This window comes from Olea europaea, unplaced genomic scaffold (genome assembly GCF_002742605.1).
Source record: "Olea europaea var. sylvestris unplaced genomic scaffold, O_europaea_v1 scaffold273, whole genome shotgun sequence".
NCBI classification, from domain to species: Eukaryota; Viridiplantae; Streptophyta; class Magnoliopsida; order Lamiales; family Oleaceae; genus Olea; species Olea europaea.
In genome coordinates, this window is record NW_019245723.1 from 294291 (window position 1) to 366379 (window position 72089).

Consider the following 72089-nt stretch of genomic DNA (forward strand, 5'->3'; position numbering starts at 1 on the left):
AGCCACTTTTCATTGGCTAGATTCCAAATGAATTAGATTTACAAGTCGTCGAAAATGAACAAACCCGAAGTTATCATGAAATCAATAACCACTTTTCATTGGGTAGATTCCAATCAAATTAGACTAGCAATTCATAAAATAGAACAAACCCGAAGTTGTCATGAAATCAAACCCCACTTTTCATCGACTCGATTTAAATCGAATTAGACTTGCAATTCGAAAAAAAGAATAGACCCAAAGTTATCATTAAATGAAAAACCACTTTTCAATGGCTCGATTAAAATCGAATTAGACTCGTAATTCGCCAAAAATGAACAAACCCGAAGTTATCATGAAATCATAAACCACTTTTCATTGGCTAGATTCGAAACAAATTAGATTTGCAAGTCGCCGAAAATGAACAAACCCGAAGTTATCATGAAATCAAAAATCACTTTTCATTAGCTCGATTCCAATCAATTAGACTTGCAATTCGCAAAAAATGAACAAGCCCAAAGTTATCATGGATCAAAAACCACTTTTCAATGATTCGATTAAAATCGAATTAGACTAGCAATTCGCCAAAAACGAACAAACCCGAAGTTATCATGAAATCATAAGCTACTTTTCATTGGCTAGATTCCAAATGACTTAGACAAGCAAGTCGCTGAAAACGAACCAACCCGAAGTTATCATGAAATCGAAAGCCACTTTTCACTTGCTCGATTCCAATCGAATTAGATTAGCAATTCGCCAAAAAGGAACAAACCCAAAGTTATCGTGAAATCAAAAACAACTTTTCATTGGCTTGATTCCAATCAAATTAGACTAGCAATTCGCCAAAAGCAAACAAACCCGAAGTGTTGGGAATCAAAAGCCGCTTTTCATTAGCTCGATTCCAGTCGAATTAGACTAGCGATTCGCAAAAATGAACAAACCCGACATTTCCATGAAATCAAAGTCCACTTTTCATGGACTCGATTCAAATCGAATTAGACTTGCTATTCGCAGAAAACTAACAAACCCGAAGTTTTCAGTAAATCAAAAACCACTTTTCATTGGCTCGATCAAAATTGAATTAGACTGGCAATTTGTCAAAAAGGAACAAACCCGAAGTTATCATGAAATCATAAGCCACTTTTCATTGGCTAGATTCCAAACGAATTAGATTTGCAAGTCGTCGAAAATGAACAAACACGAAGTTATCATGAAATCAAAAACCAATTTTCACCGGCTCGATTCCAATCGAATTGGACCAGCAATTCGCAAAAAAGAACAAACCCGAAGTTGTCATGAAATCAAACCCCACTTTTCATCGACTCGATTTAAATCGAATTAGACTTTTAATTCGAAAAAAAGGAACAAACCCAAAGTTATAATTAAATCAAAAACCACTTTTCATCGGCTCGATTAAAATCGAATTAAACTGGTAATTCGCCAAAAATGAACAAGCCCGAAGTATTATGAAATTAACAGCCACTTTTCATTGGCTCCATTCATATCGAATTAGACTAGTAATTCGCAAAAAAGAACACACCCGAAGTTGTCATGAAATCAAAGCCCACTCGTCATTGGCTCGATTCAAATCGAATTAGACTTGCAATTCGAAGAAAATGAACAAACCCGAAGTTATCATTAAATCAAAAACCACTTTTCATTGGCTCGATTAAAATTGAATTAGACTGGTAATTTGCCAAAAATGAACAAATCTGAAGTTATCATGAAATCATAAGCCACTTTTCATTGGCTAGATTCCAAACGACTTAGACTAGCAAGTCGCTGAAAACGAACAAACCCGAAGTTATCATGAAATCAAAAACCACTTTTCACTGGCTCGATTCCAGTCGAATTAGACTAGCAATTCGCCCAAAAGGAACAAACCCGAAGTTATCGTGAAATAAAAATCAACTTTTCATTGGCTCGATTCCAATCGAATTATACTAGCAATTCGCCAAAAACAAACAAACCCGAAGTTATCAAGTAATCAAAATCCACTTTTCATTTCCTCGATTCCAATCGAATTATATTAACTATTAACCAAAAATGAACAAACCCAAAGTTATCATGAAATCAAAAACCACTTTTCATTAGCTCGATTCCAATCGAATTAGACTAGCAATTCGGCAAAAACGAACAAACTCGAAGTTATCAAGTAATCAAAACACACTTTTCATTGGCTCGATTCCAATTGTATTAGACTAGCAATTCGCCAAAAGCGAACAAACCCAAAGTTAACATGTAATCAAAAGCCTCTTTTCATTGGCTCGATTCCAATCGAATTAGACTCGCAATTCGCCAAGAACGAACAAATTCGAAGTCATCACGAAATCAAAACCACTTGTCATGGGCACGATTCCAATCGAATTAGATTAGCAATTTGCCAAAAATGAAAAATCAAAGTTATCATGAAATCAAAAACCACTTTTTATTTGCTCGATTCCAATCGAATTAGACTAGCTATTCGCCAAAAATGAACAAATTCGGAGTTATCATGAAATTAAAACCCAGTTTTCATTGGCTCGATTCCAATTGAATTAGACTAACAATTTGCCAAAAATGAGCAAACTCGGAGTTATCATGAAATCAAAACCCAGTTTTCATTGGCTCGATTCCAATTGAATTAGACTAGCAATACGCCAAAAAAGAACAAACCCAAAGCTGCGACGAAATCAAAAGACATTTTCCATTCCCTCGATTCCATTTGAATTAGACTAGAAATTAGCCAAAAATGAACAAATTCGAAGTTATCATGAAATCAAAAACCACTTTTCACTAGCTCGATTCCAATCGAATTAGACTAGCAATTCGCTGAAAATGAACAACCCCAAAGTTATCATGAAATCAAAACCCACTTTTCGTTGGTTCGATTCCAATCGAATTAGACTAGCAATTCACCAAAAACTAACAAACCTGAAGTATCATGAAATCAAAAGCCACTTTTCATTGGCTCGATTTCAATCGAATTAGACAAGCAATTTCCAAAGAACGAACAAATCCGAAGTTATCATGAAATCAAAGCCCACTTTTCATCGACTCGATTCCATTCGAATTAGACTAGCAATTTGCCAAAAATGAACAAATCCGAAGTTATCATGAAATCAAAACCCACTTTTCATTGGCTCAATTCCAATCGAATTAGACTAGCAATACGCTAAAATCGAACAAACCCGAAGTATCATAAAATAAAAAGCCACCTTTCATTGGCTCGATTCCAATCGAATTAGACTAGCAATTCACAAAAAATGAACAAACCCGATGTTACCATGAAATCAAAGCCCACTTTTCATCGACTCGATTCAAATCAAATTAGACTTGCAATTCGTAAAATACGAACAAACCCGAAGTTATCATTAAATCAAAAACCACTTTTCATTGGCTCGATTAAAATCGAATTAGACTTGCAATTCTCCAAAAATGAACAAACCCGAAGTTATCATGAAATCATAAGCCACTTTTCATTGGCTAGATTCCAAACGAATTAGACTAGCAAGTCGCTGAAAACAAACAAACCCGAAGCTATCATGAAATCAAAAACCACTTTTCACTGGCTCGATTCCAATCAAATTAGACTTGCAATTCGTAAAATACGAACAAACCCGAAGTTATCATTAAATCAAAAACCACTTTTCATTGGCTCGATTAAAATCGAATTAGACTTGCAATTCTCCAAAAATGAACAAACCCGAAGTTATCATGAAATCATAAGCCACTTTTCATTGGCTAGATTCCAAACGAATTAGACTAGCAAGTCGCTGAAAACAAACAAACCCGAAGCTATCATGAAATCAAAAACCACTTTTCACTGGCTCGATTCCAATCAAATTAGACTAGCAATTCGCTGAAAATGAACAACCCTAAAGTTATCATGAAATCGAAACCCACCTTTCGTTGGCTCGATTCCAATCGAATTAGACTAATGATTTGCCAAAAACTAACAAACCTGAAGTATCATGAAATCAAAAGCCACTTTTCACTGGCTCGATTCCAATCGAATTAGACAAGCAATTCGTAAAGAACGAACAAACCCGAAGTTATCATGAAATCAAAGCCAAGTTTTCATCGACTCGATTCCATTCGAATTATACTAGCAATTCGCCAAAAATGAACAAATTCGAAGTTATCATGAAATCAAAACCCACTTCTCATTGGCTCGATTCCAATCGAATTAGACTAGCAAACGCTAAAAATGAACAAACTCGAAGTATCATGAAATCAAAAGCCACCTTTCATTGCTCGATTCCAATCGAATTAGACTATCAATTCACAAAAAATGAACAAACCCGACGTTACCATGAAATCAAAGCCCACTTTTCATTGACTCGATTCAAATCGAATTAGACTTGCAATTTGCAAAAATCAAACAAACCCGAAGTTATCATTAAATCAAAAACCACTTTTCGTCGGCTCGATTAAAATCGAATTAGACTGGCAATTCTCCAAAAATGAACAAACCCAAAGTTATCATGAAATCATAAGCCACTTTTCATTGGCTAGATTCCAAACGAATTAGACTAGCAAGTCACTGAAAACGAACAAACCCAAAATTATCATGAAATCAAAAACCACTTTTCACTGGCTCGATTCCAATCGAATTAGACTAGCAATTCGCCAAAAACGAATAAACCCAGAGTTATCATGAAATAAAAACCCAGTTTTCATTTGCTCGACTCCAATTGAATTGGACTAACAATTCGCCAAAAATGAACAAACCCCGGAGTTATCATGAAATCAAAACCCAGTTTTCATTGGCTGGATTCGAATTGAATTAGACTAGCAATTCGCCAAAATAGAACAAACCCAAAGCTGCGATGAAATCAAAAGCCATTTTCCATTCCCTCGATTCCATTTGAATTAGACTAGAATTTAGCCAAAAATGAATAAATTCGAAGTTATCATGAAATCAAAAATCACTTTTCACTGGCTCGATTCCAATCGAATTAGACTAGGAATTCGTTGAAAATGAACAACCCCGAAGTTATCATGAAATCAAAACCCACTTTTCGTTGGCTCAATTCCAATCGAACTAGACTAGCTATTCGCCAAAAACTAACAAACCTGAAGTATCATGAAATCAAAAGCCACTTTTCATTGGCTTAATTCCAATCGAATTAGATAAGCAATTCGCAAAGAAGGAACAATCCCGAAGTTATCATGAAATCAAAGCCCACTTTTCATCGACTCGATTCCATTCGAATTAGACTAGCAATTTGCCAAAAACGAACAAATCCGAAGTTATCATGAAATCAAAACCCACTTTTCATTGGCTCGATTCCAATCGAATTAAACTAGCAATACGCTAAAAATGAACAAACCCGAAGTATCATGAAATCAAAAGCCACCTTTCATTGGCTTGATTCCAATCGAGGATTAGCAATTCGCAAAAAAGGAACAAACCCGATGTTACCATGAAATCAAAGCCCACTTTTCATAGACTCGATTCAAATCAAATTAGACTTGCAATTTGTAAAAAATGAACAAACCCGAAATTATCATTAAATCAAAAACCACTTTTCATTGGCTCATTTAAAATCAAATTAGACTGGCAATTCTCCAAAAATGATCAAACCCGAAGTTATCATGAAATCATAAGCCACTTTTCATTGGCTAGATTCCAAACGAATTAGACTAGCAAGTCGCTGAAAACGAACAAACTCGAAGTTATCATGAAATCAAAAACCACTTTTCATTGGCTCGATTCCAATCGAATTAGACTAGCAATTCGCCAAAAATGAACAAACCCTGAGTTATCATGAAATCAAAACACAATTTTCATTGGCTCGATTCCAATTAAATTAGACTAATGATTCGCCAAAAATGAACAAACTCGGAGTTATCATGAAATCAAAACCCAGTTTTCATTGGCTTGATTCCAATTGAATTAGACTAGCAATTCGCCAAAAAAGAACAAACCCAAAGCTGCGATGAAATCAAAAGCCAATTTCCATTCCCTCGATTCCATTTCAATTAGACTAGAAATTAGCCAAAACGAACAAATTCGAAGCTATCATGAAATCAAAAACACTTTTCATTGGCTCGATTCCAATCGAATTAGATTAGGAATTCGTTGAAAATGAACAACCCCGAAGTTATCATGAAATCAAAACCCACTTTTCGTTGGTTCGATTCCAATCGAATTAGACTAGCAATTCGCCAAAAACTAACAAACCTGAAGTATCATGAAATCAAAAGCCAATTTTCATTGGCTTGATTCCAATCGAATTAGACAAGCAATTCGCAAAGAACGAGCAAACTCGAAGTTATCACGAAATCAAAGCCCACTTTTCATCGACTCGATTCCATTCGAATTAGACTAGTAATTCGCCAAAAATGAACAAATCCGAAGTTATCGTGAAATCAAAACCCACTTTTCATTGGCTCGATTCCAATCGAATTAGGCTGGCAATATGCTAAAAATGAGCAAACCTAAAGTATCAAGAAATCAAAAGCCACCTTTCATTAGCTTGATTTCAATCGAATTAGACTAGCAATTCATAAAAAATGAACAAACCCAATGTTACCATGAAATCAAAGCCCACTTTTCTTAGACTCGCTTCAAATCGAATTAGACATGCAATTTGCAAAAAATGAACAAGCCTGAAGTTATCATTAAATCAAAAATCACTTTTCATTGGCTCGATTAAAATCGAATTAGACTGGTAATTCTCCAAAAATGAACAAAGCCAAAGTTATCATGAAATCATAAGCCACTTTTGATTGGCTAGATTCCAAACGAATTAGACTAGCAAGTCGCTGAAAACGAACAAACCTGAAGTTATCATGAAATCAAAAACCACTTTTCACCAGCTTGATTCCAATCGAATTAGACTAGCAATTTGCCAAAAATGAACAATCCCTGAGTTATCGTGAAATCAAAACCCAGTTTTCATTGGCTCGATTCCAATTGAATTAGACTAACAATCCGCCAAAAATGAACAAACCTGGAGTTATCATGAAATCAAAATTCAGTTTTCATTGGCTTGATTCCAATTGAATTAGACTAGAAATTCACCAAAAAAGAACAAACCCAAAGCTGCGATGAAATCAAAAGCCATTTTCCATTCCCTCGATTCCATTTCAATTAGACAAGAAATTTGCCAAAAATGAACAAATTCGAAGTTATCATGAAATCAAAAACCACTTTTGATTTGAGGCACTGTTCATCTTGAAATATTGTTCACAAAAAACAAATTTATATATATATATATATATATATATATATATAAATAACATATTCGTGTCAAAACATTCATCTATTCCACTTGTTCAAGTCCTTTGAGTCTCGTGGTCTTTGATTAATATTCGATTTATTTGAATTGCTGGTAAAACAATTGATTTAGTTCACTTGGTTCGTTGAAGTACTTGGAGGGAGACTTTGAGTGGTAAAAGGCCGAGTTGTGAGTTTAATAGAGGGAAAAGCTATAGTGAGTGTTTTTCGAGTGAAATCTTTGTGAGGCATAAAAAAATTGTGTGATATGATGTCGAAAAGAGAAGGTTCTAATTCAAGCCGAAATGGTAATGACAACAATGCATCGGAGGACATGATAAGGAGGTTTGAAAGGGTACTTGGTGATGTTAGGGAGAAGATGGATAGGCAAGGGGAATGGATGGCACAAATGGGTACTAAAATTGCCAATCTTAGCCGGGGACAAGTGGAGATATCTAATGCTAGAGGGCCGAGTAGGCGTGAATCTAAGAGAGGAAGGCGAGACGAGTATCATAGTGATGAGGATGATTTTGATGAAAATGACATTGATATGGGTCGAGCGAGGCATAGGGGCGATAGGATGGAAAGACGGGGTAGGAATAACTTGGGAGATGAAGTATACGAAAATTTGGGGAGTATTAATATGACTATTCCACAATTTAAGAGGAGAAGCGATCCGAAAGCATATTTAGAGTGGGAAAGGAAGGTTGAGATGATTTTTGAGTGCTATAATTATTCGGAGGAGAAAAAGGTAAAATTGGCGGTGCTTGAATTCGTGGATTATGCGATATCTTAGTGGGATCAAGTACTTACATCACGACGTAGGGGTCGGGAAAGGCCAATTACACTTGGGATGAGTTGAAGATGTTGATGAGGAGGAGGTTTGTTCCGAGTCACTATTATAGGAAAATCCATCAAAAATTGCAAGGTTTGTACCAAGGATCGAAAAGTGTAGAGGATTATCACAGTGAGATGGAAATTCTTATGATTCGGGCTAATGTGGAGGAAGATCGGGAAGCTACCATGGCACGGTTCTTGAATGGGTAAAATCGGGATATTGCAAATGTTGTAGAGTTGCAACACTATGTGGAAATCGAGGACATGTTCATGTGGCAATGAAGGTCGAGAGGCAATTGAAGAGGAAGGGGACGTCTAGGCAACCGTTAGGACTTCAAATTCTGACTCAACATGGAAATCGAAGTGGGATGACAACAACAAAAACGGGGCTACACTAGAGGTAAAAATGATTGGCAAAAGGGCAAGGATGAAAATGCTAGCAAACTAATATCAAAATCGGAGGCACAACCGTCGCGCAATCGGGACATCAAATGTTTTAGGTGTTTGGGAACGGGGCATATTGCTTCTCAATGCCCAAATAAACGGGTGATAGTGTTGTGAGATAATGGAGAGATTGTGAGCAATAGTGATGGTGAGTTTGATGACATGCCGGCATTGGATGGTGTTAATGAAGAAGAAAAAGTTGAAGGGCCGGTTGGGGAACTACTAGTCACAAGGCGAGCTCTCACTACTCAGGTTAAAGCGGATGACTAAGAGTTGCAACGGGAGAACATTTTCCACACTCGATGCTACGTCAACAATATGGTATGTAGTGTTATAATTGATGGTGGTAGTTGCACTAATGTAGCTAGCGTATCTCTTGTAGAAAAGTTGGGTTTAACATTGTTGAAACACCCGAGACCTTATAAATTGTAATGGTTGAATGAGAGTGATGAGGTGAGGGTGAATTGAAGAGTGTTAATTAATTTGTCAATTGGGAGTTATAAGGATGAGTTAGTATGTGATGTGGTGCCAATGCAAGAATGACATATTTTATTGGGGCGACCATGGCAATACGATAGGAATGCTATGCATGATGGGTAGAAAAATCGATATAGTTTCATTAAGGATGGAAGGACCATTACTCTTGTGCCATTAACACCGGCACAAGTCTATGAAGATCAATTAAAATTGAGAAGTGAGGAAGAGAGGAGAGCAAAAGTGTTAGAAAAAATGAGAGCAAATAGTGAGTTGGAGAAAAAGAGAGAAAATGTTGAGGTAGCCATTAGAGAGAAAAAGAGAGAGCAATCACAAGAGAGAAAAGAAAGAGAGTGCCTCGAGAGAAGAGAGAAAACACGAGTGAATTTCTTTGCAAAAGAGATTGATTTGAGGAGGGCGGTAGTTGAGAGAAAAGAGATGATCTTGTTCGTTTATAAGGAATCACTCCTCAATTTTGAGGAAACTAACCCACCCCTCCCTAGTTTGGCTAAGTCTTTGTTACAGAAATTCGACGATGTGTTTTCAGAGGTTGCACCAAGTGGATTGTCGCCTATTCGAGGCATTGAACATCAAATTGACTTCATACCCAGAGCTGTCATTCCAAATCGATCGACTTATCGAAGTAATCCCGAGGAGACTAAGGAGCTTCAAAGGCAAGTGGAGGAGTTGATGAGCAAAGGATACGTGAGGGAAAGCATGAGTCCTTGTGCGGTACCGATTTTGCTTGTACCAAAAAAGGATGGAACATGGCGAATGTGCATGGATTGTAGGGCTATCAACAACATAACGGTAAAGTATCATCACCCTATACCTAGGTTAGATGACATGCTTGATGAATTACATGGTTCTTGCATATTTTCTAAAATTGATTTAAAAAGCGGGTATCATCAAATTCGTATGCGGGAGGGTGATGAATGGAAAACAACTTTTAAAACTAAATATGGTTTATATGAATGGTTGGTTATGCCGTTTGGACTGACAAATGCACCTAGCACTTTTATGCGTTTAATGAATCATGTTTTACGTGCTTTTATAGGAAATTTGTTGTGGTTTATTTTGACGACATCTTAATCTATAGCAAAAACCTAGGAGAGCATTTGGAACATTTAAAATGTGTGCTAATTGTTTTAAGGAAAGAACAACTCTATGCTAATCTTAAAAAATGCACATTTTGTATGGATAGAGTTATATTTCTTGGATTTGTGGTTAGTACTAATGGGGTAGAAGTAGACGATGAAAAGATAAAGGCTATTAGAGATTGGCCAACACCTAAAAGCATAATGGAAGTTAGGAATTCTCATGGTTTGGCTAGTTTTTATAGGCAATTTGTGAAGGATTTTAGCACTATCACTACACCACTCACGGAAGTAGTTAAAAAGAGTGTAGGTTTTCATTGGGGTGATGAACAAGAACTTGTATTTAATACTATTAAAGGTAGATTGTGTGAAACACCTGTTTTGGCATTACCTAACTTTGATAAAACATTCAAGATTGAGTGTGATGCATCAGGAATAGGGATTGGAGCAGTTTTAATGTAGGATCGGAGACCTATTACATACTTTAGCGAGAAATTGAGTGAAGCTTCTTTAAATTATCCTACAGATGACAAAGAACTTTATGCACTTGTTCAAGTTTTGGAGACTTGGCAACATTATCTATGGCCGAAGGAGTTCGTAATACACACCGATCATGAGTCACTAAAGCACTTGTGGGGACAAGGTAAATTGAACAAGAGGCATGCAAGGTGGATGGAATTCATTGAGACCTTTCCATACGTCATTCGGTATAAGAAAGGTAAGGAAAATGTGGTGGCAGATGCGTTGTCGCGAAGGTACTTATTGCTAACTACTCTTGATTCTAAGTTACTTGAGTTTGAACATATTAAGGAATTATATGAAAAAGATGTTGATTTTTCAGATATTTATTTGTCATGCATTAAGGAGGCGGTTGATAGGTTCTTTAGGCATGAGGGGTATTTATTTCGGGAAAATAGGTTATGTGTTCCTAATTGTTCTATTCGAGAATTGTTAGTAAGGGAGGCACATAGTGGTGGATTTATGGGACACTTTGGGGTTCAAAAGACTTTAGATGTATTGAAGGAGCATTTTTATTGGCCTAAGATGAAAAGTGATGTTGAGCGAATTTGAAGTCGATGCATAGGTTGTAAAAAGGCTAAATCTAAGGTTTTACTATAAGGTTTGTACACACCTTTACCTACACCTAGTGAGCATTGGGTTGATATCTCGATGGACTTTGTTTTGGGATTACCTAGGACTAAGAGAGGTCGGGATTCTATTTTTGTGGTTGTAGATAGGTTCAGGAAAATGACACATTTTATACCATGTCACAAAACTGACGATGCCACGAACATTGCTGACTTATTCTTTAAAGAGATTGTGCGTTTACATGGGGTTCCTAGAAGCATAGTGTCGGATCGGGATGTCAAATTTTTAAGCCACTTTTGGAGAGTTTTGTGGGGGTAAGTTAGGCACTAAGTTATTATTTTCCAAAACTTGTCACCCACAAACCGATGGGCAGATCGAGGTAGTGAATAGGACTATGACACAATTGTTACGCACAGTAATCAATAAAAATTTGAAGAGTTGGGAGGAGTGTCTACCATTTGTTGAATTTGCATACAATCGAGCTGTTCACTCTACTACGTCATATTCTCTATTTGAAATTATATATGGTTTTAATCCACTAACTCCTTTGGATTTAATTCCTTTACCTGTGAATGAACATGGTAGTTTAGATGGCAAAAAGAAGGCGGAATTGATTAAGTCACTCCATGAAAAGGTAAAAGCGCAAATTGAAAACAAAAGTAAGTTGGTTGCATCGCAGGCGAACAAAGGTAGGAAGCGCGTGACATTCAAGCCAAGAGATTGGGTTTGGGTACATCTTAGGAAAGAGCGGTTTCCGAAGTAAAGGAAGTCCAAGTTGCAACCAAGGGGCGATGGTCCATTTCAAGTGATTAAAACGATAAACGACAATGCTTACAAGTTGGACCTTCCAGGTGAGTACAATGTTTTGGCTACTTTTAATGTATCTGCTCTCTCTCTGTTTGATGTAGGTTCAGATTCGAGGATGAATCCTTTTGAAGAGAGAGGGGATGATATGATCCTGGAGTCAAGCCCGACGAAGGCAAGTGCGAGACGAGACCTGTTGATAGTCGATGGCGGACCAATGACGCGATCAAGGGAAAAGCAAGTGAAACAAGCGATGGGATTGCTCGTTCAAGAAACTATTGATGGAACCATGTTCGAGACTCAAAATGGAGCAACTTTCATGTTTGGGTCGAAGGCAGAATCAACTTGGATCAATTTGTTATCAAGGGACGAAACCGGAGGCTGAAAATAAGCCTGTGTGACCGTACAGCAAAAACACCATGCGGCCGCACAAGCCAAAAAAATTGGCGAATTTTCCAATTTTGGCAATTTTCCATATTTTGTTAGATTTTGATTCTTTTCCATATTTTGGAGATTATGCTCGACTTTTGCACGATTTTTACCTAGTTTTTAGGTTTAGTATAAATAGGAGTTTTCATTCAATTGTTAAAAAAACCTTTTGACATTATTGATATTGAATTAAAGTGAGGCGTATTGTCTTCTCTTCATCGTTCTTCATTGAACAATTTCGAACTTATCAAGTGTTAACTTGTGGCATTCAAACAATCGGATTTAATTCTTCGATTGCATGATCAAGGGGTTTTTCAAGCGTCGTTCTTGTTGGGTTTTTTGGTTCAACTTTCTTTTGGGTTAATCCTAAACTTTGGATTAATTTGGCTTTCTTGGGTTCGTCAATCTCGTTGTGGGTTTCGTAGCCAACGTTACTACGGGGTTCACATCACGAAAACCACTTTTCATTGGCTCGATTCCAATCGAATTAAACAAGCAATTCGCAAAGAACAAACAAACCCGAAGTTATCATGAAATCAAAGCCCACTTTTCATCGACTCGATTCCATTCGAATTAGATTAGCAATTTGCCAAAAATGAACAAATCCGAAGTTATCATGAAATTAAAACCCACTTTTCATTAGCTCGGTTCCAATCGAATTAGACTAGCAATTCGCTAAAAACGAACAAACTCGATGTATCATGAAATCAAAAGCCACCTTTCATTGGCTCGATTGCAATATAATTAGACTAGCAATTCGCAAAAAATGAACAAACCCGACGTTACCATGAAATCAAAGCCCACATTTCATCGACTCGATTCAAATCAAATTAGACTAGCAATTTGCAAAAAATGAACAAACCCAAAGTTATCATTAAATCAAAAACAACTTTTTATTGGCTCGATTAAAATCGAATTAGACTGGCAATTTGCCAAATATGAACAAACCCGAAGTTATCATGAAATCATAAGCCACTTTTCATTGGCTAGATTCCAAACGAAATAGACTAGCAAGTCCCTGAAAACGAACAAACCCGAAGTTATCATGAAATCAAAAACCACTTTTCACTGGCTAGATTCCAATCAAATTAGACTAGCAATTCGCAAAAAAGAACAAACCCGAAGTTGTCATGAAATCAAAGCCCACTTTTCATCGACTCGATTCCAATCGAATTAGACTAGCAATTCGCCAAAAATGAATAAACCTAAAGTTATCATGAAATGAAAAGCCACTTTTCATTGGCTCGATTCCAATCGAAATGGATTAGCAATTCGCAAAAAACGAACAAACCCAAAGTTATCATGAAATCAAAGCCCACTTTTCTTCGACTTGATTCCATTCGAATTAGACTAGCAATTCACCAAAAATGAAGAAACCCGAAGTTATCATGGAATCAAACCCCACTTTTCATTGGCTCGATTCGAATCAAATTAGATTGGCAATTTGCCAAAAATGAACAGACCCGAAGTATCATGAAATCAAAAGCCACTTTTCATTGGCTTGAATCCAATTGAATTAGACTAGCAATTTACCAAAAACGAACAAACCCGAAGTATCATGAAATCAAAAGTCACTTTTCATTGGCTCGAATCCAATCAAATTAGACTAGCAATTCACAAAAAATGAACAAACCCAACGTTATCATGAAATCAAAGCCCACTTTTCATCGACTCGATTCAAATCGAATTAGACTTGCAATTCGTAAAAAATGAACAAACCCGAAGTTATCATTAAATCCTAAACCACTTTTCATTGGCTCGATTAAAATCGAATTAGACTGGCAATTACCCAAAAACGAACAAACCCGAAGTTATAATGAAATCATATTGTCGAACCCCAAATAATTCTAGACACCTTAGTGGCATTAAGACATGAATATTGGATGACTAAAGTATACTTCAGATTTTTAGTCTCATTTGAGACCCACATTCGACAAAGGAAAAATTCGATTTGGAAAATGATATCGAAATAAAAGTTGTAACTCTTTGAGTTAGCTTTCCAACACACTTTGAATTGCCTCAATCGAATATCGGGAGAAGAAGTTATGATAGAAACACTAAAAGTTGTGCAGTGTCAACCGGACTACAACCGGTCGACCGAAACTGCCTGAAATGAAAATTCTCATTTTTCTCTAGAATTTAAATATTTATTTTCATCAATTATTTTCTCAAAGGGCCATCCACATTTTTGGCAATAAAAACCCCACTAAATTGAAGCATTTAACCTCAAACTAAAATGGCACCCATGTTTTCTCTCTTAAATGAAATTTGACCCTTCATTTGCTTTAAGTTATGGGATATTTACCTATAAATAGAGACCTCATTTCACTCATTTTTTTCTCACACCAAAAGCAAGAGCTTTTACATACTAAAGAAAGAGTTTCCAAGAGAGAAAAAGAGAGGGAGGAAAACTATTTTTCCTAGAAGTTTAAAAAGTGTTTTCAAGCATCAATTCTCAACGGTTTTCAAACATCCAAGGAGTGCATTTCTTTCAACGTCCAAGTTTCATCGAAGTTTTCAATCCAAGTTTTCAAAGTTTCAAAAGCATCAATCAAGGTAGGTAGAGGTGCAATGTGTTTAATCGTGTTAAGTTATAAGTTTCGATTCATGTTAATGTTTGTATGTCAAATGGTACTCCGGTACGGCATATCCCTCTATGTTAATGGTTGTATGTCAAATGGTACTCCGGTACGGCATACCCCTCTATGTTGAAGAAATGTTCATATGTCAAATGGTGCCCTCGGGTACGGCATACCCCTTCATGTCAAATGGTGCCTCCGGGTACTGCATGTATGAAAAGTTATAAAGTTAATGTTTTGAAATGTATAGATTGATCACGAATGCACCTATGACACCTATTGAGTTTTTCAACTCACAGGTTTAATCCCATCTCTACAGATTGAAGGAATTCTACCTCGAGCATGGATGGAGGAGAAGATAGAGAGTAATGCAACGAGCCCATGGAAATCTGGTGAATAAGTGATTTGGATTTATTCTTATGAAATGTTTTCCAATGTTATTTCTTTAAAGTTTTGAATAACGCAGAATACGAGAACAAGTTATGTTTTCTTCAAATAAATTACATTTGTTTATTTTGAAAAATGATTCAGTGTTTTTGTTTAAAGTATTTGAAGTATTTTTATTTAAATTATTATCCGAAGATGCAAGCTCCGCTAAAACGTATACACTTGTTACTAAACCATCGGTTAAGCTAAGTAAAGTAAGTAGCATTCCGGTCCACTAGAGGTCGGGGCGTTACACATAAGTCAATTTTCATTGGCTAGATTCCAAACGAATTAGATTTGCAGGTCGCCGAAAGCGAACAAATCCAAAGTTATCATGAAATCAAAAACCACTTTTCACTGGTTCGATTCCTATCGAATTAGAAACCCGAAGTTGTCATGAAATCAAAAACCGCTTTTCATTGGCTCGATTCCAATCGAATTAGACTAGCAACTCGCCAAAAATGAACAAACCCGAAGTTATCATGAAATCAAAAGAAAATTTTCATTGGCTCGATTCCAATCAACTTAGACTATCAATTTGCCAAAAATGAACAAACCCGAAGTTATAATGAAATTAAAAGCCACTTTTCATTGGCTCGATTCCAATCGAATTAGACTAGCAATTCATCAAAAATGATCAAACCCGAAGTTATCATGAAATCAAAAACCACTTTTCATTGGCTCGATTCCAATCGAATTAGACTAGCAATTCATCAAAAATGATCAAACCCGAAGTTATCATGAAATCAAAAACCACTTTTCATTGGCTCGATTCCAATCGAATTAGACTAGCATTTCCCCAAAAATGAACAAAGCCGAAGTTATCAAGAAATCAAAAACCACTTTTCATTAACTCGATTCCAATCGAATTAGACAAGCAATTTGCCAAAAACGAACAAACCCGAAGTTATCAAGTAATCAAAATCAACTTTTCATTGGCTCGATTCCAATCGAAATAGACTAGCCGCTAAACAATAATGGAAAAATCCAAAGTTATCATGAAATCAAAAGCCACTTTTCATTGGCTCGATTCTAATCAAATTAGACTAGCAATTCAGCAAAATGAAAAAACCCGAAGTTATCATGAAATCAAAAGCCACTTTTCATTGGCTCGATTCCAATCAAATTAGACTAGCAATTCGCAAAAAAAAAAAAAACCCAAAGTTATCATTAAATCAAAAACCACTTTTCATTGTCTCGATTCCAATCGAATTAGACTAGCAATTCGCCAAAAACGAACAACCCCGAAGTTATCAAGTAATCGAAATCCAATTTTCATTGGCTCGATTCCAATCGAATTAGACAAGCAATTCACGAAAAATGAACAAACCCAAAGTTATCATGAAATCAAAAACAACTTTTCATTGGCTCGATTCCTATTGAATTAGACTAGCAATTCACTAAAATAAAAAAACCCGAAGTTATCATGAAATCAAAAGCTACTTTTCATTGGCTCGATTCCAATCAAATTAGACTAGCAATTCACAAAAAATGAATAAACCCAAAGTTATCATTAAATCAAAAACCACTTTTCATTGGCTCGATTCCAATCGAATTAGACTATCAATTCACCAAAAATGAACAAACCCGAAGTTATCAAGTAATCAAAATCCACTTTTCATTGGCTCGATTCCAATCCAATTAGACTCGCAATTCGTCAAAAATAAACAAACCCGAAGTTATAATGTAATCAAAATCCACTTTTCATTGGCTCGATTCCAATCGAATTAGACTAGTAATTCACCAAAAACGAACAAACCCGAAGTTATCATGAAATCAAACCCCACTTTTCATTGGCTCGATTCAAATTGAATTAGACTAGCAATTCGCAAAAAATGAACAAACCCAAAGTTGCAATGAAATCAAAAGCCATTTTTCATTGGCTTGATTCCATTCGAATTAGACTAGAAATTCACCAAAAACGAACAAACTCGAAGTTATCATGAAATCAAAAACCACTTTTCACTGGCTCGATTCCAATCGAATTAGACTAGCAATTCGTCAAAAATGAACAAACCTGAAGTTATCATGAAATCAAAACCCACTTTTCATTGGCTTGATTCTAATCAAATTAGACTAGCAATTCGTCGAAAACGAACAAACCTGAAGAATCATGAAATCAAAAGCCACTTTCCATTGGCTTGATTCCAATCGAATTAGACTAGCAATTCTCAAAAAATGAACAAACCTAAAGTTATCGTGAAATCAAAGCCCACTTTCCATCAACTCGATTCCATTCGAATTAGACTATCAACTCGCCAAAAATGAACAAATCCGAAGTTATCATGAAATCAAAGGTAACTTTTCATTGGCTCGATTCCAATCGAATTAGACTATCAATTTGCCAAAAACGAACAAACCCGAAGTTATAATGAAATTAAAAGCCACTTTTCATTGGCTCGATTCCAATCGAATTAGACTAGTAATTCGTCGAAAATGATCAAACCTGAAGTTATCATGAAATCGAAAACCACTTTTCACTGGCTCGATTCCAATCGAATTAGACTAGCATTTCGCCAAAAATGAACAAAGCCAAAGTTATCAAGAAATCAAAAACCACTTTTCATTAGCTCGATTCCAATCGAGTTAGACTAGCAATTCACAAGAAATGAACAAACACGAAGTTATCAAGTAATCAAAATCCACTTTTCATTTGCTCGATTCCAATCGAAATAGACTAGCCACTAACCAATAATGAAAAAACACAAAGTTATCATGAAATCAAAAACAACTTTTCATTGGCTCGATTCCAATCAAATTAGACTAGCAATTCACCGAAATGAAAAAACCCGAAGTTATCATTAAATCAAAAGCCACTTTTCATTGGCTTGATTCCAATCGAATTAGACTAGTAATTCGCCAAAAATGAACAAACTCGAAGTTATCAAGTAATCAAAATCCACTTTTCATTGGGTCAATTCCAATCGAGTTAGACAAGTAATTCACGAAAAATGAACAAACCCAAAGTTATCATAAAATAAAAACCACTTTTCTTTGGCTCAATTCCAATCGAATTAGACTACCAATTCGCTAAAATCGAAAAATTCTGAAGTTATCATGAAATCAAAAGCCACTTTTCATTGGCTCGATTCTAATCGAATTAGACGAGCAATTCGCAAAAAATGAACAAACCCGAAGTTATAAAGAAATCATAAGCCACTTTTAATTGGGTCCATTCCAAATGAATTAGATTAGCAATTCGCCAAAAATGAATGAACCATATGTTATCATGAAATCAAAAACCACTTTTAATTGGCTCCATTCCAAATGAATTAGACTAGCAATTCGCCAAAAACGAACAAACCCAAAGTTATCATGAAATCAAAAACCACTTTTCATTGGCTCCATCCCAATCGAATTATACTAGCAATTCGCTATAAATGAACAAACCCGAAGTTATCACGAAATCAAAAATCACTTTTCATTGGCTTGATTCCAATCAAATTAGACTAGCAATTCGCCAAAAATGAATAAACTCGACGTTACCATGAAATCATAGGCCACTTTCCATTGGCTCAATTCCAATCGAATTACACTAGTAATTCGCCAAAAATGAACAAACCCGAAATTATCATGAAATCAAAAACCAATTTTCTTTGGCTCGACTCCAATCGAATTAGACTAGCAATTTGCGAAAAATGAACAAACCCAAAGTTATAGTGAAATCAAAAGCCACTTTTCGTTGGCTCGATTCCAATCGACTTAGTCTAGCAATTCGACAAAAATGAACAAACCTGAAGTTATCATGAATCAAAAGCCACTTTTCATTAGCTCGATTCCAATCAAATTAGACTAGTAAGTCGCCAAAAATGAATAAACCTAAAGTTAACTTGCAATCAAAAGCCTCTTTTCATTGGCTCGATTCTAATCAAACTAGACTCGCAATTACCAAAAATGAACAAACCTGAAGTTTTCATGAAATCAAAAACCACTTTTCATTGGCTCAATTCCAATCAAATTAGATTAGCAATTTGCCAAAAATGAAAAAATCTGAAGTTATCATGAAATCAAAAATCACTTTTCATTGTCTTGATTCCAATCGAATTAGACTAGCAATTCGCCAAAAATGAACAAACACGAAGTTAACATGAAATCAAAAGCCACGTTTCATTAGCTCGATTCCAATCGAATTAGATAAGCAATTCGCCAAAAATGAACAAACCTGAAGTTATCATGAAATCAAATCCCACTTTTCATTGGCTCGATTCCAATCGAGTTAGACTTGCAATTTGCCAAAAACGAACAAACTCGAAGTTATCATGAAATCAAAAGCCACTTTTCCTTGGCTCGATTCCAATTGATTGGACTAACAATTCGCCAAAAACGAACAAGCCCAAAGTTATCATGAAATCAAAAGCCACTTTTCATTGGCTCAATTCCAATCGAATTAGACTAGCAATTCGTCGAAAACAAACAAACCTGAAGCTATCATGAAATCAAAAACCAAATTTCATTGGCTCGATTTCAATCGAATTAGACTAGCAATTCGCCAAAAATGAACAAACTCAAAGTTATCATGAAATCAAAAACCACTTTTTTTTTTGCTTGATTCCAATCGAATTAGACTAGCAATTCACGAAAAATGAACAAACCCGAAGTTATAGTGAAATCAAAAGCTACCTTTCGTTGACTTGATTCCAATCGAATTAGTCTAGCAATTCACCAAAAAGTAACAAACCTGAAGTTATCATGAATCAAAAGCCGCTTTTCATTGGTTCGATTCCAATCGAATTAGACTAGCAAGTCACCAAAAATGAACAAATCCAAAGTTAACATGTAATCAAAAGCCTCTTTTCATTGGCTTGATTCCAATCGAATTAGACTCGCAATTCACCAAAAATGAACAAGACCGATGTATTCATGAAATCAAAACCACTTTTCATTGGCTCGATTCCAATCGAATTAGATTAGCAATTTGTAATACCCAGAACTTCACGTTCTACATTTGGCCAATAAGATTCATGCATTCCATGCTAATTACATTTTCATTTGCATCAATTTCCTAATTGCTTTCTCTTAAAAACGTGTGTTTGATCATCGAGACTTTAAAATCTTTATATAATGATGATCTTTGACTCCTTAACCTAAGTAGTGAATTTCACATTGAGCTATGAGAGAAAAATTAGGTTAACTAAGTGCTGAAGATTAGCTTGGTAAGTAATGGAAATCGAAAAGGTCAGAAATTAGTATCGACAAAGGTTCAAGCTTTCCATTCGGTGGATCGAGGTCATCTTAAACCCTAGATAGGTAATTGACACATTTGGAATGTGAGGCATGAAATGAAATGATCACAACGCAATAATATATGTCTCATATGACATTATAAATATTGAGGTGCGAATTGTTGAAATCGGTTGAGAATCGGGTAAGAAATTAAATGAACGGTTGAGAAATTAACTCTATAAAATACTTTGGGATCTTAGGACAGGTGAAATGGATTTTAAACATGCCAAAATAAGCCAAGGATACTTGGTTTGTGCCTGCAAAGATAGATATAAAATCAGATTTTTGGTACAAGTGACCACCTCATGCTTGAACACCTCGCGCTTGGGATGTTTATCATTTTAGTACTCAATTCCTTCAACCTTAAGGCATCAATCTCGTGTCTACTCCCTAAGTACTTAATATAGGATGGATATAAATCTTAAAATTCACAAATGCATCCAAATATAATGGTTGAAAGTCAAGTATGGCTGCAATGAAGACACATCGTGCTTGGACACCTCATGCTTGGGATAGTTGTCATGTTAACACCCAATTCCTTTGGGATTAAGGCATCAATTTCGTGTCATACTCCCTAAGAACTGAATATAGGACGAATATATATATTTTATATCATAAATGGATCCAAAGATAATAGTAAGAAAGTCAAATGTTGCTGCAACGGAGACACCTCCTACTTACCTTGTGAAAACTTGTCAATCTAACATTTAATTCCTTCAGTCTTAAGACTTCCAGCACGTCTCCTAAATCATTATCACTTTATATTAGATATATATACATCTTATAAGACACATATGCCTCCATATAAGGTAAGGGAAAGGTCAAAGTTTGCTGCATGAATACACCTCCTGCTTGGACAGCTCATGTTTTGATGATACTTGTCTTTTAATTACACTTTCCTTCATCCTTAAGCATCATTCACGACTCCAACCCTTGAGGCTACTTATACATCTCTTGGATAAGAAATTTAAACCTCTAAATATATCCCCAAGTGAAAGGGAGAGCAAAGGAAGCAAAGAGAGATAGAAAAGTAAGAAGCTGGGATTGCAGTTTGTAAAGGTTAGTTAAAGTCACGGTTTTGAAGTTTTTCTTTAGTCCTTTTGGGTGTTTTATAATATTTTAAACCTCTAAACTTACTTGAGGTTAATTATAAGGGCTCTTGATGATTTTATGATGTCAAAAAGACGGGTAATCAAGTACAAGAACCCGAAAGAAACCAACAGAAATAGAGATGTGTTGATTGATGAATTTGGATGGTTTAAACTTTGATTTTGGATAATACTTAAGATATAACTTGTATCTATGTAAATGAATGTTTTTAAATGATATTTATGAGGATATAAATGGCCTTCTAATAGCCTGAAATCCGATTGGTAACATGCTAATAAAATAGAAACCGAAAACTGTCACAATGGAAACTGTCTGATTTTAATGTTGTAGAAATGGACTATTTTGAGGCTGAGAACACTTTACTTGTCACGACTTTAGAGGATGATTACCTTCACATACATGTTATAGAAATATGGTAAAAATTTCGGAGTCATTGGATATAGATGAGGGGGTGAAAAGGGATTGGAAAAATAATTGGACGGCAAGGGAAATCTGAAAACAGATTCTGTCCAATTTTGTGTTTAATATGATTTCACCCTTTACATGTACATTAATCATCTCTTGGGCCTAGAAAATAGATTCTAAGGGTACTAGGTTGTCAACAACAATTGGATGATGTTGACGTTCATAATTTGTCTCGAGAAATAGCGAGATTTATGGGATAAGTTTGTAGTGTCATTGGTAACTTGAAATGATGATTCCGTCTAAATTATTTTGGTGAGAAGGGATGTATTTTAGGATTTTTTGCGTTAAGGTTATTAAATTGAGGATTCCCTTTAATATTAAATGGTAATGCAGGTGATTTTCCAACTTCGAGTGAAAAAGGATATTGATCTAATCTCCATAGAAGCTTGCACACACAAAGGTGAAAGGTAAGTGAAAATCCATTTACAACTGCGATGCAAGAACCTAGTATATGTGACATAGTAATATTGAAATATATAAATAACTTTGATAAGGGGCTTATAGCACATCATATGGTGGTTACGATCATTGAGTATGAGGTTGCGAAACCTATTGACGTCGATTTTCATTAAATACATCATTGATGAGTATTTTCATATGCATGCACGACATGTGACATGGTTGAAAATCCTGCATGCAAAACATGATTTCAAAGTGAGTTTCATTATAAATGTTTTATTGACCACTACTAGGGCACCGAGGCATGTGAGGCATGCTTATGTGATATGTTTGGCATTGCTGGTGCTACTTCTTGGGTAATTGCAGAGGTAGATAGGGGATGGGCCTTTGGTGATCACGGGAGGGCGGACCACTCGATTGTGCCCTTGTGATATTATGATAATTGGCACTGCCAGGTGGGAAACTTCTTGGGTGATCATAGGGATAGTCAGGGGATGAGCCTCTAGTGGTCACAAGAGGATGGTCCACTCATCGGTGTCGATTTCATATTGGCCATTTGATTATTGATATTGATATTATGCAGAGCTCTATCTGGTGCATAGTAGGTGGGTCAAGGGCCCAATGAAATGAAAGATTTCAAGTGAAATGATTTCTAGTCGACTTTGACGAATATTGAAATATGATTTTTTTTTTATCATGATATTTAAAGTATATGGCATGGTCATATGTCGTTATTACTCATGTTCAGGACATGCATGATTTTGCTTACTAAACATTGGCTTATAGTTCTTGCATTGTAGGTGAGCATGGAACTACATAGAGGGCATGGTTAGTTGTGGAGCACCTACAGGATTCTAGAGTTCGATGTACATGGATGACGACCTGTAGGGTTATTTTGTAGGCTACTATCTGTTGGGTTATATTTTGGAATCCTATATAGTATACTTTTGAAATGGCCTGCAGACATGTTCATAAGCTCAGAATATATATGTTGGATTATGGCGATGTGATTTTAGGTTTCGATATGTTATATGATCATGTCACATGTGATTAGAAGTTATCAAACTTGAAAAAAAATATATGTAAAATTCTATATCTAGGCTGTGTATAGATATCAATGTTAATTTTGGGGCGTGACACAATTGGCCAAAAAGGAACAAACCTGAAGTTATCATGAAATACAAAAACCACTTTTCATTGGCTCGATTTAATCGAATTAGACTAGCAATTCGCCAAAAACAAACAACCCCAAAGTTATCAAGAAATCAAAGCCCTCTTTTCATTGGCTCGATTCCAATCGAATTAGACAAGCAATTCGCCAAAAACAAACAACCCCGAAGTTATCAAGAAATCAAAGCCCACTTTTCATTGGCTCGATTCCAATCAAGTTAGACTTACAATTCATCGAAAACGAACAAACCTAAGTTATCATGAAATCAAAAACCACTTTTCACTGGCTCGATTCCAATCGAATTAGACTAGCAATTCGACAAAAACGAATAAACCCGAAGTTTTCATGAAATCATAAGCCACTTTTCATTGGCTAGATTCCAAACGAATTTGACTAGCAAGTCACCGAAAATGAACAAACCCGAAGTTATCATGAAATCAAAAATAACTTTTCACTGGCTTGATTCCAATCGAATTAGACTTGAAATTTGACAAAAATGAACAAATCCGAAGTTTTAATGAAACCAAAAACCGCATTTCATTGGCTCGATTCCAATCAAATTAGACTAACAATTGGCCAAAAACAAACAAACCCGAAGCTTTCATAAAATCAAAAGCCACTTTTCATTGGCTCAGTTCCAATGGAATTAGATTAGCAATTCGACAAAAATGAACAAACTCGAAGTAGACATGAAATCAAAAACCACTTTTCATTATCTCGATTCAATTCGATTTAGACAAGCAATTCCCCCAATAACGAAAAAACCCAAAGTTATCATGAAAGCAAATGCCACTTTTCATTGCCTCGATTCAAATCAAACTAGACTAGCAATTCACCAAAAATGAACAAAATCCGAAGTTGTCGTGAAATCAAAGGCCACTTTTCATTGGCTCGATTCCAATCAAATTAGACAAACAATTCGCCATAAACGAACTAACCCGAAGTTATCATGAAATCAAAAACCACTTTTCATTGGCTCGATTCCAATCAAAATAGACTAGTAATTCACCAAAACGAACAAACTCGAAGTTACCATGAAATCAAAAGCCATTGTTCATTGGCTCGATTCCAATCAAATTAGACTAGCAATTCGCAAAAAATGAACCAACCCAAAGTTATCATTAAATCAAAACCACTTTTCATTGGCTCGACTCCAATCGAATTAGACTAGAAATTCGCCAAAAACAAAGAAACCCGAAGTTATCACAAAATTGTAGACCACTTTACATTGGCTCGATTCCAAACGAATTAGACTAGCAAGTCGTCGAAAACGAACGAACCCGAAGTTATCATGAAATCAAAAACCACTTTTCATTGGCTCGATTCCAATCGAATTAGACTTGCAATTCGCAAAAAACAAACAAGCCCGAAGTTATCATTAAATCAAAAACCACTTTTCATTGCCTCGATTCCAAACGAATTAGACTAGCAAGTCGTCGAAAACGAACAAATTCGAAGTTATCATGAAATCAAAAACCACTTTTCATTGGCTCGATTCCAATCGAATTAGACTAGCAATTCACAAAAAACAAACAAACCCAAAGCTATCATTAAATCAAAAATTACTTTTCATTGGCTTGATTCCAATCGAATTAGACTAGCAATTCACCAAAAATGAACAACCTGAAGTTATCATGAAATCATAAACCACTTTTTGTTGGCTCGATTCCAAACAATGTAGACTAGCAAGTTGCCGAAAACGATTAAACCTGAAGTTATCATGAAATCAAAAACAACTTTCCAATGGCTCGATTCAAATCGAATTAGACTTACAATTCGCAAAAAACGAACATACCCGATGTTATCTTGAAATCAAAAACCACTTTTCATTAGATCAATTAAAATCGAATTAGACTAGCAATTCGCCAAAAAGGAACAAACTCGAAGTTATCATGAAATGATAAGCCACTTTTCATTAGAAAGATTCCAAACGAATTAGACTGGCAAGTCGACGAAAATGAACAAACCCGAAGTTATCATGAAATCAAAAACCACTTTTCCCTGGCTCGATTCCAATCGAATTAGACTAGCAATTCGCCAAAAACGAACAATCCCGAAAATGTCATGAAATCAAAAACCGCTTTTCATTGGCTTGATTCCAATCAAATTAGACTAGCAATTCACCAAAAACGAACAAACCCGAAGTTATCATGAAATGAAATGCCACTTTTCATTGGATCAATTCCAATTGAAATAGATTAGGAATTCGCCAAAAATGAAGAAACCCGAAGTTATCTTGAAATCTAAATCCACTTTCCATTGGCTCGATTCCAATCGAATTAGGCCAGCAATTCGCCAAGAACGAAAAGACCCAAAGTTATCATGAAATCAAGTGCCACTTTTCATTGGCTCAATTCAAATCGAGTTAGACTAGCAATTCGAAAAAAATGAATAAAACCCGAAGTTATCGTTAAATCAAAAGCCACTTTTCAATGGCTTGATTCCAATCGAATTAGACAAGCAATTCGCCATAAACGAACTAACCCGAAGTTATCATAAAATCAAAAACCACTTTTCATTGGTTCGATTCCAATCGAATTAGACTAGCAATTCGCCAAAAAGAACAAACCCGAAGTTATCATGAAATCAAAAACAACTTTTCATTGGATCGATTCCAATCGAATTAGACTTGGAATTCGCCAAAACGAAAAAATCCGAAGTGATCCTGTAATCAAAAGTCACTTTTAATTGACTCGATTCCAATTGAATTAGACTAGAAATTCGCAAAAAACGAACAAAATCAAAGTTATCATGAAATCAAAAACCACTTTCTATTGGCTCGATTCCAATCGAATTAGACTACCAATTCGCCAAAAACAAACAGACACGAAGTTATCATGAAATCATAAACCGCTTTACATTTGCTCGATTACAATCAAATTAGACTAGCAACTCGCCAAAACAAACAAACCCGAAGTTATCATGAAATCAAAAGCCACTTTTCATTGGATCGATTCCAATCGAAATAGATTAGGAATTCGCAAAAATTGAAGAAACCCGAAGTTATAATGAAATCTAAAACCACTTTTCATTGACTCGATTCCAATCGAATTAGACTAGCAATTCGCCAATAACTAAAAGACCCAAAGTTATCATGAAATCAAGTGCCACATTTCATTGGCTCAATTCAATTCGAAATAGACAAGCAATTCGCCAAAAATGAATAAAACCTGAAGTTATCATGAAATCAAAAGCCACTTTCCAATGGCTTGATTCCAATCGAATTAGACAAGCAATTCGCCATAAACGAACTAACCCGAAGTTATCATGAAATAAAAAACCACTTTTCATTGGCTCGATTCCAATCGAATTAGAATAGCAATTCGCCAAAAACGAACAAACTCGAAGTTATCATGAAATCAAAAGCAACTTTTCATTGGATCGATTCCAATCGAATTAGACTTGGAATTTGCCAAAAACGAAAAAACCTGAAGTGATCATGTAATCAAAAGTCACATTTCATTAGCTCGATTCCAATCGAATTAGACTAGCAATTCGCCAAAAATGAACAAACCCGAAGTTATCATGAAATCAAAATTGGCTCAATTCCAATCGAATTAGACTAGAAATTTGCCAAAAACGAACAAAGTCGAAGTTATCATGAAATTAAAAACCACTTTCCATTGGCTCGATTCCAATCGAATTAGACTAGCAATTCGCCAAAAATAAACAAACACGAAGTTATCATGAAATCAAAAACCACTTTAAATTTGCTCGATTCCAATCAAATTAGACTAGAATCTCGCCAAAAACAAACAAACCCGAAGTTCTCATGAAATCAAAAGCCACTTTTCATTTGGTCGATTCCAATCGAATTAGACTAGCAACTCGCCAAAAACGAACAAACCCGAAGTTATCATGTAATCAAAATCCACTTTTAATTGGCTTGATTCCAATCGAATAAGACTCGCATTTCGCTTAAAACGAACAAACCCGAAGTTATCATAAAATCAAAAACCACTTTTCATTGGCTCGATTCCAATCGAATTAGACTAGCAATTCACCAAAATAAACAAACCCAAAGTTATCATGAAATCAAAAGCCACTTTTCATTGGCTCGATTCTAATCAAATTAGACAAGCAATTCGCAAAAAATGAACAAACCCAAAGTTATCATTAAATCAAAAACCACTTTTCTTTGGCTCGATTCCAATCGAATTAGACTAGCAATTCGCCAAAAACGAACAAACCCGAAGTTATCATGAAATCATAAACCACTTTTCATTGGCTCGATTCAAATCGTATTAGACTAGCAATTCGCCAAAAATGAAGAAACCCGAAGTTATAATGAAATCATAAACCACTTTTCATTGGCTAGATTCCAAACGAATTAGACTAGCAAGTCGCCGAAAATGAACAAACCCGAAGTTATCATGAAATCAAAAACCAATTTTCACTGGCTCGATTCCAATCGAATTAGGCTAGTAATTTGCCAAAACAAACAAACCCGAAGTTTTCATGAAACCAAAAACCGCTTTTCATTGGCTCGATTCCAATCGAGTTTGACTAGCAATTCGCCAAAAACGAACAACCCGAAATTATCATTAAATAAAAAGCCACCTTTCATTGGCTTGATTCCAATCGAATTAGACTAGCAATTCACAAAAAGCGAACAAACCCAAAGTTATCATTAAATCAAAAACCACTTATAATTGGCTCGATTCCAATCGAATTAGACTAGCAATTGCCAAAAATAAACAACCCGACGTTATCATGAAATCGTAAGCTACTTTTCATTGGCTAGATTCCAAACGAATTAGACTAGCAAGTCGCCGAAAATGAACAAACCCGAAGTTATCATGAAATCAAAAACCACTTTTCACTGGCTCAATTTCAATCGAATTAGACTAGCAATTCGCCAAAAATGAACAAACCCGAAGTTTCCATTAAATCAAAAATTGCTTTTCATTGACTCGATTCCAATCGAATTGGACTAGCAATTCACTAAAAACGAACAAACCAATAGTTATCATGAAATCATAAACCACTTTTCATTGGCTCGATTCCAAACGAATTAGACTAGCAAGTAGTCGAAAATGAACAAAGTCAAAGTTATCAAGTAATCAAAATCCACTTTTCATTGGCTCAATTCCAATCGAATTAAACTAGCCACAAACCAAAAACGAAAAAACCCGAAGTTATCTTGAAATCAAAAATAACTTTTCTTTGTCTCAATTCCAATCGAATTAGACTAGCAATTCACCAAAATGAACAAATTCGAAGTTATCAAGAAAACAAAAACCACTTTTCATTGGCTCGATTCAAATCGAATTAGACCAGCAATTCGCCAAAAAGGAACAAACCCAAAGTTATCATGAAATCATAAACCACTTTTCATTGGCTCGATTCCGAACGAATTAGACTAGCAAGTCGTCGAAAACAACCAAAGCTAAAGTTATCATGAAATCAAAAATCACTTTTCATTGGCTCGATTCCAATCGAATTAGACTAGCAATTCACAAAAAACTAACAAACCCAGGGTTATCATTAAATCAAAAACCACTTTTAATTGGCTCGATTCCAATCGAATTAGACTAGCAATTCACAAAAAACTAACAAACCCAGGGTTATCATTAAATCAAAAACCACTTTTAATTGGCTCGATTCCAATCGAATTAGACTAGCAATTGCCAAAAATGAACAACCCGAAGTTATCTTGAAATCATAAAACACTTTTAATTGGCTCAATTCCAAACGATTTAGAATAGCAAGTCGTCGAAAAAATTTATCATGAAATCAAAAACCACTTTTCATTGGCTCGATTCAAATCGAATTAGACTTGCAATTCGCAAAAAATGAACAAACCCGAAGTCATCATGAAATCAAAAACCACTTTTCATTAGATCGATTAAAATCGAATTAAACTGGCAATTCGCCAAAAACGAACAAACCAGAAGTTATCATGAAATGATAAGCCACTTTTCATTGGCTAGATTCCAAACGAATTAGACTAGCAAGTCGTCGAAAACGAGCAAACCCAAAGTTATCATGAAATGATAAGCCACTTTTCATTGGCTAGATTCCAAACGAATTAGACTAGCAAGTCGTCGAAAACGAGCAAACCCAAAGTTATCATGAAATCAAAAACCACTTTTCACTAGCTCGATTCCAATCGAATAAGACTAGAAGTTCGCCAAAAATGAACAATCATGAAGTTATCATGAAATCAAATACCGCTTTTCATTGGCTCGATTCCAATCGAATTAGACTAGAAATTTGCCAAAAACGAACAAACCTGAAGTTATCATGAAATCAAAAGCCACTTTTCATTGGCTCGATTCCAATCGAAATAGATTAGAAATTCGCCAAAAATGAAGAAACCCGAAGTTTTCACGAAATCTAAAACCACTTTTCATTGGCTCGATTCCAATCGAATTAGACAAGCAATTCGCCAAAAATGAAAAAACCTAAAGTTATCATTAAATCAAGTGCCACTTTTCATTGGCTCCATTCAAAACGAATAGGACTGGCAATTTACCAAAAATGAACAAAACCCGAAGTTGTCGTGAAACCAAAAGCCACTTGTCATTGGCTCGATTCCAATCGAAATAGATTAGGAATTCGTCAAAAATGAAGAAACTCGAAGTTATCATGAAATCTAAAACCACTTTTCATTGGCTCGATTCCACTCGAATTCGACTAGCAATTCGCCAATAACGAAAAAACCCTTAGTTATCGTGAAATCAAAAGCCACTTTTCATTGGCTCCATTCAAATCGAATGAGACAAGCAATTCGCCAAAAATGAACAAAAGCTAAAGTTGTCGTGAAATCAAAAGCCACTTTTCATTGGCTTGATTCCAATCGATTTAGACAAGCAATTCGCCATAAACGAACTAACCCGAAGTTACCATGAAATCAAAAATCACTTTTCATTGGCTCGATTCCAATCGAACTTGACTAGAAATTCGCCAAAAACGAACAAACCCGAAGTTATCATGAAATCAAAAATAACTTTTCATTGGATCGATTCCAATCGAATTAGACTAGAAATTCACCAAAAACGAAAAAACCCAAAGTGATCATGTAATCAAAAGTCACTTTTCATTGGCTCAATTCCAATCGAATTAGACTAGCAATTCTCCAAAAATGAACAAACTCAAAGTTATCATGAAGTCAAAATTGGCTCGATTCCAATCGAATTAGACTAGAAATTCACCAAAAACGAAAAAAATCGAAGTTATCATGAAATCAAAAACCACTTTTCATTGGCTTGATTCCAATCGAATTAGACAAGCAATTCGCCAAAAACAAACAAACCCGAAGTTATCATGAAATCAAAAACCACTTTTCATTTGCTCGATTCCAATTGAATTAGACTAGCAATTTGCCAAAAAGGAACAAACGCGAAGTTATCATGAAATCAAAAACAACTTTTCATTGGCTCCATTCCAATTGAATTAGTCTAGACATTCGCCAAAAATGAACAAACCCGAAGTTATCAAGTAATGGAAATTCACTTTTCTTTGGCTCGATTCCAATCGAATTAGACTAGCTATTAACCAAGAACGAACAAATCCAAAGTTATCATGAAATCAAAAATCACTTTTCATTGGCTCGATTCCAATCGAACTAGACTAGAAATTTGCCAAAAACGAACAAACCCGAAGTTACCATGAAATCAAAAATAACTTTTCATTGGATCGATTCCAATCGAATTAGACTAGAAATTCACCAAAAACGAAAAAACCCAAAGTGATCACGAAATCAAAAGTCACTTTTCAGTGGCTCGATTCCAATCGAATTAGACTAGTAATTCTCCAAAAATGAACAAACTCAAAGTTATCATGAAGTCAAAATTGGCTCGATTCATTGGCTTGATTCCAATTGAATTGGATTCGCCAAAAACGAACAAACCCGAAGTTATCATGAAATCAAAAATCACTTTTCATTAGCTCGATTCCAATTGAATTAGACTAGCAATTTGCCAAAAAGGAACAAACCCGAAGTTATCATGAAATCAAAAACAACTTTTCATTGGCTCTATTCCAATCGAATTAGACTAGACATTCGCCAAAAATGAACAAACCCGAAGTTATCAAGTAATCAAAATCCACTTTTCTTTGGCTCGATTCCAGTCGAATTAGACTAGCTATTAACTAAGAACGAACAAACCCAAAGTTATCATGAAATCAAAAACCACTTTTCAATGGCTTGATTCCAATCGAATTAGACTAGCAATTCCCCAAAAACGAACAAACCCGAAGTTGTCAAGTAATCAAAATCCACTTTTCATTAGCCCGATTCCAATCGAATTAGACTAGAAAGTCGTCGAAAACGATCAAACCCAAAGTTACCATGAAATCAAAAGCCACTTTTCACTAGCTTGATTCCAATCGAATTGGACTAGCAATTCGCCAAAAACGAACAAACTCGAAGTTTTCATGAAATCAAAACTTTTTCTTTCATTGGATCGATTCTAATTGAATTAGACTTGCAATTCGCCAAAAATGAACAAACCCGAAGTTATCATGAAATCATAAACCACTTTTCATTGGCTCGATTCCAAACGAATTAGATTAGCAAGTTGCCGAAAATGAACAAACCCAAAGTCATCATGAAATAAAAAACCACTTTTCATTGGCTTGATTCCAATCGAATTAGACTAGCAATTCGCCAAAAATGAGCAAACCCAAAGTTATCAAGTAATCAAAATCCACTTTTCATTGTCTCGATTCCAATCGAATTAGACTAGCTATTATCTTAAAATGAACAAACCTGAAATTATCACAAAATCAAAAGCCACTTTTCATTGGTCGATTCCAATCGAATTTGATTAACAATTCGCCAAAAAAGAACAAACCCAAAGTTAACATGTAATCAAAAGACTCTTTTCATTGGCTTGATTCCAATCGAATTAGATTCGCCAAAAACGAACGAACCTGATGTTATGATGAAATCAAAAACCACTTTTCATCGGCTCGATTCCAATTGAATTAGACTAGCAATTTGCCAAAAAGGAACAAACCTAAAGTTCTCATGAAATCAAAAACAACTTTTCATTGGCTCTATTCCAATCGAATTAGACTAGACATTCGCAAAAAACGAACAAACCCGAAGTTATCAAGTAATCAAAATCCACTTTTCTTTGGCTCGATTCCAATTGAATTAGACTAGCTATTAACCAAGAACGAACAAACCCAAAGTTATCATGAAATCAAAAACCACTTTTCATTGGCTCAATTCCAATCGAATTAGACTAGAAATTCTCCAAAAACAAACAAACCCGAAGTTGTCAAGTAATCAAAATCCACTTTTCATTAGCCCGATTCCAATCGAATTAGACTAGAAAGTCGCTGAAAACGATCAAACCCGAAATTACCATGAAGTCAAAAGTCACTTTTCACTGGCTCAATTCCAATCGAATTAGACTAGCAATTCGTCAAAAATGAACAAACCCAAAGTTTTCATGAAATCAAAACTTTTTTTTTCATTGGATCGATTCCAATCGAATTAGACTAGCAATTCGCCAAAAATGAACAAACCCGAAGTTACCATGAAATCATAAACCACTTTTCATTGGCTCGATTCCAAACGTATTAGATTAGCAAATCACCGAAAATGAACAAACCCAAAGTAATCATGAAATAAAAAACCACTTTTCATTAGCTCGATTCCAATCGAATTAGACTAGCAATTCCCCAAAAATGAGCAAACCCAAAGTTATCAAGTAATCAATATCCACTTTTCATTGGCTCGGTTCCAATCGAATTAGACTAGCTATTATCCAAAAATGAACAAACCCAAAGTTATCACGAAATCAAAAGCCACTTTTCATTGGTCGATTCCAATCGAGTTTGATTAGCGATTCGCCAAAAAAGAATAAAGCCGAAGTTAACATGTAATCAAAAGCCTCTTTTCATTGGCTTGATTCCAATCGAATTAAATTCGCCAAAAATGAACAAACCCGAAGTTATCATGAAATCAAAAACCACTTTTCATTAGATTGATTAAAATCGAATTAGACTAGCAATTCGCCAAAAACGAACAAACCCGAAGTTATCATGAAATGATAAGCCACTTTTCATTGGCTAAATTCCAAACGAATTAGACTAGAAAGTCATCGAAAACGAACAAACCCGAAGTTATCATGAAATCAAAAACCACTTTTCACCGGCTCGATTCCAATCGAATAAGGCTAGTAATTCCCCAAAAACGAACAATCCTGAAGTTGTCATGAAATCAAAAATTGCTTTTCATTGGCTCGATTCCTATCGAATTAGACTAGCAATTCGCCAAAAACAAACAAACCCGAAGTTATCAAGTAATCAAAATCCACTTTTCATTGTCCCGATTCCAATCAAATTACACTAGCAAGTCGCTGAAAATGAACAAACCCGAAGTTATCATGTAATCAAAAACCACTTTTCACTGGTTCTATTCCAATCGAATTAGACTAGCAATTCGCCAAAAATGAACAAACCCGAAGTTTTCATGAAATCAAAAATTGCTTTTCATGGGCTCAATTCCAATCAATTTAGACTAGCAATTTGCCAAAAATGAAGAAACCCGAAGTTATCATGAAATCATAAACCACTTTTCATTGGCTCGATTCCAAACGAAGTAGACTAGCATGTCGCCGAAAACGAACAAACCCGAAGTTATCATGAAATCAGAAACTACTTTTCATTGGCTCGATTCCAATCGAATAAGACTAGCAATTTGCCAAAAAGAAACATGCCCGAACTTATCGTGAAATCAAAAATAACTTTTCATTGGCTCGATTTCAATCGAATTAGACTAAACATTCGCTAAAAATGAACAAACCCGAAGTTATCTAGTAATCAAAATCCACTTTTCTTTGGCTCGATTCCAATCGATTTAGACTAGCAAGTCATCGAAAACTATTAAACATCGAAGCTATCATGAAATCAAAAACCACTTTTCATTGGCTCGATTCAAATCGAATTAGACTTGCAATTCGCAAAAAATGAACAACCCCGAAGTTATCATGAAATCAAAAGCCACTTTTCATTAGATCGATTAAAATCGAATTAGACTAGCAATTCGCCAAAAATGAACAAACCCAAAGTTATCATGAAATTATAAGCCACTTTTCATTGGCTAAATTCCAACCGAATTAGACTAAGAAGTTGTTGAAAACGAACAAACCCGAAGTTATCATGAAATCAAAAACCACTTTTCACTGGCTTGATTCCAATCAAATAAGACTAGCAATTCGCCAAAAATGAACAATCCCGAAGTTGTCATGAAATAAAAAAACCGCTTTTCATTGGCTCGATTCCAATCGAATTACACTAGCAAGTCACCGAAAATGAACAAACCCGAAGTTATCATGAAATCAAAAACCACTTTTTACAGGTTTGATTCCAATCGAATTAGACTAGCAATTCACCACAAATGAACAAGCCCAAAGTTTTCTTGAAATCAAAAATTGCTTTTGATGGGCTCGATTCCAATCAAATTAGACTAGCAATTCGCCAAAAATGAACAAACCCGAAGTTATCATGAAATCATAAGCCACTTTTAATTGCTTCGATTCCAAACGATTTAGACTAGCAAGTCGTCGAAAACGATTAAACCCGAATTTATCATGAAATCAAAAACCACTTTTCATTGGCTCGATTCAAATCAAATTAGTCTTGCAATTCGCAAAAAAGAACAAACCCGAAGTTATCATGAAATCAAAAACAACTTTTCATTAGATCGATTAAAATCGAATTAGACTAGCAATTCGCCAAAAACGAACAAACCCGAATTTATCATGAAATGATAAGCCACTTTTCATTGGCTAAATTCCAAACGAATTAGACTAGGAAGTCGTCGAAAATGCACAAACCCAATGTTATCATGAAATCAAAAACCACTTTTCACTGGCTCGATTCCAATCGAATAAGACTAGCAATTCGCCAAAAACAAACAATCCCGAAGTTGTAACGAAATTAAAAACCGCATTTCTTTGGATCGATTCCAATCGAATTAGACTAGCAATTTTCAAAAAATGAACAAAATCGAAATCATCATGTAATCAAAATCCACTTTTCATTGTCCCGATTCCAATCGAATTACACTAGCAAGTCACCGAAATCGAACAAACCCGAAGTTATAATGAAATCAAAAACCACTTTTCACTGGTTCGACTCCAATCGAATTAGACTAGCAATTTGCCAAAAATGAAAAAACCCGACGTTTTCATGAAATCATAAACCACTTTTCATTGGCTCGATTCCAATCGAATTAGACTAGCAATTCGCCAAAAACGAACAAACCCAAAGTTATCAAGTAATCAAAATCAACTATACATTGGCTCGATTCCAATTGAATTAGACTAGCTATTAACTAACAACGAACAACCCCGAAGTTATCACGAAATCAAAAGCCACTTTTCATTTGTCGATTCCAATTGAATTAGACTAGAAATTCACCAAAAACGAACGAACCCGAAATTAACATGTAATCAAAAGCCTCTTTTCATTGGCTCAATTCCAATCGAATTAGATTCGCCAAAAACGAACAAACCCGAAGTTATCATGAAATCAAAAACTACTTTTCATTAGCTCGATTCCAATCGAATTAGACTAGCAATTTGCCAAAAAGAAACATACCCGAACTTATCATGAAATCAAAAACGACTTTTCATTGGCTCGATTCCAATTGAATTAGACTCGACATTCGCCAAAAATGAACAAACCCGAAGTTATCAAGTAATCAAAATCCACTTTTCTTTGGCTCGACTCCAATCGAATTAGACTTGCAATTCGCAAAAAATGAACAAACCCGAAGTTATCATGAAATCAAAAACCACTTTTTATTAGATCAATTAAAATAGAATTAGACTAGCAATTCGTCAAATAAGAACAAACCCGAAGTTATCTTGAAACGATAAGCCACTTTTCATTGGCTAGATTCCAAATGAATTAGACTAGCAAGTCGCCGAAAACAAAAAAGCCCGAAGTTATCATGAAATGAAATCCACTTTTCACTGGCTCGATTCCAATCGAATAAGACTAGGAATCCGCCAAAACGAACAATCCCGAAGTTGTCATGAAATCAAAAATCGATTTTCATTGGCTCGATTCCAATCGATTAATACTAGCAATTCGCCAAAAAATGAACAAACCCGAAGTTATCATGAAATCAAAAGCCACTTTTCATTGGCGTGATTCCAATCGAAATAGATTAGGAATTCGCCAAAAATGAAGAAACCCGAAGTTATCATGAAATCTAAAACCACTGTTCATTAGCTGGTTTCCAATCGAATTAGACTAGCAATTCGCCAATAAGGAAAAAACCTAAAGTTATCATGAAATCAAGTGCCACTTTTCATTGCCTCAATTCAAATCGAATTAGACTAGCAATTCACCAAAAATGAACAAAATCTGAAGTTGTCGTGAAATCAAAAGCCACTTTTCGTTGGCTCGATTCCAATCGAATTAGACAAGTGATTCGCCATAAAAGAACTAACCCGAAGTTATCACCAAATCAAAAACCACTTTTCATTGGCTCGATTCCAATCGAATTAGACCAGCAATTCGCCAAAAACGGAGGAACCCGAAGTTATCATGAAATCAAAAACAACTTTTCGTTGGATCGATTCCAATTGAATTAGACTAGGAATTCACAAAAAATGAAAAAACCGGAAGTGATCATGTATTCAAAAGTCACTTTTTATTGACTCGATTCCAATCGAATTAGACTAGCAATTCGCCAAAAACGAACAAACCCGAAGTTATCATGAAATGAAAATTGGCTCAATTCCAATCGAATTAGACTAGAAATTCGCCAAAAACGAACAAAATCGAAGTTATCATGAAATCAAAAACCACTTTTCATTGGCTCGATTCCAATCGAATTAGACTAGAAATTTGCCAAAAACGAATAAAATCGAAGTTATCATGAAATCAAAAACCACTTTTCCTTGGCTCGATTCCAATCGAATTAGACTAGCAATTCGCCAAGACCAAACAAAGCCGAAGTTATCATGAAATAAAAAACCACTTTTCATTTCCTCGATTCCAATCAAATTAGACCAGCAATTCGCCAAAAAAAAAAAACAAACACGAAGTTATCATGAAATCAAAAGCCACTTTTCATTTGCTCGATTCCTATCGAATTAGACTAGCAACTCGCTAAAAGCGAACAAACCCGAAGTTATAATGTAATCCAAAGCCACTTTTAGTTGGCTCGATTCCAATCGAATTAGACTCGCAATTCGTCAAAAGGAACAAACACGAAGTTATCATGAAATCAAAAACCTCTTTTCATTGGCTCGATTCCAATCGAATTAGACTCACAACTAGCCAAAAACGAACAACCCCGAAGTTATCATGAAATCAAAAACCACTTTTCACTGGCTCGATTCCAATCGAATTGGACAAGTAATTCGCCAAAAATGAACTAATCCAAAGTTATAACGAAATCAAATGCCACTTTTCATTGGCTCGATTCCATTCAAATTAGACCAACAATTCGCCAAAAACAAACAAACCCGAAGTTATCGTGAAATCAAAACCTCTTTCATTGGCTCGATTCCATTCAAATTAGACCAACAATTCGCCAAAAACAAACAAACCCGAAGTTATCGTGAAATCAAAACCTCTTTCATTGGCTCGATTCCATTCAAATTAGACCAACAATTCGCCAAAAACAAACAAACCCGAAGTTATCGTGAAATCAAAACCTCTTTCATTGGCTCGATTCCATTCAAATTAGACCAACAATTCGCCAAAAACAAACAAACCCGAAGTTATCGTGAAATCAAAACCTCTTTCATTGGCTCGATTCCATTCAAATTAGACCAACAATTCGCCAAAAACAAACAAACCCGAAGTTATCGTGAAATCAAAACCTCTTTCATTGGCTCGATTCCATTCAAATTAGACCAACAATTCGCCAAAAACAAACAAACCCGAAGTTATCGTGAAATCAAAACCTCTTTCATTGGCTCGATTCCATTCAAATTAGACCAACAATTCGCCAAAAACAAACAAACCCGAAGTTATCGTGAAATCAAAACCTCTTTCATTGGCTCGATTCCATTCAAATTAGACCAACAATTCGCCAAAAACAAACAAACCCGAAGTTATCGTGAAATCAAAACCTCTTTCATTGGCTCGATTCCATTCAAATTAGACCAACAATTCGCCAAAAACAAACAAACCCGAAGTTATCGTGAAATCAAAACCTCTTTCATTGGCTCGATTCCATTCAAATTAGACCAACAATTCGCCAAAAACAAACAAACCCGAAGTTATCGTGAAATCAAAACCTCTTTCATTGGCTCGATTCCATTCAAATTAGACCAACAATTCGCCAAAAACAAACAAACCCGAAGTTATCGTGAAATCAAAACCTCTTTCATTGGCTCGATTCCATTCAAATTAGACCAACAATTCGCCAAAAACAAACAAACCCGAAGTTATCGTGAAATCAAAACCTCTTTCATTGGCTCGATTCCATTCAAATTAGACCAACAATTCGCCAAAAACAAACAAACCCGAAGTTATCGTGAAATCAAAACCTCTTTCATTGGCTCGATTCCATTCAAATTAGACCAACAATTCGCCAAAAACAAACAAACCCGAAGTTATCGTGAAATCAAAACCTCTTTCATTGGCTCGATTCCATTCAAATTAGACCAACAATTCGCCAAAAACAAACAAACCCGAAGTTATCGTGAAATCAAAACCTCTTTCATTGGCTCGATTCCATTCAAATTAGACCAACAATTCGCCAAAAACAAACAAACCCGAAGTTATCGTGAAATCAAAACCTCTTTCATTGGCTCGATTCCATTCAAATTAGACCAACAATTCGCCAAAAACAAACAAACCCGAAGTTATCGTGAAATCAAAACCTCTTTCATTGGCTCGATTCCATTCAAATTAGACCAACAATTCGCCAAAAACAAACAAACCCGAAGTTATCGTGAAATCAAAACCTCTTTCATTGGCTCGATTCCATTCAAATTAGACCAACAATTCGCCAAAAACAAACAAACCCGAAGTTATCGTGAAATCAAAAACCACTTATTAGACTAGCAATTCATAAAATCGAAGTTATTATGAAATCAAAAACCACTTTTCATTGGCTTGATTCCAATTGAATTAGACTAGTAATTTTCCAAAAAGGAACAAACCCGAAGTTATCGTGAAATCAAAAACACTTTCATTGGCTCGATTCCACTCGAATTAGACTCGTAATTTGCCAAAAACGAACAAACCCGAAGTTATCATGAAATCTCGAGACACTTTTCATTGGCTAGATTCCAAACGAATTAGACTAGCAAATCACCGAAAATGAACAAACCCGAAGTTATCATGAAATCAAAAACCACTTTTCACTGGCTCGATTCCAATCGAATTGGACAAGTAATTGGGCAAAAACGAACAAACCCGAAGTTAACATGTAATCAAAAGCCCCTTTTCATTAGCTCGATTCCAATCGAATTATACTCGTAATTTGCCAAAAACGAACAAACCCGAAGTTAACATGTAATCAAAAGCCCCTTTTCATTAGCTCGATTCCAATCGAATTATACTCGCAATTTGCTAAAAACCTACAAAGCCGAAGTTATCATGAAATCAAAATCTGGTTTTCATGGACTCCATTCCAACTGAATTAGACTAGCAATTTGCCAAAAAGGAACAAACCCGAAGTTATCATGAAATCAAAAACCTCTTTTCATTGGCTCGATTCCAATCGACTTAGACTAGCAATTCGTCAAAAACGAATAAAATTGAAGTTATCATGAAATTAAAAACTACTTTTCATTGGCTTGATTCCAATTGAATTAGAATAGTAATTTTCCAAAAAGGAACAAACCCGAAGTTATCATAAAATCAAAATTGGCTCGATTCCAATCGAATTAGACTATAAATTCGTCAAAAACGAATAAAATCGAAGTTATCATGAAATCAAAAACCACTTTTCATTGGCTCGATTCCAATCCAATTAGACTAGCAATTCGCCAAAAACAAACAAACCCGAAGTTATCATAAAATCAAAATTGGCTCGATTCCAATCGAATTAGACTATAAATTCGTCAAAAACGAATAAAATCGAAGTTATCATGAAATTAAAAATTACTTTTCATTGGCTTGATTCCAATTGAATTAGAATAGTAATTTTCCAAAAAGGAACAAACCCAAAGTTATCGTGAAATCAAAAACACTTTCATTGGCTCGATTCCAATCGAATTAGACTCGTAATTCGCCAAAAACGAACAAACCCAAAGTTATCATAAAATCATAACACACTTTTCATTGGCTAGATTCCAAACGAATTAGACTAGCAACTCACCGAAAATGAACAAACCTGAAATTATCATGAAATCAAAAACCACTTTTCACTGGCTCGATTCCAATCGAATTGGACAAGTAATTGGGCAAAAATGAACAAACCCGAAGTTTTCATGATACCAAAAATTGCTTATCATTGGCTTGATTCCAATCGAATTAAACTAGCAATTTGGCAAAAACGAACAAACCCGAAGTTTTAATGAAATGAAAAGCCACTTTTCATTGGCTAGATTCCAATCGAATTAGATTAGCAATTTGACAAAAATGAACAAACCCGAAGTCGTCATGAAATCAAAAACCACTTTTCATTGGCTCGAATCCATTCGAATTAGACTAGCAATTCGTCAAAAATGAAAAGACCCAAAGTTATCATAAAATCCAATGCCACTTCTCATTGGCTAGATTCAAATTGAATTAGATTAGGAATTCACCAAAAATGAACAAAACCTGAAGTTGTCGTGACATCAAAAGGCACTTTTCATTGGCTCGATTCCAATCGAATTAGACTAGCAATTTGCCATAAACGAACTAACCCGAAGTTATCATGAAATCAAAAACCACTTTTCATTGGCTCGATTCCAATCGAATTAGACTAGCAATTCACCAAAACGAACAAACCCGAAGTTATCGTGAAATCAAAAGTCACTTTTCATTGGCTCGATTCCAATCGAATTGGAGTAGCAATTCACAAAAAAAAGAACAAATCCAAAGTTATCGTTAAATCAAAACCACTTTTCATTGGCTCGATTCCAATGGAATTAGACTAGAAATTCACCAAAAACGAACAAAACCGAAGTTATCATGAAATCAAAAACCACTTTTTATTGGCTCGATTCAAATTGAATTAGACTAGCAATTCGCCAAAAACGAACAAGCCCGAAGTTATCATGAAATCATAAGCCAATTTTCATTGGCTAGATTCCAAACGAATTAGACTAGCAAGTCGCCGAAATCGACCAAACCCAAAGTGATTATAAAATCAAAAACCACCTTTCATGGGCTCGATTCCAATTGAATTAGACTAGCAATTCGCCAAAAATGAACAAACCCAAAGTTTTCATGAAATCAAAAATTGCTTTTCATTGGCTCGATTCCAATCGAATTAGACTGGCAATTCGCCAAAAACCAACAAACCCGAAGTTGTCATGAAATCATAAACCACTTATCATTGGCTCGATTCCAAACGAATTAGACAAGGAAGTCGCTGAAAACGAACAAAGCCGAAGTTATCATGAAATCAAAAACCACTTTTCACTGGCTCGATTCTAATCGACTTAGACTTGCAATTCGCAAAAAATGAACAAACCCGAAGTTATCATGAAATCATAAATCACCTTTCGTTGGCTCGATTCCAAGCGAATAAGGCTAGCAAGTCGTCGAAAATGAACAAACTAGAAGTTATCAAGTAATCAAAATTCACTTTCTATTGGCTCGATTCCAATCGAATTAGACTAGCCACTAACCAAAAATGAAAAAACCCGAAGTTGTCATGAAATCAAAAACCACTTTTCATTGGCTTGATTCCAATTGAATTAGACTTGCAATTCGTAAGAAACAAACAAACCCGAAGTTATCACAAAATGAAAAACCACTTTTCATTGGCTCAATTCAAATCGAATTAGACTAGCAATTTGCCAAAAACGAACAAACCCGAAGTTATCATGAAATCATAAGTCACTTTTCATTGGCTAGATTCCAAACGAATTAAACTAGCAAGTCATCGAAAACGAACAAACTCTACGTTATCATGAAACCAAAAACCACTTTTCATTGGCTTGATTCCAATCGAATTAGACTAGTAATTCGCAAAAAATGAACAAACCCAAAGTTTTCATGAAATCAAAAATCTCTTTTCATTGGCTCGATTCCAATCGAATTAGACTAGGAATTCGCCAAAAATGAACAAACTCGAAGTTATCATGAAATCATAAACCACTTTTCATTGGCTCGGTTCGAAACAAATTAGACTAGCAAGTCGTCGAAAACGAACAAATCCAAAGTTATCATGAAATAAAAAACCACTTTTCATTGGCACGATTCCAATCGAATTAGACTCGCAATTCACAAAAAATGAACAAACCCAAAGTTATCATTAAATCAAACACCACTTTTCATTGGCTCGTTTCCAATCGAATTAGACTAACAATTCGCCAAAAATGAAAAATCCGAAGTTATCATGAAATCATAAACCACTTTTCATTGGCTCGATTCTAAACGATTTAGACTAGCAAGTTACCGAAAATGATTAAACTGGAAGTTATCATGAAATCAAAAACCACTTTTCATTGCCTCGATTCAAATCGAATTAGACTTGCAATTCTCAAAAAATGAACAAACCAGGAGTTATCATGAAATCAAAAACCACTTTTCACTAGAACGATTAAAATCGAATTAGACTAGCAATTCGCCAAAAAGGAACAAACCCGAAGTTATCATGAAGTGATAAGGCACTTTTCACTAGCTAGATTCCAAAGGAATTGGACTAGCAAGTCGACGAAAATGAACAAACCCAAAGTTATCATGAAATCAAAAACTACTTTTCACTGGCTTGATTCCAATCGAATTCGACTAGCAATTCACCAAAAATGAACAATCGCGAAGTTGTCATGAAATCAAAAACCGCTTTTCATTGGCTCGATTCCAATAGAATTAGACTAGCAATTCGGCAAAAAACGAACAAACCCGAAGTTTTCGTGAAATGAAAGCCACTTTTCATTGTCTGGATTCCAATCAAAATAGATTAGAAATTCGCCAAAAATGAAGAAATCCAAAGTTATCATGAAATCTAAAACCACTGTTCATTGGCTTGATTCCAATCGAATTAGACTAGCAATTCGCCAATAACGAAAAAATCCAAAGTTATCATGAAATAAAGCGCCACTTTTCATTGGCTCAATTTAAATTGAATTAGACTAGCAATTCGCCAAAAATGAACAAAACCCGAAGTTGTCGTGAAATCAAAAGCCACTTTTCATTGCCTTGATTCCAATCGAATTAGACAACCAATTCGCCATAAAAGAACTTACCCGAAGTTATCTTGAAATCAAAAACCACTTTTCATTGACTCGATTCCAATCGAATTAGACTAGCAATTCGCCAAAACGAACAAACCTAAAGTTATCATGAAATCAAAAGCCACTTTTCATTGGCTCGATTCCAATCGAATTAGAGTAGCAATTCGCAAAAGAAGAACAAATCCAAAGTTATCGTTAAATCAAAACCACTTTTCATTGGCTCGATTCCAATTGAATTAGACTAGAAATTCGCCCAAAATGAACAAACCCGAAGTTATCGTGAAATCATAAACCACTTTTCATTGGCTCGATTCCGAACGAATTAGACTAGAAAGTCGTCAAAAATGAACATACCAGAACTTATTATGAAATCAAAAACCACTTTTCATTGGCTCGATTCCTATCGAATTAGACTCGTAATTCGCAAAAACCAAACAAATTCGAAGTTATCATGAAATCAAAAACCACTTTTCATTGGCTCGACTCAAATCGAATTAGACTAGCAATTCGCAAAAAATGAACAAACCCAAAATTATCATGATATCATAAGCCACTTTTCATTGACTAGATTCAAACGAATTAGACTAGCAAGTCACCGAAAATGATCAAACCTAAAGTGATCATAAAATCAAAAACCACCTTTCACGGGCTCGATTCCAATCGAATTGGACTAGCAATTCGCCAAAAATGAACAAACCCAAAGTTTTCATGAAATCTAAAATTGCTTTTCATTGGCTCGATTCCAATCAAATTAGACTGGCAATTCGAAAAAAACCAATAAACCCTAAGTTGTCATGAAATCATAAACCACTTATCATTGGCTCGATTCAAACTAATTAGACAAGTAAGTCGCTGAAAACGAACAAACCCGAAGTTATCATGAATCAAAAACCACTTTTCACTGGCTCGATTCTAATCGACTTAGACTTGCAATTCGCAAAAAAATGAACAAACCTGAAGTTATCATGAAATCATAATCCACCTTTCATTGGCTCGATTCCAAGCGAATTAGACTAGCAAGTCATCGAAAATGAACAAACTCGAAGTTATCAAGTAATCAAAATTCACTTTTTATTGGCTCGATTCCAATCGAATTAGACTAGCCACTAACCAAAAATGAAAAAACCCGAAGTTGTCATGAAATCAAAAACCACTTTTCATTGGCCTGATTCCAATCGAATTAGACTTACAATTCGTAAGAAACAAACAAACCCGAAGTTATCATGAAATGAAAAACCACTTTTCATTGGCTCGATTCAAATCGACTTAGACTAGCAATCCGCCAAAAATGAACAAACCCGAAGTTAGCATGTAATCATAAGCCACTTTTCATTAGCTAGATTCCAAATGAATTAGACCAGCAAGTAGTCGAAAACGAACAAAATCGAAGTTATCATGAAACCAAAAACCACTTTTCATTGGCTCGATTCCAATCGAATTAGACTAGTAATTCGTAAAAAACGAACAAACCCAAAGTTTTCTTGAAATCAAAAATTTCTTTTCATTGGCCCGATTCCAATCGAATTAGACTAGCAATTCGCCAAAAATGAACAAACCCGAAGTTATCATGAAATCATAAACCACTTTTCATTGGCTCGATTCCAAACGAATTAGACTATCAAGTCATCGAAAACAAACACACCCAAAGTTATCATGAAATCAAAAACCACTTTTCATTCGCACGATTCCAATCGAATTAGACTCGCAATTCACAAAAAATGAACAAACCCAAATTTATCATTAAATCAAAAACCACTTTTCATTGGCTCGTTTCCAATCAAATTAGACCAGCAATTCGCCAAAAATGAACAACCCGAAGTTATCATGAAATCATAAACCACTTTTCATTGGCTCGGTTCTAAACAATTTAGACTAGCAAGTTACCGAAAACGATTAAACCAGAAGTTATCATGAAATCAAAAACCACTTTTCATTGGCTCAATTCAAATCGAATTAGACTTACAAATCGCAAAAAATGAACAAACCCAAAGTTATCATGAAATCAAAATCCACTTTTCATTAGGTCGATTAAAATTGAATTAGACTAGCAATTCGCCAAAAAGGAACAAACCCGAAGTTATCATGAAATGATAAGCCACTTTTCATTGGCTAGATTCCAAACGAATTGGACTAGCAAGTCGATGAAAATGAACAAACCCAAAGTTACCACGAAATCAAAAACTACTTTTCACTGGCTCGATTCCAATCGAATTAGACAAGCAATTCGCCAAAAATGAACAATCGCAAAGTTGTCATGAAATCAAAAACCACTTTTCATTGGCTCGATTCCAATCGAATTAGACTAACAATTCGCCAAAAAATGAACAAACTCGAAGTTATCTTGAAATCAAAAACCACTTTTCATTGGCTCGATTCCAATCAAAATAGATTAGGAATTCGCCAAAAATGAAGAAACCTGAAGTTATCATGAAATCTAAAACCAGTTCATTGGCTCGATTCCAATTGAATTAGACTAGCAATTTGCCAATAACGAAAAAACCCAAAGTTATCATGAAATCAAGTGCCATTTTTCATTGGCTCAATTCAAATTTAATTAGACTAGCAATTCGCCAAAAATGAACAAAACCCGAAGTTGTCGTGAAATCAAAAGCCACTTTTCATTGCCTTGATTCCAATCGAATTAGACAAGCAATTCGCCATAAAAGAACTAACCCGAAGTTATCATGAAATCAAAAACCACTTTTCATTGACTCGATTCCAATCGAATTAGACTAGCAATTCGCCAAAAAACGAACGAACCCGAAGTTATCTTGAAATCAAAAACAACTTTTCGTTGGATCGATCCAATCGAATTAGACTAGGAATTCACCAAAAACGAAAAAACCCAAAGTGATAATGTAATCAAACGTCACTTTTCATTAACTCGATTCTAATCGAATTAGACTAGCAATTCTAAAAAAACGAACAAACCCGAAGTGATCATGTAATCAAAAGTCACTTTTCATTAACTCAATTGCCATCGAATTAGACTAGCAATTCTCTAAAAACGAACAAACCCGAAGTTTTTATAAAATCAAAATTAGCTCGATTCCAATCGATTTAGACTAGAAATTCGCCAAAAATGAACAAAATCGAAGTTATCATGAAATCAAAAACCACTTTTCATTTGCTCGATTCCAATCGAATTAGACTAGCAAGTCGCCAAAAACGAACAAACCGAAGTTATAATGTAATCAAAAGTAACTTTTATTTGGCCTGATTCCAATCGAATTAGACTCGCAATTCGCCAAAAACGAAAAACCCAAAGTTATCATGAAATCACAAACCTCTTTTCATTGGCTAGATTCCAAACGAATTAGACTAGCAAGTCACCGAAAAACCACAAACCTGAAGTTATCATGAAATCAAAAACCACTTTTCATTGGCTCGATTCCAATTGAATTGGACGAGTAATTCGCCAAAAACGAACAAAATCGAAGTTTTCATGAAATGAAAAGCCACTTTTCATTGACTCGATACCAATCGAATTAGATTAGCAATTTGAGAAAAATGAACAATCCGGAAGTTGTCATGAAATCAAAAACCGTTTTTCATTGGGTTGATTCCAATCGAATTAGACTAGCAATTTGCCAAAAAACGAACAAACCCGAAGTTATCAAGAAATCAAAAGCCACTTTTCATTGGCTCAATTCCAATCGAAATCGATTAGGAATTCCCCAAAAATGAAGAAACCTGAAGTTATCATGAAATCTAAAACCACTGTTCATTGGCTCGATTCCAATCGAATTAGACTAGCAATTCGCCAATAACGAAAAAATCCAAAGTTATCATGAAATCAAGTGCCACCTTTCATTGGCTCAATTCAAATCGAATTAGACTACCAATTCGCCAAAAATGAACAAAACCTGAAGTTGCTGTGAAATCAAAAGGCACTTTTCATTGGCTTGATTCCAATAGAATTAGACAAGCAATTCGCCATAAAAGAACTAACCAGAAGTTATCATGAAATCAAAATCCACTTTTCATTAGCTCGATTCCAATCGAATTAGACTAGCAACTATACAAAAATGAACGAACCCAAAGTTATAATGAAATCAAAAACAACTTTTTGTTGGATCGATCCAATCGAATTAGACTAGGGTTTCACCAAAAACGAAAAAACCCGAAGTGATAATTCATTTTTCATTGACTCGATTCCAATTGAATTAGACTAGCAATTCGCAAAAAACGAACAAACCTGAAGTTATCATGAAATCAAAATTGGCTCGATTCCGATCGATTTAGACTAGAGATTCGCAAAAAACGAACAAAATCGAAGTTATGATGAAATCAAAAACCACTTTTAATTGGCTCGATTCCAATCGAATTAGACTAGCAATTCACCAAAAACAAACAAACCGAAGTTATCACGAAATAAAAAACCACTTTTCATTTGCTCGATTCCAATCCAATTAGACTAGCAATTCGCCAAAAATAAACAAACCCGAAATTATCATGAAATCAAAAGCCACTTTTCATTTGCTCGATTCCATTCGAATTAGACTTGCAACTCGCTAAAAACGAACAAACCCGAAGTTATAATGTAATAAAAGCCACTTTTAGTTGGCTCGATTCCAATCGAATTAGACTCGCAATTCGCCAAAAACGAACAAACACGAAGTTATCATGAAATCAAAAGCCACTTTTCATTGGCTCGATTTCAATCGAATTAGACTAGCAATTTGCCCAAAAGGAACAAACCCGAAGTTATTATGAAATCAAAAACGACTTTTCATTGGCTCGATTCCAATCAAATTAGACTAGCAATTCGCCAAAAATGAACAAACCCAAGTTATCAATTGATCAAAATCCAATTTTCATTATCTCAATTCCAATCGAATTAGACCGGCTATTAACCAAAAGCGAACAAACCCGAAGTTATTACGGAATCAGAAGCTACTTTTCATTGGTCGATTCCAATTGAGTTAGATTAGCAATTCGCCAAAAACGATCAAACCCGAAGTTAACATGTAATCAAAAAACCCATTTCATTGGCTAGATTCCAATCGAATTAGATTCGCCAAAACGAACAAACCCGAAGTTATCATGAAATCAAAAACCACTTTTCATTGGCTCGATTCCAATCGAATTAGACTAGCCATTCACCAAAAACGAACAAACGCGAAGCTATCAAGTAATCAAAATCCACTGTTCTTTGGCTCGATTCCAATCGAATTAGACTAGCTTTTAACAAAAAATGAACAAACCCAAAGTTATCATGAAATCATAAACCACTTTTCACTGGCTCGATTCCAATCGAATTAGACTAGCAATTCTCCAAAAATGAACAAACCCGAAGTTATCAAGTAATCAAAATCATCTTTCATTGGTTCATTCCAATCGAATTAGATTAGTAATTCGCCAAAAGAGAACAAACCCGAAGTTAACATGTAATCAAAAGCGTCTTTTCATTGCCTCGATTCCAATCGAATTTGACTCGCAATTCGCCAAAAATGTACAAAGCCGAAGTTATCTTGAAATCAAAATCCGCTTGTCATGGGCTCAATCCAAATTGAATTAGACTAGCAATTTGCCAAAAAGGAAGAAACCCGAAGTTATCATGAAATCAAAAACCACTTTTCATTGGCTCGATTCCAATCGAATGAGACTTGCAATTTACCAAAAACAAACAAACCCGAAGTTATCATGAAATCAAAATTGGCTTGATTCCAATCGAATTAGCCTAGAAATTCGCCAAAAACGAACAAAATCGAAGTTGTCATGAAATTAAAAACCACTTTTCATTGGCTTGATTCCAATCGAATTAGACTTGCAATTCGTAACAAACAAACAAACCCAAAGTTATCATGAAATCAAAAACCACTTTTCATTGGCTCGATTCAAATCGAATTAGACCAGTAGTTCGCCAAAAACGAACAAACCCGAAGCTATCATGAAATCATAAGCCACTTTTCATTGGCTAGATTCCAAACGAATTAGACTAGCAAGTCGTCGAAAATGAACAAACCTGAAGTATCATGAAATCAAAAACCACTTTTCACTGGCTCGATTCCAATCGAATTGAACTAGCAATTAGCCAAAAACGAGCAAACCTGAAGTTTTCATGAAACCAAAAAATGCTTATCATTGGCTCGATTCCAATCGAATTAGACTAGCAATTCACCAAAAACGAACAAACCCGAAGTTTTCATGAAACCAAAAAATGCTTATCATTGGCTCGATTCCAATCGAATTAGACTAGCAATTCACCAAAAATGAACAAACCCGAAGTTTTCATGAAATCAAAAGCCACTTTTCATTGGATCGATTCCAATCGAATTAGATTAGAAATTCGACAAAAAAGAAAAAACCCAAAGTAGTCATGTAATCAAAAACTACTTTTCATTGGCTCGATTCCATTCGAATTAGACTAGCAATTCGCCAACAATGAAAAAACCCTAAGTTATCATGAAATCAAATGCCACTTTCCATTGGCTAGATTCAAATCGAACTAGACTTGCAATTTGCCAAAAATGAACAATACCCGAAGTTGTCGTGAAATCAAAAGGCACTTTTCTTTGGCTCGATTCCAATCGAATTAGACTAGCAATTCGACATAAATGAACTATCCCGAAGTTATTATGAAATCATAAACCACTTTTCATTGGCTTGATTCCAAAAGATTTAGACGAACAAGTCGCCGAAAATGATTAAACCCAAAGTTATCATGAAATCAAAAATCACTTTTCATTGGCTCGATTCAAATCGAATTAGACTTGCAATTCGTAAAAAACGAACAAACCCGAAGTTATCATGAAATCAAAAACCACTTTCCATTGGATCGATTAAAATCGAATTAGACTAGCAATTCGCGAAAAAGGAACAAACCCGAATTTATCATGAAATAATAAGCCACTTTTCATTGGTTAGATTCCAAACGAATTGGACTAGCAAGTCGTCGAAAACGATCAAACCCGAAGTTATCGTGAAATCAAAAATCACTTTTCACTGGCTCGACTCTAATCGAATTAGACTAGAAATTCGCCAAAAACGAACAATCCCAAAGTTGTCATGAAATCAAAAACCACTTTTCATCGGCTCGATTCCAATCGAATTAGACTAGCAATTCGCCAAAAACGAACAAACCCAAAGTTATTATGAAATCTAAAGCCACTTTTCATTGCCTCGAATACAATTAAATTAGACTAGCAATTCGCCAAAAACAAAAAAAAAAACCCGAAGTTATCATGAAATCAAAAGCCACCTTTCATTTGCTGGATTCCAATCGAAGTTGACTAGCAACTAGCCAAAAACGAACAAACCCGAAGTTATCATGTAATCAAAAGCCACTTTTATTTGGCTCGATTCCAATCGAATTGGACTCGCAGTTCGCCAAAAATGAACAAAGCCGAAGTTATCATGAAATCAAAAACCTCTTTTCATTGGCTCGATTCCAATCGAATTACGCTCACAACTCGCCAAAAATGAACAAACCCGAAGTTATCATGACATCAAAAACCACTTTTCATTGGCTCGATTCCAATCGAATTGGACTAGCAATTTGTCAAAAAGGAACAAACCCGAAGTTATCATGAAATCAAAAACCACTTTTCATTGGCTCGATTCCAATCAAATTAGACAAATAATTCGCAAAAAATGAACAAATCTAAAGTTATCATTAAATCAAAAACCACTTTTCATTGGCTCGATTCCAATTGAATTAAACTAGCAATTCGCCGAAAATGAACAAACCCGAAGTTATCATGTAGTCAAAAGCCACTGTTAATTGGCTCGATTCCAATAGAATTAGGCTTGCTATTCGTCGAAAACGAAAAAAGGCCGATGTTATCATGAAATCAAAAACCTCTTTTCATTGGCTCGATTCCAATCGAATTAGACTCACAACTCACCAAAAATGAACAAACCCGAAGTTTTCATGAATTGAAAAACCACTTTTCATTGGCTCGATTCCAATTGAATTAGACTAGCAATTTGTCAAAAAGGAATAAACCCGAAGTTATCATGAAATCAAAAACCACTTTTCATTGGCTCGATTACAATAGAAATTAGAATAGCTATTAACCAAAAAGGAACAAACCCAAACTTATCACGAAATCAAAAGCAACTTTTCATTGGTTGATTCCAATCGACTTAGACTAGCAATTCGTAAAAAGCGAACAAACCCGAAGTTAACATGTAACCAAAAGCCTCTTTAAAATGGCTCGATTCCAATCAAATAAGATTCGCCTAAGACGAACAAACCCGAAGTTATCATGAAATCAAAAACCACTTTTCATTGGCCCGATTCCAATCGAATTAGACTAGCAATTTGCCAAAAAGGAACAAACCCGAAGCTATTATGAAATCAAAAACAACTTTTCATTGGCTTGATTTCAATCGAATTAGGCTAGCCATTCATAAAAAATGAACAAACTCGAAGTTATCAAGTAATCAAAATCCACTTTTCTTTGGCTCTATTCCAATTGATTTAGACCAGCCACTAACCAAAAATGAAAAAACCCGAAGTTATCATGAAATCAAAAACAACTTTTTACTGGCTCGATTCCAATCAAATTAGACTAGAAATTCACCAAAGCGAACAAACCTGAAGTCATCATGGAATCATCCGATTCAAATTGAATTAGACTGGCAATTCGCCAAAAACGAACAAACCCGAAGTTATCATGAAATCATACGCCACTTTTCATTGGCTAGATTCCAAACGAATTAGACTAGCAAGTCTTCGAAAATGAACAAACCCGAAGTTATCATGAAATCAAAAACCACTTTCCACCGGCTCGATTCCAATCGAATTAGACTAGCAATTCACCAAAAATGATCAAACTGAAGTTTTCATGAAATCAAAAATTGCTTTTCATTGGCTAGATTCCAATCGAATTGGACTAGCAATTCACTAAAAATGAACAAACCCGAAGTTATCATGAAATCATAAACCACTTTTCATTAGCTTGATGCCAAATGAATTTGACTAGCAATTCACAAAAAAGAACAAACCCAAAGTTATCATTAAATCAAAAACCACTTTTCATTGGCTCGATTCTAATGGAATTAGACTAGCAATTCGCCAAAAATGAACAACCCGAAGTTATCATGAAATCATAAACCACTTCTCATTGGCTCGATTCCAAACAAATTAGACTAGCTAGTCGTCGAAAACGAACAAACCCGAAGTTATCATGAAATAAAAAACAACTTTTCATTGGCTCAATTCCAATCGAATTAGACTTGCAATTCACAAAAAAACGAACAAACTCGAAGTTTTCATGAAATCAAAAATTGCTTTTCATTGGCTCTATTCTAATCAAATTAGACTAGCAATTTGCTAAAAATGAACAAACCCGAAACTATCATGAAATCATAAACCACTTTTCATTGGCTTGATTCCAAACGAATTAGACTAGCAAGTCATCGAAAACAAACAAACCCGAAGTTATCATGAAATCAAAAACCACTTTTCATTGGCACGATTCCAAAAGAATTAGACTCGCAATTCCCAAAAAATGAACAAAACCAAAGTTATCATTAAATCAAAAACCATTTTCATTGGCTCGATTCCAATCGAATTAGACAACCAACTCGCCAAAAATGAACAACTCGAAGTTATCATGAAATCATAAACCACTTTTCATTGGCTCAATTCCAAACGATTTAGACTAGCAAGTCGTCAAAAACGAACAAACCCGAAGTTATCATGAAATCAAAAATCACTTTTCACTGGCTCGATTCCAATCGAATTAGACTAGCAATTTACTAAAAATGAACAATCCCGAAGTTGTCATGAAATCAAAAACCACTTTTCATTGGCTCGATTCCAATCGAATTAGACTAGAATTCGCCAAAAATGAACGATCCCGAAGTTATCTTGAAATCAAAAGCCACTTTTCATTGCCTCGATTCCAATCAAATTAGACTAGCAATTCGCCAAAACCAAACAAACCCGAAGTTATCATGAAATCAAAAGCCACTTTTCATTTGCTCGATTCCAATCGAATTAGACTAGCAACTCGCCAAAAAAGAACAAACCCAAAGTTATCATGTAATCAAAAGCCACTTTTAATTGGCTCGATTCCAATCGAATTAGACTCGTAATTCGCCAAAAATGAACAGGCCCGAAGTCATCATGAAGTCAAAAACCTCTTTCCATTGGCTCGATTCCAATCGAATTAGACTCACAACTCGCCAAAAATGAACAAACCGAAGTTATCATGAAATAAAAAACCACTTTTCATTGGCTCAAATCCGATCGAATTAGACTAACAATTTTTCAAAAAGGAACAAACCCGAAGTTATCATGAAATCAAAAACCACTTTTCATTGGCTCGATTCCAACCAAATTAGACTAGGAACTCGTAAAAATGAACAAACCCAAAGTTATCATTAAATCAAAAACCAATTTTCGTTGGCTCGATTCCAATCGAATTAGACTAGCAATTCGCCGAAAACGACCAAACTCGAAGTTATCATGCAGTCAAAAGCCACTTTTAATTGGCTTAATTCAAATCTAATTAGACTCGCAATTCGCCAAAAATGAACAATCCCGAAGTTACCATGAAATCAAAAACCTCTTTCCATTGGCTCGATTTCAATCGAATTAGACTCACAACTCGCCAAAAACGAACAAACCCTAAGTTTTCATGATATGAAAAACCTCTTTTCATTGGATCGACTCCAATCGAATAAGACTAACAATTTGTCAAAAAGGAATAAAATCGAAGTTAACATGAAACTAAAAATAACTTTTCATTGGCTCGATTCCAATCGAATTAGACTAGTAATTCGCCAAAAATGAACAAACCCGAAGTTATCAAGTAATCAAAATCGACTTTTCATTGGCTCGATTCCAATCGAATTAGACTAGCTATTAACCAAAAATGAACAAACCCGAAGTTATCACAAAATCAAAAGCTACTTTTCATTGGTCGATTCCAATTGAATTAGACTAGCAATTCGCCAAAAATGAACAAACCCGAAGTTAACACGTAATCAAAAGCCTCTTTTCATTAGCTCGATTCCAATCGAATTAGATTCGCCAAAGACGAACAAACCCGAAGTTATCATGAAATCAAAAACCACTTTTCATTGGCTCGATTCCAATCGAATTAGACTAGCAATTTTCCAAAAAGGAACAAACCCGAAGTTATCATGAAATCAAAAACAACTTTTCATTGGCTCAGTTTCAATCGAATTAGGCTAGCCATTCGCAAAAAATGAACAAACCCGAAGTTATCAAGTAATCAAAATCCACTTTTCTTTGGCACTATTCCAATCGAATTAGACCAGCCACTAACCAAAATTGAAAAAATCCGAAGTTATCATGAAATCAAAAATAACTTTTTATTGGCTCGATTCCAATCAAATTAGACTAGCAATTCACCAAAGCGAACAAACCTGAAGTTATCATGGAATTAAAATCCACTTTTCATTTGTCCAATTCAAATCGAATTAGACTAGCAATTCGCCCAAAATGAACAAACCTGAAGTTATCATGAAATCATAAGCAACTTTTCATTGGCTAGATTCCAAACGAATTAGACTAGCAAGTCATTCCAAACGAATTAGACTAGCAAGTCATTCCAAACGAATTAGACTAGCAAGTCTTCGAAAACGAACAAACTTGAATTTATCATGAAATCAAAAACCACTTTCCACTAGCTCGATTCCAGTTGAATTAGACTAGAAATTTGCCAAAAATGATCAAATCGAAGTAATCAAAAATTGCTTTTCATTGGCTCGACTCCAATTGAATTGGACTAGCAATTCACTAAAAAAGAACAAACCCGAAGTTATCATGAAATCATAAACCAGTTTTCATTAACTTGATGCCAAACGAATTTGACTAGCAATTCACAAAAAGAACAAACCCCAAGTTATCATTAAATCAAAAACCACTTTTCGTTGGCTCGATTCCAATGGTACTAAACTAGTAATTCGCCAAAAATGAACAACCCGAAGATATCATGAAATCATAAACCACTTTTCATTGGCTAGAATCCAAAAAGAATTAGACTAGCAAGTCGTCGAAAATGAACAAACCCAAAGTTTTCATGAAATCAAAAACCACTTTTTATTGGCTCGATTCCAATCGAATTAGACTTGCAATCAGCAAAAAATGAACAAACCCGAAGTTTTCATGGAATCAAAAATTGCTTTTCATTGGCTCGATTCCAATCGAATTAGACTAGCAATTCGCCAAAAATGAACAAACCCAAAGTTATCATGAAATCATAAACCACTTTTCATTGGCTCGATTCCAAACGAATTAGACTAGCAAGTCATCGAAAACGAACAAACCCGAAGTTATCATGAAATCAAAAACCACTTTTCATTGGCACGATTCCAATCGAATTAGACTCGCAATTCACAAAAAATGAACAAACCCAAAGTTATCATTAAATAAAAAACCACCTTTCAATGGCTCGATTCCAATCGAGTTAGAATACCAACTCGCCAAAAATGAACAACTCGAAGTTATCATGAAATCATAAACGACTTTTCATTGGCTCGATTCCAAATGATTTAGACTAGCAAGTTGCCAAAAACGATTAACCCCGAAGTTATCATGAAATCCAAAACCACTTTTCATTGGCTTGATTCAAGTCGAATTAGACTTGTAATTCGCAAAAAAAGAACAAACCCGAAGTTATCATGAAATCAAAAACCACTTTTCATTAGATCGATTAAAATCGAATTAGACTAGCAATTCGCCAAAAAGGAATAAACCCGAAGTTATCATGAAATGATAAGCCACTTTTCATTGGCTAGATTTCAAATGAATTGGACTAGCAAGTCGTCGAAAACGAACAAATCCGAAGTTATCATGAAATCATAAACGACTTTTCATTGGCTCGATTCTAATCGAATTTGACTAGCTATTAACCAAAAACGAACAAACCCGAAGTTAGACTAGCAATTCGCCAAAAAGGACAAAGTCGAAGTTATCATGAAATCATAAACGACTTTTCATTGGCTCGATTCTAATCGAATTTGACTAGCTATTAACCAAAAACGAACAAACCCGAAGTTAGACTAGCAATTCGCCAAAAAGGACAAAGTCGAAGTTATCATGAAATCATAAACGACTTTTCATTGGCTCGATTCTAATCGAATTTGACTAGCTATTAACCAAAAACGAACAAACCCGAAGTTAGACTAGCAATTCGCCAAAAAGGACAAAGTCGAAGTTATCATGAAATCATAAACGACTTTTCATTGGCTCGATTCTAATCGAATTTGACTAGCTATTAACCAAAAACGAACAAACCCGAAGTTAGACTAGCAATTCGCCAAAAAGGACAAAGTCGAAGTTATCATGAAATCATAAACGACTTTTCATTGGCTCGATTCTAATCGAATTTGACTAGCTATTAACCAAAAACGAACAAACCCGAAGTTAGACTAGCAATTCGCCAAAAAGGACAAAGTCGAAGTTATCATGAAATCATAAACGACTTTTCATTGGCTCGATTCTAATCGAATTTGACTAGCTATTAACCAAAAACGAACAAACCCGAAGTTAGACTAGCAATTCGCCAAAAAGGACAAAGTCGAAGTTATCATGAAATCATAAACGACTTTTCATTGGCTCGATTCTAATCGAATTTGACTAGCTATTAACCAAAAACGAACAAACCCGAAGTTAGACTAGCAATTCGCCAAAAAGGACAAAGTCGAAGTTATCATGAAATCATAAACGACTTTTCATTGGCTCGATTCTAATCGAATTTGACTAGCTATTAACCAAAAACGAACAAACCCGAAGTTAGACTAGCAATTCGCCAAAAAGGACAAAGTCGAAGTTATCATGAAATCATAAACGACTTTTCATTGGCTCGATTCTAATCGAATTTGACTAGCTATTAACCAAAAACGAACAAACCCGAAGTTAGACTAGCAATTCGCCAAAAAGGACAAAGTCGAAGTTATCATGAAATCATAAACGACTTTTCATTGGCTCGATTCTAATCGAATTTGACTAGCTATTAACCAAAAACGAACAAACCCGAAGTTAGACTAGCAATTCGCCAAAAAGGACAAAGTCGAAGTTATCATGAAATCATAAACGACTTTTCATTGGCTCGATTCTAATCGAATTTGACTAGCTATTAACCAAAAACGAACAAACCCGAAGTTAGACTAGCAATTCGCCAAAAAGGACAAAGTCGAAGTTATCATGAAATCATAAACGACTTTTCATTGGCTCGATTCTAATCGAATTTGACTAGCTATTAACCAAAAACGAACAAACCCGAAGTTAGACTAGCAATTCGCCAAAAAGGACAAAGTCGAAGTTATCATGAAATCATAAACGACTTTTCATTGGCTCGATTCTAATCGAATTTGACTAGCTATTAACCAAAAACGAACAAACCCGAAGTTAGACTAGCAATTCGCCAAAAAGGACAAAGTCGAAGTTATCATGAAATCATAAACGACTTTTCATTGGCTCGATTCCAATCGAATTGGACTAGAAATTCGCCAAAAGCGAACAAACCCAAAGTTAACATGTATTCAAAAGCCTGTTTTCATTGTCTCGATTCCAATCGAATTAGACTCGCAATTCGCCAAAAAGTACAAAGTCGAAGTTATCATGAAATCAAAATTCGCTTTTCATGGGCTCGATTCCAATTGAATTAGACTAGTAATTCGCCAAAAAGGAACAAACCCGAAGTTATCATGAAACCAAAAACCACTTTTCATTGGCTCGATTCCAACCAAATTAGACAGATTCCAAACGAATTAGACTAGCAAGTCGCCAAAAACGAACAAACTCGAAGTTATCATGAAACCAAAATCCACTTTTCATTGCCTCGATTCCAATCGAATTAGACTCGCAATTCGCCAAAAACGAACAAACTCGAAGTTATCATGAAACCAAAATCCACTTTTCATTGCCTCGATTCCAATCGAATTAGACTCGCAATTCGCCAAAAACGAACAAACTCGAAGTTATCATGAAACCAAAATCCACTTTTCATTGCCTCGATTCCAATCGAATTAGACTCGCAATTCGCCAAAAACGAACAAACTCGAAGTTATCATGAAACCAAAATCCACTTTTCATTGCCTCGATTCCAATCGAATTAGACTCGCAATTCGCCAAAAACGAACAAACTCGAAGTTATCATGAAACCAAAATCCACTTTTCATTGCCTCGATTCCAATCGAATTAGACTCGCAATTCGCCAAAAACGAACAAACTCGAAGTTATCATGAAACCAAAATCCACTTTTCATTGCCTCGATTCCAATCGAATTAGACTCGCAATTCGCCAAAAACGAACAAACTCGAAGTTATCATGAAACCAAAATCCACTTTTCATTGCCTCGATTCCAATCGAATTAGACTCGCAATTCGCCAAAAACGAACAAACTCGAAGTTATCATGAAACCAAAATCCACTTTTCATTGCCTCGATTCCAATCGAATTAGACTCGCAATTCGCCAAAAACGAACAAACTCGAAGTTATCATGAAACCAAAATCCACTTTTCATTGCCTCGATTCCAATCGAATTAGACTCGCAATTCGCCAAAAACGAACAAACTCGAAGTTATCATGAAACCAAAATCCACTTTTCATTGCCTCGATTCCAATCGAATTAGACTCGCAATTCGCCAAAAACGAACAAACTCGAAGTTATCATGAAACCAAAATCCACTTTTCATTGCCTCGATTCCAATCGAATTAGACTCGCAATTCGCCAAAAACGAACAAACTCGAAGTTATCATGAAACCAAAATCCACTTTTCATTGCCTCGATTCCAATCGAATTAGACTCGCAATTCGCCAAAAACGAACAAACTCGAAGTTATCATGAAACCAAAATCCACTTTTCATTGCCTCGATTCCAATCGAATTAGACTCGCAATTCGCCAAAAACGAACAAACTCGAAGTTATCATGAAACCAAAATCCACTTTTCATTGCCTCGATTCCAATCGAATTAGACTCGCAATTCGCCAAAAACGAACAAACTCGAAGTTATCATGAAACCAAAATCCACTTTTCATTGCCTCGATTCCAATCGAATTAGACTCGCAATTCGCCAAAAACGAACAAACTCGAAGTTATCATGAAACCAAAATCCACTTTTCATTGCCTCGATTCCAATCGAATTAGACTCGCAATTCGCCAAAAACGAACAAACTCGAAGTTATCATGAAACCAAAATCCACTTTTCATTGCCTCGATTCCAATCGAATTAGACTCGCAATTCGCCAAAAACGAACAAACTCGAAGTTATCATGAAACCAAAATCCACTTTTCATTGCCTCGATTCCAATCGAATTAGACTCGCAATTCGCCAAAAACGAACAAACTCGAAGTTATCATGAAACCAAAATCCACTTTTCATTGCCTCGATTCCAATCGAATTAGACTCGCAATTCGCCAAAAACGAACAAACTCGAAGTTATCATGAAACCAAAATCCACTTTTCATTGCCTCGATTCCAATCGAATTAGACTCGCAATTCGCCAAAAACGAACAAACTCGAAGTTATCATGAAACCAAAATCCACTTTTCATTGCCTCGATTCCAATCGAATTAGACTCGCAATTCGCCAAAAACGAACAAACTCGAAGTTATCATGAAACCAAAATCCACTTTTCATTGCCTCGATTCCAATCGAATTAGACTCGCAATTCGCCAAAAACGAACAAACTCGAAGTTATCATGAAACCAAAATCCACTTTTCATTGCCTCGATTCCAATCGAATTAGACTCGCAATTCGCCAAAAACGAACAAACTCGAAGTTATCATGAAACCAAAATCCACTTTTCATTGCCTCGATTCCAATCGAATTAGACTCGCAATTCGCCAAAAACGAACAAACTCGAAGTTATCATGAAACCAAAATCCACTTTTCATTGCCTCGATTCCAATCGAATTAGACTCGCAATTCGCCAAAAACGAACAAACTCGAAGTTATCATGAAACCAAAATCCACTTTTCATTGCCTCGATTCCAATCGAATTAGACTCGCAATTCGCCAAAAACGAACAAACTCGAAGTTATCATGAAACCAAAATCCACTTTTCATTGCCTCGATTCCAATCGAATTAGACTCGCAATTCGCCAAAAACGAACAAACTCGAAGTTATCATGAAACCAAAATCCACTTTTCATTGCCTCGATTCCAATCGAATTAGACTCGCAATTCGCCAAAAACGAACAAACTCGAAGTTATCATGAAACCAAAATCCACTTTTCATTGCCTCGATTCCAATCGAATTAGACTCGCAATTCGCCAAAAACGAACAAACTCGAAGTTATCATGAAACCAAAATCCACTTTTCATTGCCTCGATTCCAATCGAATTAGACTCGCAATTCGCCAAAAACGAACAAACTCGAAGTTATCATGAAACCAAAATCCACTTTTCATTGCCTCGATTCCAATCGAATTAGACTCGCAATTCGCCAAAAACGAACAAACTCGAAGTTATCATGAAACCAAAATCCACTTTTCATTGCCTCGATTCCAATCGAATTAGACTCGCAATTCGCCAAAAACGAACAAACTCGAAGTTATCATGAAACCAAAATCCACTTTTCATTGCCTCGATTCCAATCGAATTAGACTCGCAATTCGCCAAAAACGAACAAACTCGAAGTTATCATGAAACCAAAATCCACTTTTCATTGCCTCGATTCCAATCGAATTAGACTCGCAATTCGCCAAAAACGAACAAACTCGAAGTTATCATGAAACCAAAATCCACTTTTCATTGCCTCGATTCCAATCGAATTAGACTCGCAATTCGCCAAAAACGAACAAACTCGAAGTTATCATGAAACCAAAATCCACTTTTCATTGCCTCGATTCCAATCGAATTAGACTCGCAATTCGCCAAAAACGAACAAACTCGAAGTTATCATGAAACCAAAATCCACTTTTCATTGCCTCGATTCCAATCGAATTAGACAAGCAATTCGCCATAAACGAACTAAACCGAAGTTATCATGAAATCAAAAACCACTTTTCATTGGCTCGATGCCAAACGAATTAGACTAGCAATTCACAAAAAAGAACAAACCCAAAGTTATCATTAAATCAAAAACCACTTTTCATTGGCTCGATTCTAATGGAATTAGACTAGCAATTCGCCAAAAATGAACAACCCGAAGTTATCATGAAATCATAAACCACTTCTCATTGGCTCGATTCCAAACAAATTAGACTAGCTAGTCGTCGAAAACGAACAAACCCGAAGTTATCATGAAATCAAAACCACTTTCATTGGCTCGATTCCAATCGAATTAGACTAGCAATTCACAAAAAAGAACAAACCCAAAGTTATCATTAAATCAAAAACCACTTTTCATTGGCTCGATTCCAATGGGATTTGACTTACAATTCGCCAAAAATGAACAACCCGAAGTTATCATGAAATCAAAACCACTTTTCATTGGCTCGATTCCAATCGAATTCGACTAGTAATTCACAAAAAAGAACAAATCCAAAGTTATCATTAAATCAAAAACCACTTTTCATTGGCTCGATTCCAATGGGATTTGACTAACAATTCGCCAAAAATGAACAACCCGAAGTTATCATGAAATCAAAACCACTTTTCATTGGCTCGATTCCAATCGAATTGGACTAGCAATTCACAAAAAAGAACAAACCCAAAGTTATCATTAAATCAAAAACCTCTTTTCATTGGCTCGATTCCAATGGGATTTGACTAACAATTCGCCAAAAATGAACAACCCGAAGTTATCTTGAAATCGTAAACCACTTTTCGTTGGCTCGATTCCAAACGATTTAGACTAGCGAGTTGCCGAAAACGATTAAACCCGAAGTCATCATGAAATCAAAAACCACTTTTCATTGGCTCGATTCAAATCGAATTAGACTTGCAATTCGGAAAAAATAAACAAACTCGAACTTATCATGAAATGATAAGCCACTTTTCATTGCCTAGATTCCAAACGAATTAGACTAGCAAGTCGCCAAAAACGAACAAACCCGAAGTTATCATGAAATCAAAGACCACTTTTCGTTTGCTCGATTCCAGTCAAATTAGACTAGCAATTCGCAAAAAATAAACAAACCTGAAGTTATCATGAAATCAAAAGCCACTTTTCATATGCTTGATTCCAACCGAATTAGACTTGCAACTCGCCAAAAATGAACAAACCCAAAATTATCCTGTAATCAAAAGCCACTTTCACTTGGCTCGATTCCAATCGAATTAGACTCGTAATTGGCCAAAAATGAACAAACCCGAAGTTATCGTGAAATCTAAAACCACTTTTCATTGGCTCGATTCCAATCGAATTAGACTAGCAATTCGCCAATAACGAAAAGACCCAAAGTTATCATGAAATCAAGTGCCACTTTTCGTTGGTTCAATTCAAATCGAATTAGACTAGTAATTCACCAAAAATGAACAAAACTCGAAGTTGTCGTGAAATCAAAAGCTACTTTTCATTGGCTTGATTCCAATCGAATTAGACAAGCAATTCGCCATAAACGAACTAAACCGAAGTTATCATGAAATCAAAAACCACTTTTCATTGGCTCGATTCCAATCGAATTAGACTAGCAATTCGCCAAAAATGAACAAACCCGAAGTTATCATAAAATCGAAATCAACTTTTCATTGGATCGATTGCAATCGAATTAGATTAGGAATTCGCCAAAAATGAAAAAACCCAAAGTGATCATGTAATCAAAAGTCACTTTTCATTGGCTCGATTCCAATCGGATTAGACTAGTAATTCGCAAAAAACGAACAAATCCAAAGTTATCATGAAATCAAAATTAGCTCTATTCCAATCGGAGAAGACTTGAAATTCGCAAAAAATGAACAAAATCGAAGTTATCTTGAAATCAAAAACCACTTTTCATTGGCTCGATTCCAATCGAATTAGACCAGCAATTTGCCAAAAACAAACAAACCCGAAGTTATCATGAAATCAAAAACCACTTTTCATTTGCTCGATTCTAATCAAATTTGACTAGCAATTCGCAAAAAACATACAAACCCGAAGTTATCATAAAATCAAAAGCCACTTTTCATTTGCTCGATTCCAACCAAATTAGACTAGCAACTCGCTAAAAATGAACAAAGCCAAAGTTATCCTGTAATCAAAAGCCACTTTTACTTGGCTCAAATCCAATCCAATTAGACTAGCAATTCGTTAAAAATGAACAGACCCGAAGTTATAATGAAATCATAAACCACTTTTCATTGGCTCGATTCCAATGGAATTAGACTAGGAATTCACAAAAAAGAACAAACCCGAAGTTATCATTAAATCAAAAACCACTTTTCATTGACTCGATTCCAATGGAATTAGACTAGGAATTCACAAAAAAGAACAAACCCAAAGTTATCATTAAATCAAAAACCACTTTTCATTGGCTCGATTCCAATGGAATTAGACTAGCAATTCGCAAAAAATTAACAACCCGAAGTTATCATGAAATCATAAACTGTAATACTCCGAAATTTTATGCTGATTTAAATTTCTTTAAGATGGCGATATAACTTTCAATACTATTTTTGGCCATAAGAAAAGGGGACACCACTTTTGTAATGGTTAAAGTTAGAGATAGCTAATGACTACAAGCATGAGGTGTTAAATGTTGCGTATACATGTAGTGATTATTAGTTAGTCGAAACTTAAGTCAAGTTCGAAATTGAATGTGGTCGATTATTTTGTTAGGACTTCAATTGACCAAATGATTAAATTAATTTACGATCTACAATTTTTGGATATGTAAGTTGGATATAAGTTTAGATTTGGGATACATTTGCTAATAATGAAAGATAGAGGGTTGGATTATATTAGTTGGAAGATTAGAGATTTCCTTTGCAAATATAGGTCTTTAGGCTACTAATTACTTATAATCAACCCCACTTGTTATCCATCACCNTGCATGAAAAACCATAATATGATTATGGTGGACAAGTCCACAAAGTTAGATATCTATTTATGCCTTAGGACAAGTCCGAAGGGCACCGGCAAGCCGGAATATGCAAGTATGGGTTTGATTGTATTCTTTTGTGTAGTATTATCTTGATAAAAATACAAGCATGGTATCTTACTGAGTATTTCTTATACTCATAGTATTTTATGCTAAATTTTCAGATCCATGATCATTTGAATTGATGGAAGTTAGTTGGCTTACGCGATGATGGATTAAGGACAACGAAGTTTTGTACCGAAAGTTTTCTTTTGTGTGTTTTGTTCGATGACAGTTTTTCCATCTGTTTTTGTTATGGAATTATGTAAAAATATGAACATGACATGATGTATTATAGTATTAATAGTAAATTTTGTAATTATATCTTTCATGTTATGTTAAGAGACATTTTTGTAGTTTATTTTCCTTACAAGTGACAAAAGGCAGAAACGAGACAGTTTCTGGAGTCAATTTCAAAATGATGTTTCTTACTCTATAAACGTCCATTTGAGATTATAAAAATATTTCTGTTTTCCTCTTTAAGTCCTCTAAATATGGCCGAAGGAATCACTCAATTTGGATATCTATGGCCTGAGTTATCAAGGTTTTAACGTCCAAAGGTCAATCTGGATCTCCTGTGTAATACTTCACTGTTTTCAGTAAAACGTCTATATCATATGATCTTGTAAAATTTCCATATTTTAACCTAGAAAACTACTTGAAATTATCTTTCTAATGCCACAAATTTCATGTAAAACGGAGTTGGGATGAATTTTATAAAAATTGTCGAACTTGCTGCCTCAACTAATCTTAATAGTGTCGAGGCCATATATGAAAATTATACTTTCTTGTCGCCGTGCACTTTCATCGGCGATCAATTTTTTTTTAAGAATTATTTTACCAAGTTGAAATTAAGTTCTTAAAATGTAATACTTCTATTTAAGAGTATTTACATGTACCAAAGACTGAAATTATTATGTTTAGTACGTGACCCTCGAAGTTTTAAGTTCGGGGTGTCACATAAACCACTTTTCATTGGCTCGATTCCAAACGAATTAGACTAGCTAGTCGTCGAAAACGAACAAACCCGAAGTTATCATGAAATCAAAAATCACTTTTCATTGGCTCGATTCCTCTCGAATTACACTAGCAATTCACAAAAAAGAACAAACCCAAAGTTATCATTAAATCAAAAACCACTTTTCATTGGCTCGATTCCAATGGGATTTGACTAACAATTCACCAAAAATGAACAACCCGAAGTTATCTTGAAATCGTAAACCACTTTTCATTGGCTCGATTCCAAACGATTTAGACTAGCAAGTTGCCGAAAACGATTAAACCCGAAGTCATCATGAAATCAAAAACCACTTTTCATTAGCTCGATTCAAATCGAATTAGACTTGCAATTCGCAAAAAATGAACAAACTCGAACTTATCATGAAATGATAAGCCACTTTTCATTGGCTAGATTCCAAACGAATTAGACTAGAAAGTCGTCAAAAATGAACAAACCCGAAGTTATCATGAAATCAAAAACCACTTTTCATTTGCTCGATTCCAATCAAATTAGACTAGCAATTCGAAAAAAATAATCAAACCCGAAGTTATCATGAAATCAAAAGCCACTTTTCATTTGCTCGATTCCAACCGAATTAGACTAGTAACTCGCCAAAAATGAACAAACCCAAACTTATCCTGTAATCAAAAGCCACTTTCACTTGGCTCGATTCCAATCGAATTAGACTCGCAATTCGCCAAAAATGAACAAACCCGAAGTTATCATGAAATCTAAAATCACTTTTCATTGGCTCGATTCCAATCGAATTAGACTAGCAATTCGCCAATAACGAAAAGATCCAAAGTTATCATGAAATCAAGTGCCACTTTTCATTGGCTCAATTCAAATCGAATTAGACTAGCAATTCGCAAAAAAATGAACAAAATTCGAAGTTGTCGTGAAGTCAAAAGCCACTTTTCATTGGCCTGATTCCAATCGAATTAGACAAGCAATTCGCCATAAACGAACTAAACCGAAGTTATCATGAAATCAAAAACTACTTTTCATTGGCTCGATTCCAATCGAATTAGACTAGAAATTCGCTAAAAACGAACGAACTGGAAGTTATCATAAAATCAAAATGAACTTTTCATTGGATTGATTCCAATTGAATTAGATTAGGAATTCGCCAAAAATGAAAAAACCCAAAGTGATCATGTAATCAAAAGTCACTTTTAATTGGCTCGATTCCAATCGAATTACACTAGTAATTCGCAAAAATCGAACAAATCCGAAGTTATCATGAAATCAAAATTGGCTCTATTCCAATCGAAGAAGACTAGAAATTCACAAAAAAGAACAAAATCGATGTTATCTTGAAATCAAAAACCACTTTTCATTGGCTTGATTCCAATCGAATTAGACTAGCAATTCGCCAAAAACAAACAAACCCGAAGTTATCATGAAATCAAAAGCCACTTTTCATTTGCTCGATTCCAACCGAATTAGACTAGAAACTCCCCAAAAATGAACAAACCCAATGTTATCCTGTAATCAAAAGCCACTTTTACTTGGCTCGATTCCAATCGAATTAGACTCGCAATTCTCCAAAAATGAACAAACCCTGAGTTATCATGAAATCAAAAACCACTTTTCACTGGATCGATTCTAATTGAATTAGACTAGCAATTCGCCAAAAACGAACAAACATGAAGTTTTCACAAAACCAAAAATCGCTTTTCATTGGCCTGATTCCAATTGAATTGGACTAGCAATTTGCCAAAAATGAACAACCCGAAGTTATCATGAAATCAAAAGCCACTTTTCATTGGCTCGATTCCAATCGAATTAGATTAGCAATTCAACAAAAACAAACAAACCTGAAGTAGTCATGAAATCAAAAACCACTTTTCATTGGCTCGATTCCATTCGAATTAGACTAGCAATTCACCAATAACGAAAAAAATCCAAAGTTATCATGAAATCAAATGTCACTTTTCATTGGCTCGACTCAAATCGAACTAGACTAGTAATTCGCCGAAAATGAACAAAACTCGAAGTTGTCGTGAAATCAAAAGCCACTTTTCATTAGCTCGATTCCAATCGAATTAGACAAGCAATTCGCCATAAACAAACTAACCCGAAGCTATCATGAAGTCAAAAACCACTTTTCATTGGCTCGATTCCAATCGAATTAGACTAGCAATTCGCTAAAGCGAACAAACCCGATATTGTCATGAAATCAAAAGCCACTTTTCATTGGCTCGATTTCAATCAAATTAGACTAGCAATTCGCAAAAAAGAACAAACCCAAAGTTATCTTGAAATCAAAAATCACTTTTCGTTGGCTTGATTCTGATTGAATTAGACTAGCAATTCGCCAAAAATGAACAAACCCGAAGTTATCAAGTAATCAAAATCCACTTTTCATTGGCTCGATTCCAATCGAATTATACTAGCTATTAACCAAAAATGAACAAACCCAAAGTTATCACGAAATCAAAAGCTACTTTTCATTGGTCGATTCCAATCGAATTAGAATAGCAATTCGTCAAAAATGAACAAACCCGAAGTTAACATGTAATCAAAAGCCTCTTTTCATTGGCTTGACTCCATTCGAATTAGATTCACCAAAGATGAACGAACCCAAAGTTATCGTGAAATAACAAACCACTTTTCATTGGCTCGATTCCAATCGAATTAGATTCGCCAAAGATGAACGAACTTGACGTTATCGTGAAATCAAAACCACTTTTCAATGGCTCGATTCCAATCGAATTAAACATGCAATTTGCCAAAAAGGAACAAACCCGAAGTTATAATGAAATCAAAAACAACTTTTCATTGGCTCGATTCCAATCGAATTAGACTAGCCATTCGCCAAAAAATGAACAAACCCGATGTTATCTAGTAATCAAAATCCACTTTTCTTTGGCTCGACTCCAATCGAATTAGACTAGCTATTAACCAAAAACGAACAAACCCAATGTTATCATGAAATCAAAAACTACTTTCCATTGGCTCGATTCCAATCGAATTAGACTAGCAATTCGCCAAAAAATGAACAAACCCGAAGTTATCAAGTAATCAAAATCCACTTTTCATTGGCTCGATTCCAATCGAATTAGACTAGCAATTCGCCAAAAGTGAAAAAACCCAAAGTTAACATGTATTCAAAAGACTATTTTTATTGGCTCGATTCCGATCGAATTAGACTTGTAATTCGCCAAAAACGTACAAAACTGATGTTATCATGAAATCAAAATCCACTTTTCATGGGCTCGATTCAAATTGAATTAGACTAGCAATTTGCCAAAAAGGAACTAACCAGAAGTTATAATGAAACCAAAAACCACTTTTCATTGGCTCAATTCCAATCGGATAAGACTCGCAATTCGCCAAAAACGAACAAACTTGAAGTTATCATGAAATCAAAATTGGCTCGATTCCAATTGAATTCGACTAGAAATTCGCTAAAAACGAACAAAATCGAAGTTATAATGAAATAAAAAATCACTTTTCATTGGCTTGATTCCCATCGAATTAGACTTGCAATTCGCAAAAAAAAAAAAAAAAAAAAAACAAACCCGAAGTAATCATGAAATCGAAATCCACTTTTCGTTGGCTTGATTCAAATCGAATTAGACTAGCAATTCACCAAAAACGAACATACCCGAAGTTATCATGAAATCATAAGCCACTTTACATTGGCTAGATTCCAAACGAATTAGACTAGTAAGTTGCCAAAAATGAACAAACCCGAAGTTATCATGAAATCAAAAACCACTTTTCAGTGGCTCGATTCCAATTCAATTAGACTAGCAATTCGCCAAAAACGAACAAACCCGAAGTTTTCATGAAACCAAAAATCGCGTATCATTGACTCGATTCCAATCAAAAGCCACTTTTCACTGGCTCGATTCCAATTCAATTAGACTAGCAATTCGCCAAAAACGAACAAACCCGAAGTTTTCATGAAACCAAAAATCGCGTATCATTGACTCGATTCCAATCGAATTAGACTAGCAATTCGCTAAAAACGAACAAACCCGAAGTTTTCATGAAATCAAAAACCACTTTTCACTGGCTCGATTCCAATTCAATTAGACTAGCAATTCGCCAAAAACGAACAAACCCGAAGTTTTCATGAAACCAAAAATCGCGTATCATTGACTCGATTCCAATCGAATTAGACTAGCAATTCGCTAAAAACGAACAAACCCGAAGTTTTCATGAAATCAAAAACCACTTTTCACTGGCTCGATTCCAATTCAATTAGACTAGCAATTCGCCAAAAACGAACAAACCCGAAGTTTTCATGAAACCAAAAATCGCGTATCATTGACTCGATTCCAATCGAATTAGACTAGCAATTCGCTAAAAACGAACAAACCCGAAGTTTTCATGAAATCAAAAGCCACTTTTCATTGGCTTGATTCCAATCGAATTAGGTTAGCAATTCGACAAAAATGAACAGACCCGAAGTAGTCATGAAATCAAAAACCCCTTGTCACTGGCTCGATTCCGTTCGAATTAGACTAGCTATTGGCCAATAACGAAAAAATCCAAAGTGATCATCAAATCAAATGCCACTTTTCCTCAGCTCGATTCAAATCGAACTAGACTATCAATTCGCCAAAAATGAACAAATCCCGAAGTTGTCGTGAAATCAAAAGCCACTTTTCATTGGCTCGATTCCAATCGAATTAGACTAGCAATCCGCCATAAACGAACTGACGCGAAGTTATCATGAAATCAAAAACCATTTTTCATTGGCTCGATTCCAATCGAATTAGACTGACAATTCACAAAATGAGCAAACCCAAAGTTATCATGAAATCAAAAACAACTTTTCATTGGATCGATTCCAATCGAATTAGACTAGGAATTCGCCAAAAATGAAAAAACCTAAAGTGATCATGTAATCAAAAGTCACTTTTCATTGGCTCGATTCCAATCGAATTAGACTAGCAATTCGCAAAAAAGGAACAAACCCAAAGTTATCATGAAATCAAAATTGCCTCTATTCCAATCGAATTAGACTAGAAATTCGCAAAAAGTGAAAAAAATCGAAGTTATCATGAAATCAAAAACCACTTTTCATCGGCTCGATTCCAATCGAATTAGACTAGTATTTCGCCAAAATCAAAAATCACTTTTCATTTGCTCAATTCCAATCAAATTAGACTAGCAATTCACAAAAAACAAACAAACCCGAAGTTATCATGAAATCAAAAGCCACTTTTCATTTGCTCGATTCCAATCGAATTAGACTAGCAACTCGCCAAAAATGAACAAACCAAAAGTTATCATGTAATCAAAAGCCACTTTTACTTGGCTCGATTCCAATCAAATTAGACTCGCAATTCGCCAAAAATGAACAAACCCGAAGTTATCATGAAACCAAAAACCTCTTTTCATTGGCTCAATTCCAATTGAATTAGACTCACAACTCGCCAAAAACGAACAAACCCGAAGTTATCATGAAATCAAAAATGACTTTTCATTGGCTCAATTCCAATCGAATTAGACTAGCAATTCACCAAAATGAACAAACCCGAAGTTATCAAGAAATCCAAAGTCACTTTTTATTAGCTCGATTCCAATCAAATTAGACTAGCAATTCGCAAAAAACGAACAAACCCAAAGTTATCATGAAATCAAAACCCACTTTTCATTGGCTCGATTCTAATCGAATTAGACTAGCAATTCCCTAAAAATGAACAAACCCGTAGTTATCTAGTAATCAAAATCCACTTTTCATTGGCTCGATTCCAATCGAATTAGACTAGCTATTAACCAAAAATGAACAAACCGAAAGTTATCACGAAATCAATAGCTACTTTTCATTGGTCAATTCCAATCGAATTAGACTAGCAATTCGCTAAAAATGAACAAACTCGAAGTTAACATGTAATCAAAAGCCTCTTTTCATTGGCTCGATTCCAATCGAATTAGATCGCCAAAGACGAACGAACCCGAAGTTATCATGAAATCAAAACAACTTTTCATTGGCTCGATTCCAATCAATTTAGACTAGCAATTCACCAAAGCGAACAAACCTAAAGTTATCATGAAATCAAAAACCACTTTTCATTGGCTCGATTCAAATCGAATTAGACTAGAAATTCGCCAAAAACAAACAAACCCCTAGTTATCATGAAGTCATAAGCCACTTTTCATTAGCTAGTTTCCAAACGAATTAGAC

The 72089-nt window shown here is 35.3% G+C and overlaps 1 long non-coding RNA gene across 1 annotated transcript; it reads left to right on the top strand.

The window, feature by feature from the left end:
• Window positions 1-21404: 21404 nt before the first annotated feature.
• LOC111383648 lies at window positions 21405-23621 on the top strand. The gene is made up of 3 exons (XR_002700775.1): window positions 21405-21644; window positions 22494-22567; window positions 23360-23621. It is a non-coding gene; the product is annotated as an uncharacterized LOC111383648 (long non-coding RNA).
• The last annotated feature ends 48468 nt before the right edge of the window (window positions 23622-72089 follow it).